The 72089-nt window shown below is 41.9% G+C and overlaps 1 protein-coding gene and 1 non-coding gene across 4 annotated transcripts; both read right to left on the bottom strand.

Moving 5' to 3' along the window:
• Window positions 1–36895: 36895 nt before the first annotated feature.
• Window positions 36896–37002, bottom strand: LOC141654013 (small nucleolar RNA R71). The gene has a single exon (XR_012547596.1). It is a non-coding gene; the product is annotated as a small nucleolar RNA R71 (small nucleolar RNA).
• Window positions 37003–40756: 3754 nt separating this feature from the next.
• Window positions 40757–44255, bottom strand: LOC141652287 (nicotinamide/nicotinic acid mononucleotide adenylyltransferase-like). 3 transcript variants are annotated; one of them, XR_012547106.1, is made up of 7 exons: window positions 43531–43818; window positions 43332–43408; window positions 43098–43199; window positions 42797–42855; window positions 42438–42518; window positions 41928–42146; window positions 40757–41035 (listed from the first exon to the last, which is right to left on the bottom strand). XR_012547106.1 is itself a non-coding variant. In XM_074459813.1 (6 exons), the coding sequence occupies exons 1-6, from the start codon at window positions 44191–44193 to the stop codon at window positions 42647–42649; spliced, it is 390 nt and encodes a 129-aa protein (XP_074315914.1). In that variant the 5' UTR covers window positions 44194–44255; the 3' UTR covers window positions 42611–42646. The 3 variants fall into 3 exon arrangements, 2 of the variants coding, with proteins under 2 accessions (XP_074315914.1, XP_074315912.1); XM_074459813.1 differs by lacking the exons at window positions 40757–41035; window positions 41928–42146; window positions 42438–42518 and adding exons at window positions 42611–42707; window positions 44188–44255 and having other exon boundaries at window positions 43531–43615; XM_074459811.1 differs by lacking the exons at window positions 40757–41035; window positions 41928–42146; window positions 42438–42518 and adding an exon at window positions 42611–42707 and having other exon boundaries at window positions 43531–43815.
• Between the last annotated feature and the right edge of the window lie 27834 nt (window positions 44256–72089).

Genomic DNA, 72089 nt, shown 5'->3' with positions numbered 1-72089 from the left:
TCAAGACCTTCAAAGACTTGACCGTACTAGGGACAAGGATTGAAGATGACATCCGTAAAGGACTCTTGTCCAAAACGGTAGGTCGAGGATATCAAGGGTCCACAAGTCGTTCATACGGCTCTACTAGCAAGACCGATGAAGTTAACCTTCTCGAGCCATCCAAGAAAACTACCCCACCAAGGAAATTCACAAACCTTGGGGACACTTACTCCAACGCTCTAAAAAGGTTAATGAAGCAAGGTAAACTCCAACCCATTGGACCTACTCCCGAACCCGAAAGGAAGTCCAAGTTTTGGGACGAGAATTCGTACTGTGAATACCATAGGGGCAAAGGGCACGACACAGAAAAATGCTACAAGTTGAAAAACGTGCTTCAAGACATGATTGAAGATGGTCGACTCCCAATACCACCGGGAGGTAAGCCCAACAACACTTAGAATCCTCTTGGAGTTCTAGTGATCACAAGTGATGAATCTACCTTAGATTGCTCACACCTCATTTCTCCCATCGAAAATGAAATTCATGCAATCGAGAATGAAGGGCTCTACTCTACTATCTCCCCTACCATTTCCGACTTCATCACATGGGCAAGGAGTGTGGATAGACAAGTTTGGGAACTAGAAAACATGGTAACAACTTTACGCAATACCAACGCAATACCCGATAAACACGTGCCACTAATCTTCTCTCAAAATGCCACTATGCAAGAAATAATCGCCGCGGTTGATAAACTAGTCGATCAAATCATACGACTAGAAGATGATATCATGAGAATGAGGGAACTAGCTGCAATCAATGGAGTTTGGGCCGATGATGATGAGGACGAATATCTCATTGAAAACTCCCTAGTCAAGGAAATAGTCCAAAATGGTGAGGACCAAGATGTGGACCACCTAACTCGTTCGGGTCGTCCGTATCAAAACACTACTCAAAACGGTCCAACCAACGTTGTCACACCAAATGACAACGAAGATGACCCCACTGATCATTTGCTCAAGCAATTACAGAAAACAAAGGCTGATCTTTCAGTCTGGCAATTAATAGCAAGCTCATTCCCACATCGCCAAGCTTTACTGCAAGCTCTGGCCAAGCTAAACGTAGCACATAACTCCACTCCTGAAGATGTAGTCAACTTGGTCTTCCAAGAATCACCGAAGCTAAGTAATCCTATTACTTTCTCGGACGAAGATTTGCCACCTTTTGGCGCTAGTCACAACCTTGCTCTATACATCACTGTACTTTGTCTAAAGAAGAATGTGCCAATGACATTGGTGGATGATGGCTCCGCGGTCAACGTCATACCCCTCAAAACGGCATACAAGCTGGGCATGAAAGAGTCGGACTGGACCCCTACCAATCAAGGTGTGCGTGCATATGACGGTACACGATGAAAAGTAGTAGGACTTGCTAACTTAACCATAGCCACAGGGCCAATTGAACGAAAGGTTAACTTCCAAATAGTGGACATCGAGGCTTCCTTCAACATACTTCTGGGAAGGCCATGGATTCACGCTTCCAAAGAGGTAACATCCACCCTTCATCAAAAGATCAAGATCCCACTAAATGGCAAAGTGGTGACGATCACTTCGTCACCCATCAAGGCAATAATCGAAAAACAATCAAACAATCAAGTCCTTGCAGATCCTATATACGAACTTGGGGGCTTCCAAAGTGTAAGTGTCATAGAAAGTGAGTTGGCACCCTTATACTATAACCCCTACTCCAACTTGGTGGTCAACCACATGCTTAAAACCCAGGGATACTTCCCTGGAATGCCTTTGAACCCTATTCGGAAGAATACCTTCGCACCATACAAGGAAGGCAACTCAACAAGGATACCACTTGGACTAGGGTACAAACCCACAAAAGAAGAGGTCCTCGAAATGCTCGCCCAAGTCCAAAACCGCAAGCACGTAGGAGTCCAAATGAGGCCCTATCTCCCTACTTTAAATGGGTACTTTGTTCAAGAAGGAAGTCTAGAACCCTTTCACGGATTTCCCGAACCTTGGCATTATCTCGAGAGGAAGTTAGCCGGAATCGAGATCTTTCACGATTGCTACTTCATCCCTCCAGAAACGGTTCCTACCGTCAAAACCCGTCAAGCACCTTGCTTAGACGAACAAGCTGTTAGCCTACTGTTTGGAGAAGATCGATTCGTTAGGGCCGCGCAGGATGAGATCATTACCATGATACTTCAAGACGATCGCTTCAACCCCACCGCGTTGATCACAGAAACCGACGCGAAACAGCAGAAAGGATGGAGAAAATCTATCAAATGGACCAACAATCAAGGAAGACTCTTCAAGCTCACCACCGGAGAAGGAGAGATGTTCAAAGGAGAACCGAGAAGACGATGAGTTCGAGTCGGAGTCGGAGTCGAGTCGGTCTAGAGAAGTCATTAGAGAGTCTACTCCTGTCGTCATCCCCACTCCCTTCGTTTCTCCTAGCTTAGTCTCGAGTAGTCACGATGGTTCGGGAAATGCCCCAACCATCTTTGTCCCTTTGCCGCCACCACCATGGATCGGTTGGCTTCTTTGTTTCAACTTTACTCAAATTTTAATATGAATAAATCGGGTTACTCGCTTACTCTTTGTGTTATCTTGAGTGCAATTCTGTTTACGATGATACTGAGGATGACCAAGACCCAGACTCAATCGAAATACCTCCCTACGTAGCCAAAGAAATATTACAGGAAGGGGAAGGGGAACCAGTAATAGAGGACACCGAACCCATCAACGTAGGAACCGAACTAGAACCCCAAGAACTTAGGATAGGGACTACCTTGAGCTCTACCGAAAGGGCCGATTTCATAGACCTCCTAAATGAATTCAAAGACGTTTTCGCTTGGTCCTACAAAGATATGCCGGGATCGACAGGGGATATCGGCCCGAACATAGGATTCTGATTAAGCCAGGTTTCAAACCTGTGAAGCAGAAGCTTCGACGAATGAGAACAGAATGGGCTCTAAAGATTAAGGAAGAAGTTGACAAACAATTCAAAGCCGGGCTCATTAAAGTTTCCGAGTATTCTGACTGGGTAGCTAACATAGTACCCGTACCCAAGAAGGATGGGAGAATCCGCGTTTGTGTTGACTTTAGGGACTTAAACAAAGCAAGTCCAAAAGATGACTTCCCTCTACCTCACATCAACATATTGGTAGACAATACTGCGGACCACGCATTACTATCCTTCATGGATGGGTATGCGGGTTATAACCAAATCAAGATGGCCATGGAAGATATGCATAAAACCGCATTCGTCACCCAATGGGGAACCTACTGCTATACGGTAATGCCGTTCGGATTGATCAACGCCGGAGCTACATACCAACGCACCGCAACTACACTCTTACATGACATGATGCACAAAGAGGTTGAGGTATATGTAGACGACATGATTGTCAAATCCAAGGAAAGAGAAGGGCATACTGCGAACCTTCACAAGTTCTTCGCAAGCCTACGAAAGTACAACATGAGACTCAATCCTCAGAAATGCACATTCGGGGTAACATCTGGCAAACTCCTGGGATACGTCGTTAGTCAAAGAGGTATAGAAATAGATCCTTCCAAAATCAAAGCTCTGATCGAAATGCCACAACCTCAAACAGAAAAAGAAGTCAGAGGATTCCTAGGAAAGATGCAATATATAAGTCGATTCATATCGAAACTTACGATTATTTGTGAGCCTATCTTCAAGAAACTCAAGAAAACAGACCACACCATGTGGGATGACGATTGTCAAAAGGCATTCGACCGGATCAAGGAGATATTGGCTAAACCACCAGTGCTCATGCCACCACAACGGGATCAACCTCTTGGTTTATATCTCACAGTAACCGAAACGGCCATGGGTGCCATGCTGGCTCAAACTGTAGGAAGTGAAGAAAGAGCTATCTACTATCTTAGTAAGAAGTTCTTGGAATACGAGTGCAAATACTCGCAACTCGAAAAGAATTGCCTCGCTCTTGTGTGGGCAACGAAGAAGCTACGCCATTACATGCTTAGCTACTCCGTCAAAATATTCTCCAAAATGGATCCAGTCAAATACCTCTTCGAGAACCCCGTCCTCAACGGATGTCTAGCAAGATGGACCTTGATGCTCTCAGAATTTGACCTCAAATACGTGCCACTGAAAGTTATAAAAGGTCGCGCCGTCGCCGAATTCTTCGCAGAAAATCCTATCAATGACGCACAAACAATAGATACTTGGTCATTTCCAGACGAGGATATACTCCAAACTGATGTAGACTCGTGGGACCTGTACTTTGATGGAGCATCAAACTTAAGAGGATTCGGAATAGGAGTGTTGCTCATTTCTCCTGAAGGCGAGCATACACCAATTGCTGTCAAACTCGACTTCGAGGTGACAAACAATGCCGCAGAATCTGCTTGTCTCATTGGGCTACAAGCAGCAGTGAGCTTAGGCATTAAAAACCTCCGAGTACATGGGGATTCATCACTGATCATCAACCAAGTTACAGGATCTTGGAAAATCCGAAGCGAAAGCCTCGCACCTTATCAGGCTAGGATAGACCAAGTCGCTCAATTCTTTAATCACGTAACCTACCTACACCTACCTCGGGAGGAAAATCAATTTGCAGACGCTCTTGCGAAACTTGCATCATTGATTAATATGCCAGATCACATGGTGGAAATGCCTTTGTGCATCGAACGACGGTCAGAGCCGGCTTATGTCCACCAAATCACCGATGAAGAGGAAATCGCGCAGGAACCCTGGTTTCAAGCAATCCTGAATTTTAAGCTTAATGGTACATATCCACCAGATATGGACAAGAGGGGACAACGTGCTATACGCCTACTAGCTTCCCAATACATTCTCATGCAAGGAGAATTATACAAAAGAACACCTCTTGGTGTAGTCCTACGTTGCCTCGATCATTCACAGGCACGAAAGGTGATGGAAGAAGTCCACGACGGAGAATGCGGTCCTCACATGAGTGGGCCCATGATGGCAAAGAAAATCACACGTTTGGGATATTATTGGACCACAATGGAATCCGATTGCATCAAATACGTAAGACATTGCCACAACTGCCAAATCTTCGGGAATGTGCAACATGTCCCTTCTTCATTGCTCTATACAATGACATCCCCCTGGCCATTTTCTGCATGGGGAATTGACATAATCGGGAAGATAACCCCAGCCAGCCGGAACAGGAGGTCACTGTTTCATTCTAGTAGCAATCGATTATTTTACCAAATGGGTAGAAGCGGCTTCCTACACTGGTCTTACAGCTAAAAATGTGGCAAAGTTCATACAAAACAACATCATCTGTCGGTATGGATGATGTGAACATTATTTGCGCACATTTAGTCCCCTAATTGAGCCTATTTTGCATACTATTATAACATTCTATGGCCTTTTTACCCGTCAAAACCTTCCTATTTGCTTTTCTATCACATTTCATATGTTTTGTAGAAAAGGAGAGAATAAGGCGGAAATTCCCGTTTTTCGTGCATATTTGGAAGCTACTTGACGATACTAGATGGACTAGTATGAAGAGGAAGCAAAGACTAAAGACCAATCCCGCAAGAATAAAATGGGAATGAGCAAAAGGGAAGAAAAGAAGGAGAATCACTGCTGAAGAACAATCCGAGCGGATTGTCTCCAATCCGCCCGTCTCCACACTACACAATCCGAGCGTCTTGCTTTGAATCCGCTCGGATTGTCCCGCCAGAATCCGACCGGATTGTCCGTAATCCGCTCGTCTTCTTCTCCCAGAATCAGCCCGTCCCGACTACAATACGCACGGATTCCTGCACAGCACAATTTCGTTTTCTCCAAGCTACAAAAAAAGAAGCCCTTCCTTCGAAAAATACCGGCTCCTCCTTGCTCAATCTCAAAAGTGTAATTACTAGTTTAGCCCTTAGTTAACCCTAATGCATCCACCTAATTTCCACTATAAATACCCCATTTGTAATAAGCAAATGAGGGAGTATTATTAGATTAGAACCAAGTTTTATTAGATTAAATCAAGCTTTCTTAGATTAGATTAGGAGTAGATTAGAATAGATTAATCTCAATCTTTCCACACAAATTACACATTAATCTCTCCTTAATTATTGTTCAAGTTTATTATTCAAGTTTATTTTTGGGTAATTGAAGATTATTGGGTTATTATTGGGAGATTGACAACCTTCCATCAATCATCAAGTTTCTTCTTTTATTCTTTGCATTATTGTTTTGGAATCTCCATAGGTATAATCCTCTTAATCCTTGTTTTAATTATTGTTAATCTTTCTTCATTCTATTATCATGTTTATACTTGTTGTGATGATTGACACCATTAATGACATGTTTCCCATGATAATGAGTGAGTAGTTTCTTTAGCTAGGATTAGTGGGTAATCAAGGGAAACCAACATGGGATTGATTCATGCTTAATCTAATATGTTCACATGATTAAATTGCTTGCTTGTTGTGATGTCAACTTTATGCACATGTTATGTTTGATGAAATGCTAAGCCTATGAATCCTTGCATTTTTACCATCTCTTATCTACTCAACTTGACTTGTAAGATATAAACCAACTCGAGTCTTGTTAGACCATGCATAGAAGTTGAATAGGAGGAAAGTAAGTCGACTTGTAGGTGTTGTACAATCTAATCGATTCGGCTCCGGGACCCAACTCTTCCTAAGAACCGTAAGATATAACCCAACTCGGTTCCTCCACAACACTAATTGCTTGCTTATAATTGTAAACATGTTTGTATGATCAATACCATGAATCCCCTATGACCCCATGATATCCTAGCACTTTTAATCAATTGTTTACATCTTTCCTTTTATTACTTGTTTATTATATTATTTGCACTAGTCTAGACACAACTAAAAACCCAAACAAATCGTGACACTAGCATAAATTGAGATAGATAGACTTAGAACCCAAAGCACACCATCCCATGGATCGACCTCGACTTACCGCTAACTAGTAGTTTGTTGAGTATTATAAATGTGTTTGATTGGATGAGTGACGACATCACCCGGATCAAAATGGCGCCGTTGCCGGGGATGGTGCTATGTGATTAAGTTCTTACTTGTTTGTCTATTTTGATTTTGCTTTCACCTTGAGGAACTTGTTCCTCAAGGATTGTTCTTACCATTTTTGTGTAGTTTCCATTGCTTGTAGTTGTTTCCTTGTCTTAGCTATGATGACTCAAGACTTGGTATATGGAGTATGTGGTGGATCTTTTGAGTATGACTATGGGTATGGGGAGTTTGAGTAGCAAGTCAACACAAACCTACCTTACAACTCATACAATGAAAATCCTAACTACTACCCCAAATTTTCCAACCAAAACACTCACATCCAATATCCACAACAACCACCCACCCAATACCCATTTCACAATGAACTTCAATTGCCACAATACAACCACTTTCACACCCACCCACAACAAAAAGATGAACCCATTCAAAACATGATTCTCCAAATGATGGGAGATCAACAAAACTTCTTCAACCAAATGCTAGAAGAGAGCCGAAAAGAAGATAATGTTCTTAAAGACATTGTTATCCAAAGAGAGGAGTTGAGGGTTCAAATTGCCCAATTAAAAGAATTCCAAGCAAACACTCACCACCGTTCTTTGGATATTGAGCATAAATGCGAGTTTGAAGTAGTGACATTTGACATGGAAGATGAAAAGTGGGAGGAGCCAAGTCCCTTGAGCTCTTGTGACTATGAGAGTGTTGTATTCGATGAGGAAGACATGAGGTTGAGTAAGTCAAACACTCTTAACCTTTGTGAGTATGAGGGTGTGTCTTTTGATGTGAATATTGAGGTGTTGAAAAAAGAGTTACATGGAGACCACATTTATGATTCACGTGAGGAAAGCAACAATGATGATGAGCCTAGAGGAGGGATTCATAAAATCACCTTGCTTGAGGAGCCTATCCTTGAGGCATTTGAGATACCCTATCATGAAGAAGAACGTCCTTCCTTTATCCTTCATGAAGACCACTTGGCACCTATCTTGGAGCCAATGATCATTGAAGAGGATATGTTAGACCTTCTTCAAAAGGCCAAAGTTTCTTACAAGAGCTATTTGGTGAAAAAGCTTAAAGAGAAAATTGCTCGAGAGGCTACTTGTGAAGATTTGGCACCCGCAATCTCAACTCCTATGGTATCCGATCATCAAAGTCATGAAAATTCTCCTTCTACTCATGAAGGATTGATAAATTCAAATGCTATCGTCATCACCAAAATTGAAGAAGAAGTTGGTAAGTGGAAGTCCACGGATGAAAATGAACCACACTTCATGCTTAGTCTTAACAAGAATCATGGGTGTATATATTTGAAGCATCGGGAAAGCTCTAACGCTAAGGAGAAGCCAAGAAAAAGAACATTCTACAAGCTTCCTTGGCCAAATTTCATATTCAAATTGAGCAACCCATACTTGTGCTTGTTTGGAGCTTGTTCACAAGCTTTTGATCTTTTATTAAGAGCTTTGAGCTCTATGGATAAGAGTCTCTACAAATTGAACTAGTTTGGTGGAGTCCTACCTCAAAACCACCATTTGTAAGATATTTCTTGAACCCTTTTACTTTGTATAATATTGTACATTTACATTTGCATTTAATTTCTTGCATGAGAGAGAAGAGAGAGAGAGTCATCTTACATGTTTCATGAGCAAATTTCAGAAAAAGATAAGGAAAAAGAGAAAATCAGTGAAAAGGGGTATGTTGTTTCGTGAAAAAGAAAGAAGAAGAAGGAAAGAAGCAGAAAGACCCCGGATTCTAGCAAATCCGCCCGTCCAGGGCCCACGGAAAGCAAAAATTGAAATCAAGAAGAATCCGTGCGGGTTCCAGGAAATCCGCCCGTCCCGCATAATCCGTCCGTCTTCTCCACGGGGCGCCCGTCCCGTGTCATCCGAAGCGAGATTTTGAACTGTGTCAAAATCCGTGCGGATTATCGAGAATCCGCCCGTCCAGATCAAGCCGTGCGTCCCGAACAAAATCCGCCCGTCTTTGCCCTGCTTCTCAGCCAAAGAATTTCTCTGTTCTAGAATCCGTGCGGATTCTACCAAAGACGCCCGTCTTCTTTCCCTAAAATCCGGCCGTCTCGACTGAAATCCGCTCGGATTGTACTGTTCCCTCGGATAAAACGGGTTCGATCCAATCTTATCCGTTCGGATTCCCTACTTCTTCTATATAATCACCCCCCTTCTCCCTCATTTCCTCACCTTACCAAACCCTAAAACACTCATCTCAACCCTCAAAATCATCCTCCAATCCTCAAAAACACCCCCATCACCAACATCCAAATGGCACCATTGACAAACACCAAGGGAAAGGCCAAGAAATTGGTAGAATCATTCGGGAAGAAGCGCAAGGGATCAACCTCTTCAACACCACGAGAGGTAGTACTACCAAGGAACACCCGACCCTTAATGAGGGGAGGCATTGAACAACTCAACAACTTCCAAGAAGTGATCTTCCTATCCGACGACCACCGCGAAAAATTCGTCGAGCTTCTAGGTAAGAAGTACGAACCTACTCAATTTGTTGATACTAGGGTGTTGGAAATCCTTAAGATAAGGTACCCTACCGAGATGTTCTTTAATGGCCTTGGCATTGGGAGCTTTTTCCATGCCCATGAAGAGACTTACCTTAGTCTCACCCTTGAATTCTTGAGTAGCCTTCGCATTGTGGCGGATACCCACAAAAATGTAGGCATGGAGTTTAGGTTATGCAACCTAGACCATGTTCTTTCTCTTGAGGAATTTGCCTATGTTTTCGGTCTTGAAGTACCCACCGACTATACCGAAAAGCCCGATAATTTTAGCGTGGACTTCCTTTGGAAGGCTATCTCCGGGAGGGACTTTACCCATATAAAGCGTTGCTATACATTTGCTATCCAACATCCGGTGATTCGATTCACCGAACGCTTTGTAGCCGGTTGCATCAATGGGAGGTACAAGCAAGATCGGTGTACTCTCATCGACTTAACTTTTCTTGAGTCTTATTTGAATGTTCGAGCGGTGAGGCGTTATAACTTCAACACGCCACTTGAGATACTTACTAGGTTCCATGATTTTGCTCAAGGGACTACCCAACTCAAAACCTTTGTGATGGGAGGTCTAATTACAATTTTGGCCAAACACCTTTGCCCCGGGTTCAATGCCCGAGGAACCTATATTCCTCTTGAGGGGAGGACTTTGATTGATGAGCACACCATCTTCCACAGTCACCGATGGTGTAACTAAACTCGATATGGGAGTGTAGAATGGCACACCAAGGGATGCACTTCAATGATCCTTGAGGGATGGAAGATACCGGGCATTGACCCAAGATTGAGTCCATACTCTCCTCCACCAAGCTACCTCCTTGAAATCCAAATTCTTGATAATCCCCCTCAAAGGGAAGAGCCACACCGTCAACCACCTCGTGGAGGGCCGGGAATACCTATTCGCCCACCTTCCTACGTACCCATCCCGCCATACCCTACTCCTTATACCGAATTCCAACCGGAAATCCCCAACACCCCGGGTATTAATGATTTGATGGCACTCATGAATAGAGTGGACCTTGGGGTGCATAAAGGAAGGGAAGACAACTACTTGGCCCTCTACCCCCAATACTATAACATGGCTCAACAAGGGTATGTTGACCCTAATGGCCCTTTGCCCTCTTGGGCACAACCGGAGCTCTTGTTCCCAAATTATGGGGACCAAGCTTGGGGTCGAGGAGACGGAGGGCATTCTAGCCAAGGTGGAGGGTACTCGGGTCAAGGAGGAGGATTTGACCAAGGAGGATATTGGGGCCAAGCACCCGGATATGATCAAGCCGGAAGCTCTCATGGTTATGGCTATGATCAAAATGAGGATGACGAGTGAAAGAGGCCTACTTCACCACTTCCATTTGTATGATACCCATCTCTCCCTCTCTCTCTCTCTTTTGTATATACATTGCATTTAGTGTAGCTTTAGCTTGCATTTGTATTATATTTCATATTGCATTTACATTAGTTAGTTCATGTAGTATAGTTTGCATTGTAATATATCTCACATGATTCATATAGATAGTTGCATATAGATTAGAATTCATGCATAGTCACTAATGGCCAAACCTATTCATTTCTACAATAGAAATAGTGTTTAAATCGGTTTGGGGAGGTTTGATCATAGGTGACTTAAGCATTTATCATGCATCATATAGTATAGTTTAGATTGCATTCATTTGTTATATATGTCATATAGAATTGCATTTAGTTAGAGCATGCATTCATTCATACCATATCATTGCATTGGTACTTCAATTTCAAAAAAAAAAAAAAAAAAAAAATCAAAAATCCAAAAACATGTATTTTCTTTTTATTCCTACTCCTACATGTACATTGAGGACAATGTCCAAAATAAAGTGGGGGATGGGAATTTATATTCCAAAAACACATAAAAATTGAAAAATTTTGAAAAAAATACAAAAATATGTCTTTTTATTTAATAAACAAAAACCATAAAAATTTGAAAAATCCAAAAACATGTTCATTTCCTTTGTAGTGTAGTCTTGTATATATTGTTTTGTATATATTGTGTTTTTTCATCCTTGTTCACATTGATTGACTACGCCACATCCGAGACATGAGGATATTGAAGACCGCATGGTATGATCTTTCCAAATCTCCTTTTTCCTCTTTATGTTAATGACTATGTGGCTTTATTTTGATTGATGCGGTAAAACAATGTGAACTTAGGATTGCATTTAGTTTATATGTCATATTAGTTGGTAGAAGCATTTGCATTAGGATGTTTATATGCTACTTGCATCATGGCATGTAGTTGCATGTTAGAAAATTTTGCGAAACCGTCTACTTGGGAAGCTTGACAAGTGTATATAGGCCCTAGTAGATGCTTTTTGTTCTTAAGACTTTGCTTGTTAGAATGCTTGTAAAACACCCTAGGATGTGTTATGCTAGTATCCTTTGACCCATGGATTAAGGCCTAGTCAAGAGTACCTTGTGGTGTGATAACTCCTTGGCTACCGTTTATTCCAAGGTGACCCTTGAAACCATGCAACCATCATTCATCCATGTTCTACCATACATTTTGTCATCAAAGGGAATGGGCACAAAAAGAAATCAATTTGAGTTTAATGAAAAGAAAAGAAAAGAAAGTTTGCAAAAATGCATCAAAAAGAAAAGAGGAGCAAAAATAGAACTCCTAAAGCTTCAAATATAAGCCACCCTCACTACATATGGGGTGACTTTGAAAATGTTCAAAAGAAGGGCAAAGAAAAGTTGAAAAGTTGTCAAGTATTGAAATGCCAAAAATCAAAAGAAATGGCAAGAAAGTGTTCTCGAATGTTATATGCCACAAGAAATTGGGGGGAAAAACAATAACAAAGCAAACTCCCAAAGTGAAACTCAAATATCTATCGATCCCTTTATCCATTGTATCCATTTTTGTGCATGGTAGAGAGGGGACGACCCTTCTTCTTGTCTAGGCAAGAGGGGGAATTCCGCGATCCTCCAGTGTTTCTAACACCATAGGGAGTCTACTCTTTACAAAAGCATTTAACGATTGAGGACAAAGGTACCCTAGCTTGACACAATTTGGAGGTGATTTATTGGTATCCTTCTAGGCTTAGTAGTTTGAATAAATTGCATCTATGAAGGAATGTGTACCCTTGAATTGTTTCCCTTGTAGATAATTTCCGCCACTTAGATGAGGAAAGTGGCTATTCTTTTGTAGATGCATCCATTACTTGGTTTTGTGTGCTTTAATGTTTGGATGTGTCGCCATTTTGGCAAGACCCACCTTGCCTTGCAAGAAGGCATCCTACCTCATGGTTGTCTTGTTGTGAGTTGAAGGGGCGGAGTGAGACCCGCTAATTGTCTCATATCGGTTATGTTAGTAAGATAGTTTAAATAAAGGTCTAGTTTTAGTCACCTCTTTACTCGGGACGAGTAAAGGTTCGGTTTGGGGATATTTGATGTGAACATTATTTGCGCACATTTAGTCCCCTAATTGAGCCTATTTTGCATACTATTATAACATTCTATGGCCTTTTTACCCGTCAAAAACTTCCTATTTGCTTTTCTATCGCATTTCATATGTTTTGTAGAAAAGGAGAGAATAAGGCGGAAATTCCCGTTTTTCGTGCATATTTGGAAGCTACTTGACGATACTAGATGGACTAGTATGAAGAGGAAGCAAAGACTAAAGACCAATCCCGCAAGAATAAAATGGGAATGAGCAAAAGGGAAGAAAAGAAGGAGAATCACTGCTGAAGAACAATCCGAGCGGATTGTCTCCAATCCGCCCGTCTCCACACTACACAATCCGAGCGTATTGCTTTGAATCCGCTCGGATTGCCCCGCCAGAATCCGACCGGATTGTCCGTAATCCGCTCGTCTTCTTCTCCCAGAATCCGCCCGTCCCGACCACAATACGCACGGATTCCTGCACAGCACAATTTCGTCTTCTCCAAGCTACAAAGAAAGAAGCCATTCCTTCGAAAAATACCGGCTCCTCCTTGCTCAATCTCAAAAGTGTAATTACTAGTTTAGCCCTTAGTTAACCCTAATGCATCCACCTAATTTCCACTATAAATACCCCATTTATAATAAGCAAATGAGGGAGTATTATTAGATTAGAACCAAGTTTTATTAGATTAAATCAAGCTTTCTTAGATTAGATTAGGAGTAGATTAGAATAGATTAATCTCAATCTTTCCACACAAATTACACATTAATCTCTCCTTAATTATTATTCAAGTTTATTATTCAAGTTTATTTTTGGGTAATTGAAGATTATTGGGTTATTATTGGGAGATTGACAACCTTCCATCAATCATCAAGTTTCTTCTTTTATTCTTTGCATTATTGTTTTGGAATCTCCATAGGTATAATCCTCTTAATCCTTGTTTTAATTATTGTTAATCTTTCTTCATTCTATTATCATGTTTATACTTGTTGTGATGATTGACACCATTAATGACATGTTTCCCATGATAATGAGTGAGTAGTTTCTTTAGCTAGGATTAGTGGGTAATTAAGGGAAACCAACATGGGATTGATTCATGCTTAATCTAATATGTTCACATGATTAAATTACTTGCTTGTTGTGATGTCAACTTTATGCACATGTTATGTTTGATGAAATACTAAGCCTATGAATCCTTGCATTTTTACCATCTCTTATCTACTCAACTTGACTTGTAAGATATAAACCAACTCGAGTCTTGTTAGACCATGCATAGAAGTTGAATAGGAGGAAAGTAAGTCGACTTGTAGGTGTTGTACAATCTAATCGATTCGGCTCCGGGACCCAACTCTTCCTAAGAACCGTAAGATATAACCCAACTCGGTTCCTCCACAACACTAATTGCTTGCTTATAATTGTAAACATGTTTGTATGATCAATACCATGAATCCCCTATGACCCTATGATATCCTAGCACTTTTAATCAATTGTTTACATCTTTCCTTTTATTGCTTGTTTATTATATTATTTGCACTAGTCTAGACACAACTAAAAACCCAAACAAATCGTGACACTAGCATAAATTGAGATAGATAGACTTAGAACCCAAAGCACACCATCCCATGGATCGACCTCGACTGACCGCTAACTAGTAGTTTGTTGAGTATTATAAATGTGTTTGATTGGATGAGTGACGACATCACCCGGATCAATGGATGCCCACATGAGATCATTAGCGATAACGGGTCACATTTCCAAGCTTAAACCGAGCAATTGCTAGCCAAATACAAGATTAAGCATCACCACTCTTCGCCCTATAGACCACAGACTAACGGCGCGGTAGAGGCGGCAAACAAGAATGTTGTCACAATCCTCAAGAAAATGATTGACAACTATAGAGATTGGCCAAACAAGATACCCTTTGCTTTATGGGGGTATCGTACATCTGTCAGGACGCCCACTGGGGCTACTCCTTTCTATTTGACCTACGGCATGGAAGCTGTACAACCAGTCGAGCTAGAAATACCATCCTTGCGTATTTTACTAGAAAGTCAAATCCCGGAAGCCGATTGGAAGAGGGATAGATATGAAGAGCTCAACCTCCTGGATGAACGTAGGCTACGCGCCTTACATAATGTCCAAACATATCAAGCTCGTATCAAACGAGCTTTCAACAAAAGGGTTAGGCCAAGGAACATCAAAGAAGGAGACTTGGTGCTTAAATCGGTTAGAGCTCTTTTACCTGTCGACCCACGGGGAAAATTCAAACCTAATTGGGCCGGACCATTCCTAGTCAAATCCATACTCCCAGGGGGTGCGGTAAGAATCACAGACCTAGATGGGAATGAGTTTTCAAACCCAACAAACCTTGACCAACTAAAACGATACTATGCCTAGAATAGGAACAAAAACGCGCCTCGCGTAACCCCACGTGTCGCTCTTGTGGCACTAAATAAACGGCCCCTGGCCAAGCTGAAATAAGCTAATGTCACTATGCTCTTGCATTTTGACAAATTTGTCATCCTCGTATCATCAAATAAACTAAATTCGCACCTTCAGAGTAAGCAAAAGCTCATGCTTCTTTTCTAAAGTTCATTACAAGCTCTTGCTTAGAACAATTATTCTTTTACATTTACTCGAACTACGCGCAAGGGTTTGATTTTGCTTCTTAAGTGAATACGTAGGCAATCCTTCACGGGATTCAACCCATCATATCTAAAATGTAAATAGAAGGACATTTGCATTGCATTTGAAATTCGACAAGAATAATAAAAAGAAAATCACAACGGTTTCATAACCATTCAACCTTTTTTATTTCATTCATTTTTTAATAATAATAGTACGCTACATAATAAAAATAGAATAGGCTAGGATTCTAAAAACCCCACCTTTTTATTACAACAATAATAATAATAATCAAATAATAATAAAGAGATTCGGGCTATTCCTCCACCTTCCCCTTGCCCTTGTCATTCTTGTCATATTTCTTGTCACGATCTCGAGCCGGACGCTCTTGCGCCACTTCAGACCTAATCACCAACGGTCTTTCTCGAGGCCTAGCTTTCCCATTCTTGCCAATCACCATCTCTGCGACAGGAGTAGTCTTCGGTTTCTTCGAAGGATGAACAACTTGAAACCCGGCTTCTTCTTCTCCCTCTGTCAGATGCTTCTCTTTCTCTTTCTCTCCCTCGCGCACCTTGTAGTCAATGGGCTCGCGTTTCCTCAACTTCTCGCGCTCTTCCGGAGTTGTAGCCTTTCTCCACCTCAGATAAGAATCCGACACCCATAAAGCATTGGCGGAGAAATTCAAGAACCACATGTTTCTTTGGGCCCATTTGATAGCCCACTCTCTTCGGCTCTCTGTAGTAAGCGCCATAGTAGTCTGCGGGACGGTATCGAGCCTTGGGATCGTCTGTTTCAGCCCAACTTGTCTCATCAGCATTTCCGGGAAGATGCACACCATAAACTCCAATCCAGGAATGCGCACCGACCTAGTGGGATCCAAAGAAGACACTCCAGTGACGGACTTGAGGTGCCACCACGGAACGACCCACCTAATCAAGGGACCATCATCACTCTTCAGCTTGTTCTTCCAATAATCACAGACCCGGGTGAAGTCCACCATGTACAACCGCGTCCTCATCGCAATCGAACGAGCATGATAGGAAAGCACATGAACTGGGGGCTCGATCAATTAGAGCCGTTCCATAAGCCAAACCTACCAAAAGCGGGTATTAGACATCGAAAAAAAAACAACAAAAAAAAACAACGAAAAAGAAAAAAAAACGAAACGAAAAAAGAAAAAAAAAACGGAAAAAAAAAAGATGTCTTTTACCTGCAGAATGACGGGACTCCCCAAGAATGGCAGATCACGGTTGGATTTCCTATTATCCAAGCCCAAAATAATCTCTCCTAAGCATAAGCAAGCTGGGCTCCTACGCAGTTCCATCTGCTCAACAAGGCCCAAAAGACGGGGATCACCTCTCAAATCTTCATCAACATGCCCCTGGAAGACATACACATGCAACAAGCAAAAGCCAAATGCCCTCCGCCTAGCAACATGAGAAACGGTGGGGTTAGCCCTGTTGATGAACCGATCTATGAAATCCAACATTCTCACACCTTTTGAGGTAACTAGACGGTCCACCTCAAGTGTAATACTCCGTATTTATAAGTCTTTAGGTACTCTATCGAGTAGGCCTTACTCTGTCGAGTAAGGGTGAGTTGCGTTTTAAAATAGTTTCTGACCTGTTGGGTACTCGATCGAGTAGCTGGGGTACTCGATCGAGTAAGGGGGTACTCGATCGAGTACCTTGGGTACTCGATCGAGTGTCCGGTTTTACGGGGAGTTTTCTCGGGTTTTCTTAATTATGCGATTAAGGTATTTAAACATAGTCGTCATTGTTTTAAATCACTTTTACAAACCTAAAACCCTGTTTAAGAGAGAAAGCAACCAGTTCATCTTCCTAATCGCATTCTTAGCAATTCCCGGAGTTCAGACGGTCGGTTCTTGTCGTTATTCGTGTCGTTGAGTTCCTTGCGTCGAGGGTAAGCTTTTAATATAATTCTTATAATGTTTTGTTAAGTTTGGTTAAACCCTAATTTAGAGATTGGGGGTTTTGTGTGTAGGATGTGATGTGTAGCCTCTATGTGTTATATGATAGGAGGAGGGTTCGTAGAAGAGGCTTTTTGACTCAAATTTGATACCGTCTCGATCACAGTGCTTTCCGGTAGGATTTCCTACTCGGTATTAGTCCCATAATGGGATATTGGTGATGTGTTGTACTTGGTTGTTTGATATAATGATTGTCTTGTGTTTGTGGTTGTGATTCTTTGTTGATGGTTCTCGAGATGCGTTCTCGGGTGAGTGGGGTCACTTGCGGGAGTGACTTCACGCCCTAGTTTCGCCCTTCGTGGAACCCGCCACGGAAGGGGATGTGCACATTAATGGACGGGGTTATCGCTCGGTATGATGAGCGGGGCTTAGGTGGGAACAGGCTGCGGTCCCCCATCGGTGGCGGTCCCGTCCAAAGGACGATCGATATTGAGATGATGGGAATTGGTTGGTGGTGTGTGTGTGTGTGTGTGATTCAAATTGTCTGTTTATCTTATTATTGTTATCTTTATTGATTGTGTAATTAGTACCGACCCCGTTTAAATGTTTTAAAACTGTGGTGATCCATTCGGGGTGGTGAGCGATTGCTTGCGGTATATCTTGATACGCGTGGGATCTAGTCAGGGATGGAGTCATCACATATCATAGTCTTTAGTCTTCCGCTGTGTTTGTTAGGACAGTTCCTTTCGGTTGGTTTATAGTTTGAGAACAAATGTATTTTGCTTACAGTTGGTTTTGTTATGTAATCGCTAAAACTTATTTAATAAAGTATGTTTCTTCATTGTCTTATGATTATCATGCCTCGGGTAACCGAGATGGTAGCATCCTTATACCTGAGTGGTCCTGGTAAGGCACTTGGAGTATGGGGGTGTTACAAATGGTATCAGAGCGACGATCCTGAAACCTGTAACCAATAAATCCAATGAATATAGGGAGTCAACTAAAATGAACCCGGGGTAAAGGTTGTAGGAGCTAATGCAAAGACTTGGGAGACGTCCTAAAGTCGCGAACTCGCCCTACAATTTTGAACCGGTCACCATGGGATATGTGTCGGGATCGTTATGTGCATATTGTGTGTTGTGTGTATCTATGTAGTAGTATGTTGCATGAATTGATGATGATGACGTGAATTGTATGTTGGTTGATTGTAAAGCATGAAAGTATAACGATTGATACATGTAATTTGGCATGTTATAATTATGTAAGGAAAAGTGTTTTGTCTATATATATATAAAGCGATGTGTAAGTATACATGTTGTTGTTGTCGTGTTGAGTAAAAGTACAGAAGGTTGGGAGTGTGAATTGAACTTGTGCTGGGTGAATATGTTGAACGAATATGGTGGGTAAATATGTGGTATGATGGATGAATTAGTGGAAAAAAAAAAGATGAATCATCGTGGTATGATAACATGGTTCCGGATTAAGCATGTTATATAATGGAAGTTATTTTATAGTGTTGTTATGTTAGTAACATGGAATAGGATTTGTAATGTATGAGTATGATTTGTCTTACGAAAGGCTATAGAATAAAAGCATGTGGGTAGTGCATGATGAATGTTGTTGCTTTGTTTTCGAAAATAATAATATGTGATTGGAGCTACTGGTTTCATGAGTATTGGGTTGTTTTCGTTTAACTTGGTTGTTGTTTAAGTTGTTTGGAAGTAAAAATCAAATAATTATGTCGTCGATTACAAAGAAAAGTTGTCTTTAAACTGTTATAACTTGAGATGCGTAAATGATTTTAATGTGATTCCAATTGGAGGTGATAGCTTGTTCTTTTACGATTCTAACGATAGGTCACACGCCCAAAACGACCAAGAAATGAGTGAGTTATGGCTGTTTTACTGAAAACTGGACAAAGTCTTTGAGAAATGCGTAGGTACTCGATCGAGTAGCCTTGGTACTCGATCGAGTAGGGGTACTCGATCGAGTACGTCGCTTACTCGATCGAGTGTCCCTGGTAAGTTGTTTTACGTGCTTCTGATCTTCACCTACTCGATCGAGTAAGTCCCTTACTCGATCGAGTGGCTATCAGACTCGATCTAGCGACCCCTATTTTGGGTCATATGCTTATCTTTTGACTTCGTTGCATATTATGTTTAATTCAAAGGCATTATTTTGCTTCTTTATGCATTGTTTTACATGTATGTTGGTCTTGACGCGTAAGTTACCCAATTTTGTGGTGTAAAGAGTGGCACCTATGATGAGTATGAGTTCGGTGGGGAGGACATGATTTACATGTGTTGGGATTGGTAAGACTTAATTGAGGCATAGAGCATGTTGTGTGAGACGAGATGAGTGACATGATTGTATGTTGAGTAATGAAAATGTAAGTGAATGTGGGCAAGGCATGATGTAAGTTTAAGGAACGTGAGAATGAAAAGATTGAAAGAAAGGATGTGGATAGTAGCAACCTGAGATGTATAATAAATTATGGAGGGAGATGGCTAGAAACAGTGTTGAGTAAGAACATATGTAATGAAAGGTCGTTTGGAAATAGTGGTATATAGCGAACTTAATGGGACATGTCGCGACGTGGATTTGCAGGTACTGACTGAGTTTGGAAATTTGTGTTATCGAGAGACGAAACTACTGTGTGATTTCCTTGGGTAATTAACGGTATTAAATGAATTTTGATTTCTAGAGATGTACGAAGGAGATGCAATTGTTTGAACTGTGAACGTTGATTTTATGGATAGATTAGTGGCAAGTGTGAGTGATAGCATAATAAGAGAAGATCCATGGTAAGAAAGAGTGAGATGATGTCGGTAGAAAATAATGGAATTTGAGTTTTGGAGCAACGAAGGGGTAACTGGATTTCTAAAGAGTTAGCTAGAAGGAATAAGGAGTTGAACTTTTAATCGGTATTATTGAGTGTAAAGAGAAAAGAAGGATAAAAGTAAGCTGAGGAAAATATTCACCGGAGTTATGTGATATAAAGGTAAGGAATCATTGAAATGTGTGATAGCGTCACGAGGATGTTAGCTAAAGGTTATATAGGAGTTTCAGAACAACATGATTAATCATGAGTTTCGAGGAATTAAGGGAGTAAGAAGTTGGTGGAGAATTTGCACGATAATCGATAATTGGTGGAGGGTTAGATGAAAATACGAGTAAGATAGTCTTGGGAATGATGTTGATGTAATTTTGATTGGTGAATTTGAGGATAGTTATTTGGAATGTTAACCAAAGATAGGAAAGAAATCGTGATGTTTAGAGATGAGTGAAAAAGGTTTGCTGTCCGAACAGTGGTGGTGTTATGGTCTGTGACTAATGGTTAAGAGTGATGGTATATTAGAAAGGTAGCAATTCAAAAGAGGTTGATTTGGTAGGGACCTGATTGTTGTGTATAATTGTGAGAGGGTATAAGATGTGGTTAGATGAGGCGTATGCTAATAGTTGAATAGTAATGGTATGGTTATACTTGGCAGGAAGTGATGAGTGTGCGAATAGGGGAAAATGTGATGAGGGGCATGCGAGTTAAGCTCAGACAACAGGTAACCTTTGTTGAGTGGTAACTTACGTGGTCAGGATTGACTAGTTGGTTGTGATTACGGGTCTATGATATGTGTAAATGTTTGTGTGAGGTTCTGACCTCACAAGAAGTGGTATGGTGTGATAATTATAAAGTTGTTTTATGAATGTTCTGTAATATATATGTTGGGCACGGTAATTTAATTGAATGATATCCAAAAAGGTAATAATTTGATTAATTTGACATGGCTAGTTATAATTTTATGTGTATTAATAACACATGTGTATTCCGTGAAATGGTAGAGATGATGTTCATGAGATGCTTATCTGTTTATTCATATAATATGTTGCGTTGTGATTGAGTAAAGTGGATTTGAGTAAGTTTTCTTGTCCGAAAGGTTATTTCCGAGTCAGTATTTATGGAATTGTATGTAGTTGTGATGTCTATCGATGTGGTTGTGGTGCCTCGGGTGGTGATCCGGGCACGATATTTAGTGTTGTGATGCGGGTATTTTCGCACTACGGTGTGGCTGTTGGTGGCGGTGTTGTGATGCCGTCACCGGTTGTGGTGGAGTAGGCGGGATGATTATGATACGAGTTTTCAAAGTGCATACCGATTATACATAGATTGTTGTTTTGTTTGTCATTCGTTCTTTGTGAGTTTTGGTTGAACATGTAGACAGTTGTCTTGCTTATTGATGTTTTCTTTACCAGGTTAAGTTAAGAATGAGGTAGAGTATGATATGAAATAGACTTGAATATGTTTTCGTTGTTGTCATGGTATAGTGATGTTCTTTTGATGGGACACGGTTGTGAGAGGTTGTTACAGTAATTTTGATCTTGTTCTAGATAAGGCTTTAGTAGACATGGTAATGGAAAATGATTCGTGGAACATGTGTTGTAATGATCCGAAAGCGGCAGGTAGTTCATAATCTTTTGTTGGGACAGTGAGTGTAGGGTTTTGGGGGAATTAGTGTCATATTAAGTTATGTATGAGTTTTGCGGTAATTAAGGAAAGAACTTGAGGATCTGGAATGAGTGCACGTAACAAGTGTGGATCGTGAGTATTGCTTTTGATGATGGGAGTTTCATATAGTTTATATAGAGAGGTATGTCATGTTGCGGTAATGTGGAAAAGTTGAAGTTTTGGGTTAAGATAAAGATTTTGCGGTATAGGTTAGGTGGTGTGACGAGTGAATTGAAGTATGAGAATTGTTTAAGTAAGAGAGCCTTGGATACATGCATGGCGAGTGTTTAGAGTATAGGTGGTTATCTATGACATGTGATGATGATGAGAATAATAAGAAGATATAACTAAGGAAATAGTATTAGTAGGTTACGAGGACGTAACATTTATTTTAAGAGGAGTAGGATGCGATAAAAGAGATTTTGATGGTTGTTCATATGGTAGTATATTTGGAAGTAGAGTGTTGGTGTAGCATAAGATATGGATTTGTATATGTTGTGGTTGATAGTGTTAAAAGGTCACGGACGTGCTTGTAGTAGTTTGATGTTAGGAATGCGAGAATACTTCGATAGTGTTGACAGTTGGATGATGAGATTATGAGTGTGAGTAAACTTCGAGGACGAAGTTCCTTTTAAGGGTGGTAGAATGTAACATTCCGTTTGATGTCTATGAGTGTTTTGATTTTGGATCTGATAGTGGATGATATTATGGAGCTAGCAGCGTTAGAGGATGGTAGTTGGTTATGTATGGAGTTGGTGTCGTGAGAGATATATATGTGGTGGATACGATATCGTGAGTCATGTTAGGGAAGTAAACATAGTTGGTGGAGTGGGTGTTAAAAGTTCATGTTTTATGTTTGGTCGAGTTCTTGAGTTCTTAGTTATGTTGTTGTGTCTTGGTCGAGTTAGTATGGTTGTTTTTATGTATGGGTTGAACTTCGGGGACGAAGTTCTTTTTAAGGAGGGAAGACTGTAATACTCCGTATTTATAAGTCTTTAGGTACTCTATCGAGTAGGCCTTACTCTGTCGAGTAAGGGTGAGTTGCGTTTTAAAATAGTTTCGACTGTTGGGTACTCGATCGAGTAGCTGGGGTACTCGATCGAGTAAGGGGGTACTCGATCGAGTACCTTGGGTACTCGATCGAGTGTCCGGTTTTACGGGGAGTTTTCTCGGGTTTTCTTAATTATGCGATTAAGGTATTTAAACATAGTCGTCATTGTTTTAAATCACTTTTACAAACCTAAAACCCTGTTTAAGAGAGAAAGCAACCAGTTCATCTTCCTAATCGCATTCTTAGCAATTCCCGGAGTTCAGACGGTCGGTTCTTGTCGTTATTCGTGTCGTTGAGTTCCTTGCGTCGAGGGTAAGCTTTTAATATAATTCTTATAATGTTTTGTTAAGTTTGGTTAAACCCTAATTTAGAGATTGGGGGTTTTGTGTGTAGGATGTGATGTGTAGCCTCTATGTGTTATATGATAGGAAGAGGGTTCGTAGAAGAGGCTTTTGACTCACCGTTGATACCGTCTGATCATTGTGCTTTCAGGTAGGATTTCCTACTCAGTATTATTCCCATAATGGGATATTGGTGATGTGTTGTACTTGGTTGTTTGATATAATGATTGTCTTGTGTTTGTGGTTGTGATTGTTTGTTGATGGTTCTCGAGATGCGTTCTCGGCTGAGTGGGGTCACTTGCGGGAGTGACTTCACGCCCTAGTTTCGCCCTTCGTGGAACCCGCCACGGAAGGGGATGTGAACATTAATGGACAGGGTTATCGCTCGGTATGATGAGCGGGGCTTAGGTGGGAACGGCTGCGGTCCCCCATGGCAGGGGTGGGTCCAGGTGGACAAGGTATTGAGATGATGGGAATTGGTTGGTGGTGTGTGTGTGTGTGTGACAGTTCAGCTGTCTGTTTATCTTATTATTGTTATCTTTATTGATTGTGTGATTAGTACTGACCCCGTTTAAATGTTTTAAAAACTGTGGTGATCCATTCGGGGGTGGTGAGCAGTTGCTTGGCAGGTATATCTTGGATACGCGTGGGATCTAGCTGGGGATGGAGTCATCACATATCAGAGTCTTTAGTCTTCTGCTGTGTTTGTTAGGACAGTTCCTTTCAGTTGGTTTATAGTTTGAGAACAGTGTATTTTGCTTACAGTTGGTTTTGTTATGTAATCGCTAAAACTTATTTAATAAAGTATGTTTCTTCATTGTCTTATGATTATCATGCCTCGGGTAACCGAGATGGTAGCATCCTTATACCTGAGTGGTCCTGGTAAGGCACTTGGAGTATGGGGGTGTTACATCAAGTCTAGTCAATCCGAGCAAATCTCTAAATTTGCTTTTGTACCCTTGAGAAGTAGAAGGAATGGCAGGCAAATGTTCGGGGTCCCATCCACCAATAGCAGCGATTTCTTCAGGAAAGGGGCAAATATCGCCTCCAGGGAATACAAAAACGTGGTAGTTCGGGTCCCAGTAGTCAAGGCAAGCATCCAAGAACGGTTTCACAACCTTGATGAGTTTCAAACTCAACAACGATCCAAAATTATAAGAACCCATATCATGCTTCTCCATATTTGAAAACTCGTTGGTCCATTCCTTCAAGCGGATCTCCAAAGTATTCATGATGAAGAATTTATTTGAGAATTTTATGTATTTAGACGAAGATGAGACGGAAGATTTGTGTGAATAAAAGTTCCATCGACGTTTCTATTTATACTAATTGCTGTTTCCAAAAATCCGTCAGAATAGAACACTTTGGGAACAGGCGCAGCACCAGCTGCGCCTCTTCAAAGGGACGCAGCTCATGCTGCGCCTTTCCTCAGCTTCACTCCCATGATTTTCCGCGTTGGATCTTTCCTAATTCCATGACGAATAATTTCCTATTCCTACGGGTTATTATTTTGGTAAATACGGGAAGATTACCATGTTTCAAGTTTCCTAATTTCGAGGGCACGCATTTCGAGGCGACATCGTCACTTTCGCCATTTTACCACGTGTGCACATTTTCATTTTAGGAAATAAATTTAATTTTCATTTTAGGAAATAATTTTCATTTTAACGAATCTCAACATGTATATATTAATTTCTTAATTTCATTTCTACATTTCTAACTTATAGATTTCTATTTTTTCTTTTTTTAGGAGGTAACCCTCCCTACCGTCCGGTCATTTTCGGCAAAAATTTTTGCATTTTTTGCATTCTCTCGAGTCTCTCATTTTGCGCTAATCAAGGCCACATGAATATAAAAATGTATGTTTTGCATGTTTTCTATGTAATTTTCGGCAGCATGACGGCGTAAACCGTCACCTACCAAACCTGTTCGAAACTGACCTGCAGGTACAAGCAACACAATCCAGCAGCAAAGGCGCTCAGGCCATCATATATATACCAAATGAAGGAAATGTACAACAAACTGGGGGCTCGAGCCCCAAACAAAGTCCAAAAAATGTTCAAAATCAATGTACAAATATGCAAAATACGACAAAAGCTACACAAAACTACTGCTGGGCGCCCTCCAACTCTGCAACTCTCGCCACAAGAACGGCGATCTCTGCGTCCCGAACCTCGAGTTCCCTCAACAAGCGAGCTGTCTCCTCTCGAGACTGGGTCAGCTCTCGCTCCAGCTCGTGGCCACCCTGTAAACAATAAATTGGCTCATCTCAATCGTTTCAAGCGAAATTAGAAAATCAAAAAAATCAAAAATGAAATAGGCTCACCCTCCGAATCAGATGCTGCCAGTCGTCCAGGCCAGCATCCGTCACAGCTACGTCAAAGTCACGCAGCTCGGAGATCGTCGTCCTCCTGGTCGCGTCAGTGTACTCGAGGGTCTCGGGGTACTCTGGGGGCTCGATGCCCGCCGCCTCGACCTCCTACAAAGACAAATGGTTCTCATCAATCGATGATCTTTCATCATGATTCTCAAAAATCAAATCAAAATAAAAGATACTCACCACTACTGGCCAGTACGCCAACCTCCCGTAAAGGAACGCCGAGTAGTCCTCGCCAAGGAGCAGAAGGTCGTCACCACTGGCACCAGCCAAGTCCGCCTCCCTCTCAGCCTCAGAAGGCTCCCCTAAACATCGTCCTGGGAGGATCGACGGGAACCGTCAACACGTCCCGTGAGCACTGACAAGCCAAACGCTCGCCCAAGTACCACACAGGACCCATCGACGTCCTCAACAGCAGCCGACTCGAGCTCCTAGGTCGAAGGACCTCAGCCACAAAAGGAGGCGCTCCAGCGTACTCCGCCCAAGGTCGGGGCACCCACTGAGACAAGATAAAAAGGATCATTCCTACGATCAATTAAAAGCAAATATAAGAAACACGAGCAAATATAGGTGAGATACTCATGCTACTCAACTAAAGAGCGTTCACGTCCCGCCGGTAGACGTTGTGAGAAGAACGCTTGCTCTTCGTCCGGCACATCACCCAATCCCTCACCACGGGATAGGCCCTCTCCAGCGGCTCCGTCCTCTTGGGCGCAAGACTCGGGAAGTAGGAGTACACCCACGCCTGTAAAACAAAATAATCAAATGACGATCTTTCATAATTTGATAAAGAAAGGAATTTACTTTGGTCTAAAGGTAGGTTCGTACCTCCAGCAGTAGTCCAGGTCCGACAGCACCAGGAGAAGTCCCTTTCTCCATCAACTCCGTACGAACCATGGCCCTCATGAAGCGGATGAGGACCGCAAAACCAGCAATGACCCAGTCCCAACGTCCTAGGGAACTCAGGTCAGAAAGGAAGGGAAGAAGCTTCGTCGACATCCTCTCGCCCTTGTCTCCGAGGTAAATCGAAGACAATAACCACCAAAGCCACAGACGAGCCCTCGCTCACCAGACAGGAGGAGGAGCCGTCTCCCTCCCGTCAATCGTCACCAGTAGGGGTCTTCCCCCAAAGTAGTCTCGAACGTAAGAATCGGGTATCAATACCGCCTTCATGAATACCTTCGGCGACAAGTTCCAGCCGATCAATCTCCTCGCCTCGGCCGAGTCCCCCTCATTGCGCTCTCTGGCCACACCACCTCCTCGGTCCCGCACGCGGACCCGGAAATCATGCCGTAATCCTCCAAAGTGACTCCCACCTCACCAAAAGGCATGTGAAATGTGGAAGTCGTATCCCAGAATCGGTCCAGGAAAGCACGGACCAGGCTAAGGTTAGCCCGCAACTTCCTCTTCGCGATATCCCTCCAGACCTGAACCAAAGGACCGAACGCTCCACGCTCGATCATGGCCCTCTCCTCCGCCGACAGCCGCTCGTAATGCTCCATCGCTGTCGTGTAACCCGAGAACGACCTGATATTCCCGGCCTCCTATTGTGATTTGAAACAAAGCTATCTTTAGTTTTGAATGAAATTTGAAAGAAATTTGGATAAAAGAATGAAAGAGGATGAGTAATGAGTAGTGAATTCCTATTTACCAAACTCTTCACCGTCCTGTAGGATAGGTGACCCTCTGCAGCCCACACCAGATGCCTGCTCTCCCAAGTCTCAGCCCACGCGGGAGCCCCTCTCAGCTGACGACCTCCTCGTCCGACGTTGGCCCGTCTCAGGGCCTCCTCCTCCTCGACGGCCTCCTCCTCGTGAGCCCCGTCCCCGTCAGCCATCACCGCAGCGGTGAAGGCCTGCTCTAAAGCCTCCTCGACAGTGGCAGCATCGATCTCCATGGGAGCTCTCCCAGAAGTAGAAGCCTCATCACCTGTAATATTAAAGTAAATTTAGGCCGCGTCACATGACGACAAGCCTTGGTTAAGGGATTTTCGAGCCTTCGGAAGCCCTGAAACCGCTCCTTTTCCGTCATTCTCGATCACTCATGTGATAAATTGGGTCAAGTCAAGCCTAATTCGAAGCCTAGTTCCGGGTTCGAGTCGAAATTTCGGCAGCATTTCGCTATAATGGCGATTATGCCCTAGAAAAGTGCCCTGAAAAAGCCGTCACAAACCAAAATTCCGAAATGGTAGAAAGTTTACCCATCATTCAAGGATCCCAAATATCAAGTTTCATCGCAAATGGGCAATCCTAAGGCTACTTTCGAAGCGATTTAGGGTTCAGCTGTAAAACCGTCTCAAAATTCACTCAAAGGCTCAAAACTTGATGAAAATTCGAAACAAATACATGGTTATGTTCCTAATATTACCTACTATCCATTTCTAATGTCAATTTGACCAAACAAATGCGTTTGGGGGAAAAGCCCCAAAGTTTCGATCAAAAGGGTCATAAACCCTAGATTTTTCGGCTCAAAATCGGACGAATGTGGATGATTAATGCAAGATTGAGACACATACCTCGATTAGTCATGATTAATGCAAGCTTTTGAATCAAACCTTGGCGGAAATGGTGAAGATTTGAGAGAGAAATGTGTGATTTATGTTTCGAGCAAATGAATACAAAGCCTCCTGATTTTCGCGTTTTTACGCAGGAAAACCAAATTGGGGAATAGACGCAGCAGGCGCTGCGCCTCTTCCAAGAGACGCAGCTCATGCTGCCCCTCTTCTTTTTGTTCCCTCCATACGGATTTTCAAAAATTCGTTATGAATTCGTTATTCGTGGGCCCATCTTTGGTGCGCCTCTTCCCCGATGTTATTTTCATTCTTTTGGTCCGTTTGGCGATTTTCTTTCGTTCCGGCCCGCATTTCCAAGCCCGCAGCAGACTGCCGCACATCATTTATTCCTTCCTAGACCTTATGCTTGTCGCAACGAGCGTTCATTCCTTCACAAACTTCGACACACCTTCATTTTCTCTCCAGCGAGAGTAAGCGGATATACTTTCCCTCTCATGACAAGAAGAATAAATTCTCAATCGTGTCTCTTGCGAGAGTATGTGGACGTACTGTCTCTCTCAAGACGTAAGGATTGACGATCTACCTAAGCAGATTTCCCCACAGCAGTTCCCGCCTGTGTCCTGCTACTCGCAATTATTTCCCAAAGACTACCCAAAGCAGATTTCTTCTTAGCAGTTCCCGCCTGTGTCCTGCTACTCACAATATTTCTTGTTTCCCCGCAGAGTGCGACAAAGGTGTCGTTCTCCAGAAGTTCCCAAACCAAAGCCTTCTTTCTTAGGTTCGTAGACCCGAAATTAGGATTTTTTTAACTATAGGATCCCAATCCTTTTAGGTTCATAAGCCTTCAAGTTCCGAAACCAATAGAGTTCCTATACCCAAGCTTTAGTTACCCTTAAGTTGAACTTACTTTAGGCCTCATTCCCGCCGATGCTTTCCTTTAGGGTCCCACACCCTATAGCCAATCCTTATGTATCCTTTAGGTCTTACCCTTAGCTCCTACGCACCTCCGGAAGCATCTCGAGAAAGAAGTCTCAGGTATGGTCTCTCCTTATGGCTGGCGAGCCTCCTTACGTAGTCAAATGGACTTTAAACGACCCTCCCCGATAGTCGACGGACTCTAAAATGTTCCCGACGACGGGTCCTTGCTCGGACCCCTTGAGCCTCGCCTCGCCGCCATAGTCGTCGAGGTTGTAATCTTCGATTGACCTGATGGCTATACTTTGACTTTCGCCTTATCCAAGCCTCAGTCAAAGTGGGGGCTCTGTAGATACCTCATTTCTGCACCTCCCGCAAACCACCCGGTGATGATTGGGCCGCATGTTTGGTACGCGGAACGATTTGTGACAGTTCGTAAGATTATCGTCAAGTGATTGCTCAAATATTAGTGTCTACCTCTTAGTTGTCATCTACATCCCGATACGGTCGTTTGACAAGAATTAGAGTACATTCGAGTCCGGGCCTAAAACCGTCTCCATTTTCTCGATAACCGTTAAATCCCGAGTCAGAATGTTCTGGAATGTTCCGGATATTTCTATTCCATATTTCATAAATTTTATCTTTTAGTAAGCAATTTCCCGTAATATTCACATAAGATATTAAGGAAAACCGAATTATTTCTGTCCTACCAAAACTCAAACACGGAGATCTTTCTTCTGGAGGAGGAAACCACTTGGGAACAGACGCGGCGGTGCTTTGCGCCTCTTCCAAGAGACGCAGTGGGCTTGCGCCTCTTCCCGGCCCTTTTCTGCGTCTTTCTCGTATCTTTTTCATATCTTTCCGGTATTCACTTCCAAAGAGTCTCCGAAACCCTAGTTCCTTCACGTGATTAGTATAAATAGGAGCCTTCGCTCCTCATATTTCTCACGCGAGTGTCCGCCCTTCTCTTCTCCCTTTGCATTCTAGACTTTGTTCTTACTTTTTGGCGTCTACGTGCTTGAACATTCGACCACGTAAGCTCGGATCCTTCTGAGTACCAGCCTCCCCGTTTGCATGACCGACCAATTTGACCAACTACACATCAATCAACTTAATTAATCTAATCGTTTTCCTCTTACGAGGGCACTTTCTTTGCATTCGCGTCGAGCATCACTAATCGATATCTTAGTCCTTCTCGTTTCGTCAACATGTAAGTCTGAGGGTGTAATCTCTCTTTTTATTTATTGTATTTACCTTATTGTATAATCAATTGTAAGGTTTATGTCGAAAATACCATTAAAAACGATTTCTAAAACCATGCTTTAAAACCGCTTTTTTACGAATTTCCAGTAGATAACCGTCGAGAAAGGACGCACAAGAATCGCCTCTTCGTGAGGGGCCGCGCGATTCTGCTTCCTTTGTTCTTCGTTCGTCCTCTGTTTGTTCGTCAAAGTTCTTTTATTTGTTTCGTTTGTTTGTTTATTCTTCGCCATAATAGTATATAATTCACATGTATATTATTTATTCATCATTAACATGTTTAGTTCATTAAAATCCGACTTAAATCCCTTATAAACCAATATTTGCGGGTTTTCGTCATTAAATTCAATTCCGGGTTGTAGAGATTCAATTCATCCATATTGGGTTTCTGGAATTCGTCTTTGATATAGTTTTCATCTGTTGTCGTCATTAATCCATCATATCTAACCTAGTTAATTGAATTAATTTGTTTGACTCATTAATATTTTTCACTTCTGTCATTATTCCATCTCGTGTTAATTCGTTCAATTCCGTCTCATTCATGTTTTACTGTTTTCACGACCCATTCATATGTTAAAAAATATACTAATCACTTTCATCCGAGTAAATATCATTAATCAATCATTAAATCACCAATTAACATTAACGGCTTGCAATTACGGCTTCACAGCCAGAGGCCGAGCCAAAGGAAGGACGCGGCGTCTGCTGCGCCTATTCCCAAAGGACGCGGCTCTGCTGCGCTGTTCTGGCCGAGTTCGATCTAAACTCCTTTCGCCTTGACCTAGTTTGTTTAGACTACGTATTATTTGACTATTATCCGTAATATTACCTTCTGTTTTGTTCGTTAATTCTTTCTTTTATTCTTTTTCTCAAATTATCCGTTTTAAAGGTATTTTCGACATAAATCGCCTATTCCAATGTAATTAATGTAATTTTCATTATTGTAATTTATAATTATTGTATTTCTTTCATTGCTTGTATGTTTTCACATGTAAATGAGCATTAAATCCTACTTCGACCTATTGTGTGCTAAATTAATTGTTAACCGACTTAGTATTAATTCTCACATGCTAGGATTAAAACTTGGATGTTGCAATGCATACATATAGCCGATGATATATCGAGTACGAATAACTTCCCTAATCATTAGTAGAGGCCGCTATCGAGGCGGGCGGGAATAGGTGTTCGATCAAAAGAGCTTCCTAATACGTACCCTCACCCCTTACTCCAGATATCTGTGAACACCCGTGTTCATTGGCATCCACGAGAGTCATTCTAGACATAGAATGCTAAGGGTAACGATTGCTTAGTGTTCATGTCTTTACTTTGTGTCTTGACATGACACGAGGTACTCGAACGGTTCCAATTTCCCATAAAAATTGGTGGCGACTCCATACAAAATGCAAACGCTTGTTTCCCAAGCGCCCCCGTGGCCCCCGCTGTCCACAAGGAGCCCTAGCTAACACTATGTAGATGACTCAAGTCCCTTTAAACAAGAGAAAAGGGGACATGTTTGAAAGCACATGCCTTTTCAGCTATTAAAGAAGCAAAAGAAAACTACCAGGGCCTATAGCAGTACACACATTGATAGTAGCCTAAAAACAGGATAAAAGAGTTTCAGCCAATTATCATCAAAAGACAGTGAGACAGGCACAATTCTATGACCACTTTAAATGCCATCATTTCAAAAGGTTAGATTATTGATTGTCATATTTGAGCCGGGAGACAAACATATATTGACTTGGTTGAAGAGTATCACAACATTCTAAATTTAATTTCCAACAATCGAAACAAACGGCTGAAAAGTCAATCCGCAATCCAAGAAAGCATATCAAGTTTAAAAGGATCACAGAGACAGTTGAAAACTGTGGAGAATTAGTTTACCTCACGTTGTGACTGCCGTGTGTCATAATGCAAAGAGCGAGCCATAGAAAGCGACGAAGCAAGCTGAGAAGCCGATTCGTTCGTATCAGTGAAGATTATCGTGCATCATCCACTGTATATAGTCATGACAACAGAATAATTATAGCTACTGAACAGCATGCGAATACAAAGGGAGAAACAAAAGAGTGAGAATACGAGACCAACCTACTATAGCAACAAATGAAGTCAGAGATGAGTTCAGGCCTAGCAGAAGCCGATCAAAGCATATGGCAGTGTGCCTAACAGTGGTATTGGCCTTTATTTTCGGATCACTTGCAAGATCCACACAGTTTTCTTGCCTTCAGCAGTCATCAAAGTAGGATACAACTAGTGCCAACATAGTTGAACCCTTTCACGAGGATGATGTGTAGAAATCATAATCATACATATTCGAAAAACAGCCTGCACTCATCATCAATATTCATATTCAGAAAAACATCAAGCAAAAATATTATAAAATAAAATAGAAATGCAAAATATGATAATAACGAAAGTATCATAGCTGAGAACATATACCAAAGTTTAGCAGACTTCACTGACATATACACTCAACTATATGGACACAATCAGATACTCTCACATTAGTTGCTACATGACATTATGAATGAAGTAGTGGAAGCTGTGTATCATCGGAGGTGGGAGATGCCTGGCAGTCTGACTGCTCTGATGTAGGAGAGTCGGTCAATCAACTAAACACCAGGAAATATTCACAAAAAATGTGAAAATTTAACCAATCATAAACAGTTATATTCTAGGCATTAGCAATATATCATTCAGAAATAAGACTCCTACAAGTATATCAACCGTTGCATACAAGGAAAATAAATAATAGACAGATTTAAGAAAGGATATAAAAGGATAATGAGAATACTGTCAAATTTGCAAACAATAAAGAAATAGCTTGTTTTTGATTGCTGACAAATGATCAGCCCACGATTAAGATGCCAATTACCATTATAGTATCACTTTATTATACTCCGTATCATATATCGCTAGAGAATTTTTATAAACTACTAATCGTAAATCCATCAATATCCCAGGTGAACTACTATTAGCACTCTTAACAGTCCAATAATAACAGTTTCATCCAACTTTAACCACATTCTCCTCTTTTATTCCACATAACATGAATTTAAGACGACACAACATATCATTACGATTATCATGAACCTTCATCATATAGGAAGATTAATTAAGAGAATAAGACATATGTTAAACCTCAGATACACTTGGGTAAAATGATCAATAGTTATCAATACTTTGCTATGACCTTGATATAATAACAAGCAAATCATAATTCATAAGACAAAGGTGATAAAAAGGGAAATAGTGAGCCTTCACTTTAACCCTTTCTCTAGACAAGGCCAATCAAATCTAATTTCCTTAGGATTTCAGGCTATGTGTTCCTCTCCGCTTCTCGATCACGCCCTGTAAAATAATTAGTTGCTCAAATAATTTCAGAGGGCATGATAAGAACCATGGACCACTACTAAACACTACATATATCCATAAGTAATCTCCTCATCATCTCCTAACTAACGAGCAAACATGCTAAACGTTTTATATGCAGTATTATACTTTCTAGTGTTTGTACAAGATATGCATAGCATGCCATCATGATGCTTAAAAACAACAAACTTAACAAATCCTAATCACTTGTAAGATAACATACTCATGATACACTACTTATTTATTCCCTCCGTCTCAATCATTTATTTACCTTTTATTAAAGTACCCTTCACAAAAAGGTAAACAAATGACGGGGACGAAGGGAGTACATTCAAGTTGGTGCAATCGGAAACCCAAATATTGTACTGGAGTAAAAGTTTAAAAATAAGGATGCCACATACTTGATATTTCATAGAACTTCACACCTATAGTCAAAACATTTATAAAGACACATTTAAAATCTAGCAATACAACCTACAAGCACTCCAAAGCAAACAGATGATGCTACTCTAAAACTTAATGTCTTTTTTTTTAGTGTTTTTTCCAGAATTGGTTGAATTTAATCCTATTTACCAATCTTCATCAGACCCAAGTCTATTACTATATCAAAACTCCTACATGACTAAATCAAATTAATAATCTCATTTACTAATAACTGATACAAACAGATCATGTCATTGTAATAAGTTAAATAATATCATCATAACCTATACAAACACTCATTAGAATAGTAGCTTGAGAAAAATTAGAAATAAATTAAAAAATAAAGAAAAATACTTTGGCCGGAATGAGGCAACAAATCTGAGGAGGTTGAGAAATGATAGTTGTGGTATCATTACTGTGTAACACAAGATTCAACCCTTGATTTGGACCATTGTAACTTCATTTACCTACAATTGAAAAAAAAATAGGAAATCACACATCGTTGACCACTATCACCTGCAGAAAATTGGAAAATCAAACATCGTTTAAGTGTATCGGAACCTGAGTTCATAAAACACATCCCTAAGATGTGCCCACTTCACAAAAAGAAATCTTAGTTCCAACAAAAATAAAAAACCCCCAATTCATTAATCAATAAACCCTAACTAACTTAAATGAAATTATTAAAAAGTAGAAAAAATACCTGCATCAATACATAGTCATTGTCGAAGTGTGCAACAATGGTGGTGAAGTGGAGTAATCAAAGTAGTGCAATGCGAGGGTGAGAGTAGATCGCAACAACGTTGTTCAAGGAATGTAGCACCGTATGTAAGGCGCGGGATATAGGGTGGTATCAATGGTATTGTGCGTCTGTGGTGGTACAGGGTAGTGAAGGCCGTGGTGGTCGACTGTGACGCTATGACGGTAGAGGGTAAGAGTGATGGTGAGAGGTCGAATGAAGAAGCGACGACAAGAGCAACAAGTGATATGAGAAAGTGAAGGGTTGTGTGAGGAGGAGAGGCTAGGGGCAATTTGTCTATTAATCTTATTCAGTTAATGAGAAAGCTTTTACATCGGTTATTTAAAACTGATGTTAATGATACGGTATTTACATGGTTTATGTTAAAACCAATGTCACAGATATTTGTGTACATCGTTTTTTAAAATAACCGATGTAAGGAGAAAAAACTGTACACATTTTACATCAGTTTTTGTATGAACCGATGTTATTTATAAACATTTACATCGTTTCATCTAAAACCGATGTCTTTGTGGCGATGTCAATAGGACTTTTTCTACTAGTGTTTGCTTATTATTTCATAATGTTTACTGCTTGAAATTTATCTGCTGTTAGTTTAATTAGCGACATGAGTAGCTAAACCCCTTTCATGTTGGGATTAGGGGATCTGCGGTAGGAATGTGACGATGTAGTAAATGAAACAGATGGATTAATTATGAGACTTTGTTACCATAGCAATTTAATTGTATTTATCGACTTAGTTGAGTGCACGCTTCTGAGTCATCCTTTAACCTGGCTAAAATTAATCCTAGATCGAAAGATTGGACTAAATAGGCCTGCTATGAACAGTAGACTACCCTGACGAGAATGAAAGTTAAGTTAGTGGTATTTTAGGATATAAAGTGGACCGAAAGGACCTTTCAACATCCGTCTTACATTAATTTGTCTGAATCATTTACAGCTGAGTCACTGGACTACCGTAGTGAACCGAAATCCTGACATGTCCCTCTTTATCTGATAGTTTAAACTCATTTCTTGCCTTTACTGCTCTCACCCTTTATTTCTCTTTCCCTTAAACTTCGTAGTTTAGAAAACAATTCAAACAACCCCCCTATTTGTGACCAAATAGACGGACTTCTACAGATATCTTGCCTCCTGTGGAGATCGACCTGACTTCCCTAGCTATATAGTCGGTTTAGTTAGTTTATTTTTGACAGGTACACGACAGACGTGTCAAATTTTGGTGCCGTTGCCGGGGAGGTAATTGCCCTATTTGTTTTCGTTCCGTTTATTTTATCCGTCTCAGGGAATTTTTATTCCTTGAGACAATTCTTATTCATTTTCTTTCAGTGTTGTTTATGCCCAGGTCAGACAGGTTTGAATTAGTTTCAGCTGATTCAGAGCCAGAGAGATTATTCAGGCATAGACTCTGTCTGCAGAGAAAATCACGAAAGGAAGACTTAAGTACTTTCGAGCCAGAGTTAGATCATTCTCTTTCCGCAGAGGACATTCCTATTTCTGCCGATCAACCAGTAAAGATGCCAAAGCTTTCCAGTCATTCGGTGCCTAAAGCATCCTCTATTCCGAAGGGTTCTAGACTGAGGATGGGAATACATTCGACATCCGTCCTTCTTATATCAATCTGGTGGAGAGAAATATCTATAGAGGTGTGGCTGGTGAAGACCCGAGGAAGCACATGGAGATCTTTACATACTATTGTTCTACTATCCCCGCCACTAAGGGGGTAACTCAAGATAAGATTAAAGAGGTTCTATTTCCTTTCTCTTTAGCCGATTCAGCCTGGGAGTGGCTGACTGACTTGGACCGCACAACTGCTGGGGTTACAGATTGGGAGTCTCTTCCTCTTGCATTTTACAAGAGATATTTCCCTCCACAACGCACCAATCTGCTGAGGGCCAAGATTACCAGTTTTAGACAGGCTTCTGATGAAAGTTTTTATGAGGCGTGGTCGCGATTCAAGAAGTTGGTGAGGTCTATTCCTCACCATGGTTTTGACCCATGGTTTCTAGCTAATCAGTTCTACAATGGGTTGTATGACGACCAAAGAGCCATACTTGATGCGGCATCTAGTGGGAGATTCCAGGAAAACACCGATGATGATAAGGGATGGTCCCTTATTGAAGAGATGGCGAATCACAAGATCTTTGAGTATGGAAACCCGAGGGATGGGATTAGAACAGTTCATGCGATTGATAAGCGGTTTTGGCTCACCGGAGACCATGAATGCTAGATTTGACAAGTTGGAGCTACAAGCTGCTGGGGAGCCTTAGACGGTCCATGTTCTTACTAGAGGAGAGACCGTCACATGTGAGAGATATGGGAGTAATGATGGCCACACTGCTGTTGGCTGTCTTGTGGAGAAGGAACAAGTCCTTGCCTTTCAGCAATATAGGCAAGGACGGGGTTCCTATTACAACAATCAAGGGGCAGTCCATCCCAATTTGAGGTGGACTAGTCAAAATGTGCTCAATCCTACTCCTCCTCCGCACCAGCAGCAGCCTTATGTTCCTCCACACAAGAATCAACAAGGCTTTCAGAAGCCTCCTTCCTTCACTCCTCCTAATCACGGTGCATCATCATCCGGTGGGGTGAGTGAAATTGGTGAGCTAAAATCCATGTTGCAAGCCTTTACAAAGCAGTTTCAGCTGAGTGATCAACAGAAAGATGCGTCCATTAAGGCACTTGAAACTCAAGTTGTCCAACTCCCCATGAACCAATCCACAAGGAAGTAGGGTCAGTTACCGACTCAAAATGAGAATAATCCACACGAGACGGTAAACTTGATAAATCTGAGAAGCGGTCGTTCTTATGAGGGACCAGAAATGCAAAAATCAGACCCAAGGAAGGCTATAACTGATGGTGAACAGTGTTCTGGCGAAGAAAATGAGCTCACAGCAAAGCAAGTGCTCGATCGACTGGTTTCTGGTGGTCGATCGAGCAGATTTGGTGAAGAAAGTGGTTGATCGAGTAGTTTTTCTACTCGATCGAGTGTAGAGCAAAATGGATTTGCTCGATCGAGTGAAAATTTCACTCGATCGAGTGATATTGATGAAGATTCTACTCGATCGAATGGGTATATTGGTCGATCGAGTAGTTTTGATGACGGGAAGCTTATTCGAGAGCCTGCTAGTGCTCGTTTAAGCGATAAATCACCGGAAAGACCTCGTTCGAGAGGTAAGAAGCATCTAAAGGATACAGAACTTGCTCCGGGTGACACATTGGAGGAGATAAACAAGGGACTCGAGATACCTATCACGGATCCCTTCCCGAAGCGTCTGCTGAATACTAAGGCCAATCAACAATTCGGCAAATTTGTCGAACTTCTGAAAAGCTTAGAAGTCACTGTGCCTGTAATACTCCGTATTTATATGTCTTGGGGTACTCTATCGAGTAGCCCTTACTCTGTCGAGTATGGGCAAGTTGCGAAGTAAAATAGTTTCTGACCTGTTGGGTACTCGGTCGAGTAGTCAGGGTACTCGATCGAGTAAGGGGGGCACTCGATCGAGTGCCTTGGGTACTCGATCGAGTGTCCGGTTTTACGGGGGAGTTTTCTCGGGTTTTGTTAATTACTCGATTAAGGTATTTAAACATATTCGTCATTGTTTTAAATCACTTTTTACAAAACCTAAAACCTGTTTAAGAGAGAAAGCAACTAGTTCTTCTTCCTAATCGCGTTCTTGACAATTCCGAGTTCGACGGTCGGTTCGTATCGTAGTTCGTGTCGTTGGATTCCTTGCGTCGAGGGTAAGCTTTTAATATAATTTCTATAATGTTTTGTTAAGATTGGTGAAACCCTAATTTAGGAATTGGGGGTTTTGGTGTGTAGTTTGTGATGTGTAGTCTTTATGTGTTGTATGATAGGAGGAGAATTCGTAGAGGAGCCGTTTTGATACAAATTGTAGATACCGTCTGCGTGTTGTGCTTTCCAGGTAGGATTTCCTACTCAGTATTAGTCCCATAATGGGATATTGGTGATGTGCTGTAGTTAGATGTTTGATATGATGATTGTGATTGTGATTGTGATTGTGATTGGTTGTCTATGGCTCTCGAGATGCGTTCTCGGCTGAGTGGGGTCACTTGCGAGAGTGACTTCACGCCCTAGTTTCGCCCTTCGTGGAACCCGCCACGGAAGGGGATGTGCACATTAATGGGACAGGGTTATCGCTCGTACGATGAGCGGGGCTTAGGTGGGAACGGCAGTGCGGTCCCCCATCGGGGGCTGGTCCAAGTGGACGGTCGATATTGAGATGATGGGAGTTGGTGGTGTGTGTGTGTGTGTGACAGTTCAAATTTTCTGTTTGCCTTATTATTGTTATCTATATTGATTGTGTGATTAGTACGACCCGGTGTTGTTTTGTAAACTGCGGTGATCCATTCGGGGATGGTGAGCAGATATTGAACAGTATAGAGATGAGTACTTTGGGATAGGCTGGGATGGCCACGACATGACGATAGAGTCTTCCGCTGTAGTTTAGCATTTATTTACATTTCAGTTGAGAACAGTTAGTTTGGAATAATGTATCGTACTTTGGTTTGGTTTTGAGGATTGTATTTATTCATTAAACTATTTATAATAAACGTTGTTTCTGTTTTGTCTATTTGATTATCATACCTCGGGCGACCGAGATGGTGATGTCTTCATACCCGAGTGGTCCTGGTAAGGCACTTGGAGTATGGGGGTGTTACAAATGGTATCAGAGAGACGATCCTGAAACCTGTAACCAATGAACTTAATGAACATAGGGAGTCAATTAAAATGAACCCGGGGTAAAAGTTGTAGGAGCTAGTGCAAAGGCTTGGGAGACGTCCTAAAGTCGCGGGGGTCGTCCTACAACTTTGAACCGGTCACATGGGGAAAGTGTTTGTCGAGTCATCTGTGTGTTTTATTAACTTGTGCAACAAAGTGATGAAGTGTGTTGATTGGTTGGTGTTGAAGTAGGAAGTTGAGAATGTGAAAGAAAAGTAATAAATGTGTGGACTTGATGTTGGAATAGCATGTAGGATGTTTACAATGTGGCTTTAATAGCATGATGAATTGATTTTGTTGATAGTAGAATAGATGCGTAGCATATTTATTATGATATCATGTGATTTTATAAAGTTTAGCATGTTAGTGTATGACTAATATGCGGGTAGCTCTTACGTATTAGTGATACTCGATCGAGTGGGGCTGACTCGATCGGGTGGGTTTTTGGCGATTTTGAGTCCAGAATCGCGTTTTGGGGCACTCGATCGAGTAACTAGGGGTACTCGATCGAGTAGGGGGTCACTCGATCGAGTAGCCACTACTACATTTAGATTCTATAGCAACACTTTGCTATTGTTGCATAATGTCATATAAATGTTGCAATAGAGTTTATGCAACACTTAATCAAGTGCTACATCAGGTCTTGTTGCATTAGGTCATTGCAACGCTTAATGCAACACTTTTTAATCTGAAGCAACACTTTTGAAAAGTGTTGCATTGGTCATGTTTATGCAACGCTTTTTCAATTGCAAACGCAACATTTTTTATCTTCTAATGCAACATTTCTTATGTAAAAAAAGCAACACTTCCTGAACTAATGCAATACTTTTCATGTTGATAAGCAACACTTATATCAAATTAATGCAACATTTTTATTTTGGAAACGCAACACTGGTTACGTCCCAAAACAACACTTATAATAAACAAATGCAACACTAATTTATTCAAAAACAACACTTAATAAAGTGCAACGACATAAGGACTTGTAAGGCACGCAACAATTGTAATTCTCTCTAATTGTGCATTCAATTGATTCAGTCTCAAAAATATATGTCAATTACATTTCAAAAAAGGATCAAAAGTAGAACTTCGATCGCAAATGTTCAATTATTTAACTAAAACAAATATAACAAATGTTTAAATAGAACAAATAATAATTCTTAACGACTATTTGAAAGCTACTAATTATAAGTCTTCATTCTTGTATTGTGAGCATATATATGTTGCCAACCGGACAAAAAATCAACCCGTCATCATTGTTAATACCTCAAATGCAACCTGTAACATAAAAAATAGAACATTATTAGATTTGAGGATTCAAAGGCTCAATAGGCTTAATTATCACGAAATAATAAACAATGCATTAAAGAACAACTAATTAACTAGGACGTGCAGAAAATAGAGTACGTGATTGTACACAAGGTGTAGCCTATGTGAAACGTTTGAGTTTGATCTGCAAAGGTAGGCCTGTCCAGCCATAATAATCACACCAAAGACTCAGAGACCCTCTGTTCTCGATAGCCAGGCCATTTTTCTACCTTCACAGGATAAGCATACTAACCTGCCTTACTCTAATAATTCTGCATCATAAGTTCCAATCATAGCAGCCCTATTGACTACTCTATCTACCTACAGAATTTACTCTAACTACCTACTCTGCCTCATGCTACTAATAAGGTTTATCAATGATCTGAATGGTTCAGAGGTACACACGCATGCACCAAAGATAGGTGACCTGGTACAACGAGTGCACGGAATGGGTGGGTTAGTTGTGCCAAAAATCAGTTTATGGGATGACAATATGCACTAGAAGCTCTGAATACGAATGACAAATGACAAACTGATCAAGTATGACATGGATATTGAGGATAGATGCTACTTTTGTGGGCAAGGCGAGGAATGTATATCTCCATTAGATTTGAGGATCGCGGAATATTTAAATAAGCACAAATCATATACTTAAGCATGGATTAAACAGCAACGTTAGTTATTGGAAATGGAAGTAGAAATAAAAATGTCTCCATTTCATGTTTACTAATCGTAGCTCTCTAATGTACAAATTCACAATTGTCCCAAGTAAAAAGTTAAAATAGAAGAACAGTGGCTCAATAGTAAGAATAACAATGAAATTAAAGGGTTATGGTTGATCTATATTTTATAGAGCAAATACCTTACTATAGGCGACACACATGGATTTCATGACCCAATTCCCTTTGAAGCACTACAAAAAGAAGCACATATATACAGATACTAGTATAAACCAAAAAGTCGGATATTCGACTTTTATCAGGGAGAAAAAGTGTACGAGTATTTATTTGCAGACCTTTTGCCCAGGCAATGCAACAAGTTTCTTCTCACTTATGAAATTACAAGTTTTAGAATGTCCCACCTACATGTTTTACAGTATACAACCATTAGTATAAACTGTTATACACGCAAAGAATCCGAACTCAAAGGTAACTAGAGAAGCATAAAAGTGAAACCACTCACTGAGCATTAGCATCCAAAAGACCAAAACTGAACTTATGGATGAAAAATTGATGTATAAATTTGAAAAAAAAAAAAAGCTGAGAACCCACCTTAAAAGGACCACTAAGATGAATGTGAAAATTGGAATAAATCAGACTATAACTGTTTGAAAGAGAAACCAGCTGAATTATTAGGAATGATAGAAACATACTTCAATTGTAACACTTATATCCCATCCATCTTTGTATTGGTTGTACTGTGGAGCAATTGTCATAACTTGATGTCCATTTGCCTAACAATAAACAACAACGCCTCGATCTTACGAATTCGAGTGTCTCAACACGAAAAATTTAGAGTAACTGTCAAGGTGGGAAAAGTTTACGGAGCTAATGATAAGCGTGTTTGATAATGCTATGAATGTTATGCTATAACTTCATCTGCTGTTAAATATTTCACGGACAACCCTCTTGAGATACAGTCCCTAAAACCAATACGGCAAACGTAAATGTAACATAGTTACTGAGTAGCTGTGAGTTACTACAAATATTCTTGAATTGGAGATTAGTTTACCTTATTCGGGTTGAGCTGATCTGGTTAGGGATGAATTCATCCACAATCATGATATTATTCTGCAGAAAAATTATAACCTCTCAGAGCATGTTCGCGACATATTAATAGTACGGAGTACACTGATATTGTTTTTAAATGACTCATAATGAAAAAAGGCAGCTAAAAATTGCATTGAATGAGCCATTGGTTTACATAATCAAGAACCAAAGGTTACCTTAGCTTCATAAGCGTCCATTTTAACTTCCTAAGCATCTAAACTATTGCATTGAACAAAACAGTGTTGTTAGAGAAACCAGATCACCTTATTTTCACGCATAATAGGATCGTCCGAAACCATTGTTTCCACATCTTGCCCCTCCCTTCGTATACAAGCCACACCAAAGTCTCTAACTATAGCTTGAACCTGGAAATACATAAATTTTTTTAAGTGAAGCATATGCAATGGTAGCAAGGCGACCACGCCTACTAGGGAAGATTGAGATCAGAATACAGAATACAATGCACTGGTTTAGAGCAAGGTGGCCCAGGAATATACCTGCTCAGGGATCCAAAAACTTTTACGGAATGATTCCAATAAATCGGAACCACAGACAAGCATGACCTTAAGGGATCCTGGGAATAAAAGGAGAAGAGTTAACTTTGGCTCATGCAGCAATAACTTATGAAGCGTATATTCTATCACCGATGTCATTTAACTGATTATTACCGGAAATGGTAAGCAAAATCACAATTACCATCAAAAACAAGACCATTCTCGCATAAGAAGTTCTTCACTCTACATAAAACAGTCAAGGTCCGTTGGTAGGTACTTTGCTTAGCCTGTAATGGCATCAACACCTAAAGATTAATTGATATAAATGGTGTTTCTGGTTCAAGTGTATACAAATGGTGTTTTTGAATGGTTCAAGTGTATACAAATGGTGTTTTTGAATATACAGGCTAGAGGTCATTCGGATTGAGCATGGTTATGGTCATTTCAGATGTCGTATCCACTTCAAGTTTGTTAATTTTGGGTTTTGTGCTTCTTTCATGTGTGCCTTTAATTGGTCATATTGGATACAGGTCACTTTAGGTCAAGTTACTGTCGACTCGGTGGTTATAGATCCGTCAATCGATTATTTATGGTCATTCTAGGTTATGTCAACAACGATTTTCGTATACTTTTAACTTAGACAATCCTATGTCTAATTCCAAATTACTCAGTCATTTGAAGTTTAGCTAAGGTCCATTTCAAGACTAGTAAAGTTCAGGACAAGTCATATACGGGTTATCCTATTCAGTCTACGTCGGTCTCATACTCCGAAAACATGCTACTCATGAGGGGTCAACTCACTATCACAAATAAAGTGTAATCAACATACAAAAATCATTCAAAAAACGAAAGACATTACCGCCATAGCCGGTGGTAAACTGCCAAAAACATCACCAAGACCACCGGTTTTACTTCAAGGCGCAACTTGATCGACAAAAAAAAAAGGCGTTGATCGAGAAGTAGCAATAATTTCAACTACCCATCATCAAAAATCACAAACCCAGAAAAAATTAACAACAATAACAAACATATACACCATTATACACAAATTCACAAAGCTATTTTCACCCAAAATGCAAAAACCGAATAAAATCGAAAAAGATATCAAACCTTTTTGAGTTGTTCATCCTGATTTCCTGAAGTTTCTCAATAGAGAGAACAAGTTCACCATCGATCTCAGTGGTTTCTTCATCATTGGCCTTCAATTTCTTGTCTTTGATTGGGTTCGACAACCATGGTTGAAGATTTGAGTATTTTTGTTTTTCTCTCTCCCCCGAAAAACCCTAATTTGATTTTTGTTTGATAATGAAAGTTTGGAGCGAGAGTGTATACGAGTGTGAGTGTTTAATCGTTTTTTTTTTTTTTTTTTTTTTTAATTAAACCTCATTTGCATCGGTTTTAGTTATAATTGATGTAAAAAAATAATATCAAATAAGTCGGTTTAGTTATAATTGATGTAAACCTCATTTGCATCTGTTTAGTTTTGCTGAGAACTGACGCATTTTATACGTCAGTTTCTTCCAAGAACCGACGCATTAAGTTTATCTATAGGGCAAAATTGCATTCCCGCCAAAAGTGAGTACTTTTTGCGTCGTGTTTTCTAGAACCGACGTAATTCAAGTGACGCAATAGGTGTTTTTTCTACTAGTGGTTGGTAGTGGCGGAGTACATCACCAGTGAGGGAGGGATTAGGTTAGAGTAAAGAGTGAATGAGTGATAGAGAACGGAGATCTACGCGGATGATTTATTTTAAGTCAATTTTGGGGAAATTAATAGACATCGGATATTGTATACGTCCGATGTTATTTAAAATGGACATCAGTTTTTAAGTTGAACCGATGTATATTAAATTATATAGACATCGGTTTTTTTAGATCTCTGATGTCTATTATTTTGTACATCAGGTTTCTAAAACTCTGATGTTTATAAAGTGATGTCCATAACGCTTTTTGTAGTAGTGAATGTTGCTATTGTTGCTTAAAGTGTTGCGACAAAATGCAACATTTGTGTCAAAATGTTGCATTTATAACAATACAATGCAACACTTCTCTTAAAGTGATGCCCTATATCAATAAAAGCAACATTTTTGAATAAAGTGTTGCATGATTAACTAAAATGCAACATAAAAAACAAAGTGTTGCAGATGAAATGTTGCATTACATCAATTTTTGTAGTAGTGAGCCTAGATACTCGATCGAGTGGGTTAGAGATCAGAAAGTCTGTTTGGTTCTGGAGTTTGGGTACTCGATCGAGTACATGGGGGCACTCGATCGAGTAGCCCGTCACTCGATCGAGTGGGTTTGGATACTCGATCGAGTAGGTTACCGGGCGTGTTTTCGTGTTTTGAAGTTTAGTACGTATGTTCATATCTACCCTTTCTTATATATGTATAGTTTCAAGATGCCGCCAAAGAGAAATGCTTTGTACGCGAGAGCAGAGCTTATGACCATGGATGACATCGTAAAGATATTAGAACACCAAGATGCTCTTACTGAGACCTTAAAGAAAGTGAATGAGGACAAGAATAAGGATAAGGAGAAGGAGGTTGACCATGCTAAAGTCAGCCTTTATATTGCGAGGTTTAACCCGAAGGAGTACAAGGTTGTTGAGGAGCCTAACCTTCGGATAGTTGGGTGAGGAGATGGAGAACATACTAGATTTAGTTCACCGTCTGATGAGATGAGAGTGGATCAGCCGCATTCTATCCGAGAGAGGCGGTGGCAAGTGGTGGGATTCGGTGAAAGTGAGTGCCAAGGAGATATATACCAACCAAGGGTTACCCGCTATACCTTGGGAGGAGTTTCGTAGGGTCATGTGAGGAAGGAGTTCGTACCTGAACATGTGAGGAGTAAGTTGAGAGAGGAGTTCGATAAGTTTAAGATGACTTCCGAGATGTCCGTGGGTGAGTACTACAGGCGAGTTCAATGAGAAATCTAGATATCTTTGAGGATATGGGTTTGAGTGAGGAGAATCTGGCTTTGAGGTTTGAGAGAGGGCTAACCACGAAATTATGGATAAGTTACCCGTGGGAGTCCTTACTGATGTAAAGGAAGCATATGAGAGGGCTGGGAGAGCTGAGAGACTAGTGGAGATGGCTCAGGAGAGGTCAGGTGGAGAGAAGAGGAAGTCTGAGAGAGAGGGTGGTGGCCAATCTAATTTCAAGAAAGGCAACCATAATCAATCTAAGGGATTTTCTTACGGTCCGGGTTTAGTGCTTGGGACTTCCTTTGGGCGGGCCGAGGGAGTGTGAGTAATAGTTGGGGAGTGATCTGCTTTGGTTGTGGTGGTGTAGGCCACAAGAGACATGAGTGCACGAGTGCACCGGATCTGTTCGAGACCCGCACGAGTTTGCGAGCAACACTGACCCGGATCATGGCCAAACCGGGAGGTCGAGCTACCAGTGGGAGGCAACCGCAACGGTGGTAATTCTTATCAGAAGACACCGATGAACAACAACAACAACAATCAAGGGTCGGGTGCTAAGCCGACCGCATCGCCAAGATCTTGTCCGGGGAGGTGGGCGGAAGACCGATGGCAAGTTGTTCATGATGGACAAGAAGGCAAAAGAGGAAGATGCGCATGTTATCACCCCAGAAATTCCTTGTTAATGGTATTCCTACGTTTGTTTTGTTTGATTCGGGGGCTTCTCGGTCGTTTGTGTCTTCGAGTCATGTAAAACAGTTGGGTTTGTGAGTATATGAGTCTGTTAGTGAGCAAGTTTTCATACCTTCGGGTGAGTCCGTATCGTGTGGGAGGTTGTTTAGAGATGTATCTTTGATAGTTGGGCAAGTCGATTTCCCTGTAGACTTGCTAGAGTTTCCTTTTAATGGTTTTGAGATGATAGTTGGGATGGATTGGTTAGGAAATTATAAAGCTAAGATAGACTGTCATCAAAAGAAGGTGCCCTTAAGGGGTCCAAAGGGTGTAAGTGTGTCTTATCGTGGGTTTCTAGTCAAACCCAAAGTTAAGTTGATTGCAAATTGTTACTTTGAAGTCGTATTCGAGGAAGGATGTCCTTTGATCTTATGCCATGTGAGAGATGACCGGATAGAAAGTCCAGCGATTGATGAGATACCAGTGGTGGGAGAGTTTGCGAGATGTTTTCCGGAGGAGATTCCGGGTTGCCACCGAAGAGGGAGATAGATTTCACCGTTGAGTTGAAGCCAGGGACGGGGCCAATCTCTAAGGCACCGTACCGTATGGGTCCTAAGGAGATGGAGGAGCTTAGGAAGCAGTTGGATGATTTGATAGAGAAGGGATACATTAGACCAAGTGTATCGCCTTGGGGGAGCACCAGTCTTTGTTCGTGAAGAAGAAAGATGGGAGCTTGAGGCTATGCATAGATTACAGGGAGCTGAACCGTGTGACGATAAAGAACAAGTATCCTTTGCCAAGGATAGATGACCTGTTTGATCAGTTGAGCGGTGCAACAGTCTTTTCTAAGATTGATTTGCGGTCGGGGTATCATCAGGTGACGATTAGAGAGGTGGACATACCAAAGACAGCTTTCACGTCAAGGTATGGCCATTATGAGTGTTTATGGATTTGATGAATAGGATCTTCAGGCAGTTCTTGGACCAGTTTGTAGTGGTGTTTATCGATGATATCTTGGTCTACTCTAAGACTAAGGAGGAGCATGAGGAGCATCTGAGGATCGTGTTGCGACTTTGAGGGATCACGAGTTGTATGCTAAGTTTGTCCAAGTGTGAGTTACGGTTAGAGAAAGTTGCTTTTAAGGGGCATGTAATCTCTAAAGATGGGGTAGTCAGGATCCCAAAAGATTGAGGTGACAAAGTGGGAAGCACCGAAGAATGTTCTTTGAGGTTAGGAGTTTCTTGGGTTTAGCCGGATACTACAGACGGTTCGTGAAAGATTTCTCCAAGATAGCTAGACCGATGACAAATACGGATGAGGAAAGAGAACGGGTTTCGTTGGGATGAGAGTTGTGAGACGGCGTTCCAAACCTTAAAGGAGCGTTTGACCACAGCTCCTGTCCTAGCATTGCCTGAAGGGAGCGAGAATTTCGAGGTTTATACAGATGCCTCGAAGAATGGGTTGGGATGTGTGTTGATGCAGAATGGTAAAGTGATTGCCTATGCTTCTAGGCAGTTGAAGCCTTATGAGGAGAACTACCCTACTCATGATCTGGAGTTGGGTGCAGTGGTGTTTGCTCTCAAGATTTTTAGACATTACCTTTATGGAGCAATCTTTAAGGTATTTTCTGATCACAAGAGTCTCAAGTACATCTTCACGCAGAAGGAGTTGAACATGAGACAGAGGAGGTGGATGGAGCTGATTGGTGATTACGACATGGAAATCATCTACCATGAAGGGAAGGCCAATGTTGTTGCTGATGCTTTGAGTAGAAAGAGTGTACATTCCTTGTGTACAACTCTATCTTTGATGAGGCTGAGGGATGAGGTAGCGAGCTTTGGGATTCATATGATGCAGAAAAGAGATGCTATGGGTGATATGACAGTACATATGGAGTTTTATGATGACATTCGGGATAAGCAGGCTTTGGATCCTAAGATAGTGGAGTGGAGAGCTGGAGTAGAGAAAGGGACAGTGTCCCGGTTTTCCATTCATACAGATGGTAGCTTGAGGTTTGATGGTAGGTGGTGTGTTCCTAACGATGAGGAGTTGAAAAAGACGATCATGATCGAAGAGCGCATTGCACACCATATTCAGTTCATCCAGGTGGAGACAAGCTATACAAATATTTGAAGAAAACGTTTTGGTGGCCTCGGGATGAAGAAGGAGACAGTGAGTTTGTGTCCCGTTGTTTGACATGCCGAGAGTTAAAGGGGAACAAATGACGACCACAAGGTAAGATTCGGTCTTTAGAGGTGCCTGAGTGGAAGTGGGAATCCATTTCCATGGATTTCATTGTGGGTTTGCCTAAGAGTCAACAAGGTAACAACATGATTTGGGTGATAGTGGATTGTCTGACCAAGTCAGCTCACTTTGTTCCAATGAAAGATACATGGACTAAAGCACAACTGGCTATGGCCTATCGAAAGAACGTGCTGAAGTTGCATGGAGTCCCTAAGGACATAGTGTCTGACAGAGATGCGAGATTTATATCGAGGTTTTGGAAGGAGTTGCAGGAATCGTTGGGAACAGCTTTGAAGATGAGTACAGCATTTCATCCTGCGCGGATGATATGGGCACGACGAGAGAACAATCAAGACTCTTGAGGATATGTTGCGAGCTTGTGTGATGGATTTTGGTGGTAGCTGGGAGGGAGAGGTTGGACTTGATAGAGTTTTCTTACAACAACGACTATCACACCGGTATTGGTATGGCACCATTTGAGGCTTTGTATGGGAGGAGATGCGGAGTCCAATCTGTTGGGACGATAGTCTTTGAGGCGATGGTTTTAGGACCAGAGATGGTGCATGAGATGGTGGAACAAATTAAGATGATCGGGGAACGGATGAGAGCGACCCGGGATCGACGTAAGAGTTATGCGGATCTACATCGTCGGGACATAGAGTTTCGGGTTGGGGACAAGGTTCTTCTGAAAGTGTCTCCGATGCGTGGGGTTATGAGATTTGGGAAGAAAGGCAAGCTAAGTCCGAAGTTTATAGGGCCTTATGAGATCTTAGAGCGAGTTGGGGAAGTTGCTTATCGTTTGGCTTTACCAACTGCGTTGGAGAGAGTGCATAATGTGTTTCATGTATCGCAGTGGCGAAGTATGTGAGTGACCCGTCACATGTGTTGGAGGCAGAGAACTTAGAGCTTGATGAGTCTTTATCATACCTTGAGGTGCCTAAGCGGATCCTAGACCGAAAGGTTAGAAAGACTAGGAGTGGTGAGACAGTTTTGCTTAAGATCCTTTGGTCTAACCACGAGACTGAGGAAGCTACATGGGAGGCAGAGGATATTATGAAAGAGCGTTACCCTTTCCTTTTTGATCAGGTATGTATGGTTACGGGGACGTAACCTTGTTTCTTTTAGGGGGGTAGGAGATGATCGCGAGAGTTTTTAAGAGTTTTATACACCTTTTATATGTTGTGTCGGTATGTTTGTCGGGATAAGTTGGGTTAGTATCATGCTTTACGTTGTGTTTTGTTTGACCTTTGAGTCGGGAGGCTTATGGGAGTACCTTTGTTTAGTAGTGGTTTGAACTTCGGGGACGAAGTTCCTTTTAAGGAGGGAAGACCGTAATACTCCGTATTTATATGTCTTGGGGTACTCTATCGAGTAGCCCTTACTCTGTCAGTATGGGCAAGTTGCGAAGTAAAATAGTTTCGACTGTTGGGTACTCGGTCGAGTAGTGGGGTACTCGATCGAGTAACTGGGGTACTCGATCGAGTGCCTTGGGTACTCGATCGAGTGTCCGGTTTTACGGGGAGTTTTCTCGGGTTTTGTTAATTACGCGATTAAGGTATTTAAACATATTCGTCATTGTTTTAAATCACTTTTTACAAAACCTAAAACCTGTTTAAGAGAGAAAGCAACTAGTTCTTCTTCCTAATCGCGTTCTTGACAATTCCGGAGTTCGACGGTCGGTTCGTATCGTAGTTCGTGTCGTTGGATTCCTTGCGTCGAGGGTAAGCTTTTAATATAATTTCTATAATGTTTTGTTAAGATTGGTGAAACCCTAATTTAGGAATTGGGGGTTTTGGTGTGTAGTTTGTGATGTGTAGTCTTTATGTGTTTGTATGATAGGAGGAGAATTCGTAGAGGAGCCGTTTTGATACAAATTTGTAGATACCGTCTGCGTGTTGTGCTTTCCAGGTAGGATTTCCTACTCGGTATTAGTCCCATAATGGGATATTGGTGATGTCTTTGTAGTTAGATGTTTGATATGATGATTGTGATTGTGATTGTGATTGTGATTGGTTGTCTATGGCTCTCGAGATGCGTTCTCGGCTGAGTGGGGTCACTTGCGGGAGTGACTTCACGCTCTAGTTTCGCCCTTCGTGGAACCCGCCACGGAAGGGGATGTGCACATTAATGGGACAGGGTTATCGCTCGTACGATGAGCGGGGCTTAGGTGGGAACAGCTGCGGTCCCCCATCGCGTGGTAGGTCCAAAGGTGGACGGTCGATATTGAGATGATGGGAGTTGGTGGTGTGTGTGTGTGTGTGATTCAAATTTGTCTGTTTGCCTTATTATTGTTATCTATATTGATTGTGTGATTAGTAATGCGACCTCGGTGTTGTTTTGTAAACTGCGGTGATCCATTCGGGGATGGTGAGCGAGATATTGAACAGTATAGAGATGAGTTCTGGGATAGCTGGGATGGCCACGACATGACGATAGAGTCTTCCGCCGAAGTTTAGCATTTATTTACATTTCAGTTGAGAACAGTTAGTTTGGAATAATGTATCGTACTTTGGTTTGGTTTTGAGGATTGTATTTATTCATTAAACTATTTATAATAAACGTTGTTTCTGTTTTGTCTATTTGATTATCATACCTCGGGCGACCGAGATGGTGATGTCTTCATACCCGAGTGGTCCTGGTAAGGCACTTGGAGTATGGGGGTGTTACAGTGCCATTCACCGAGTTGCTGACAAAGGTACCCTCATACCTTAAGTTTATGAAAGAAATTTTATCGCGTAAGAGGAATATTAGTGATAGTGAAACCGTAGCTTTGACTGAGGTGGGGTCAGCCCTATTTCAAAATAAGTTACCTCCTAAACAGTCAGACCCGGGTAGTTTTTCAATTCCGTGTCATATCGGTACCCATTTGATTGATAACGCGCTATGCGATTTAGGCGCTAGCGTGAGTGTCTTACCGTTGTCTCTGTCTAAGAGACTTGGTTTGACAAAGCTGAGTTGCACCAACATGACAGTCTAGATGGCCGACCGTAGTATATCACGGCCACTAGGTGTAGTAGAAGACGTACCTGTTCAGATCGGGAGATTCTTTATTCCCGTTGATTTCGATGTCTTAGACATCACCGAAGATGCACACACCCCTATTATTTTAGGGAGACCATTTTTGTCTACTGCCCGTGCAGTTATAGACGTCGGGGGGAAGACTTTGACCTTTCAGGTAGGGGACGAGGAGCTAATTTTTCATCAGTCTAAGTTCCGGAGGGCTCTCATGCAAGCTCAGCCTTGCAATGCTCTCTCTTCTATTGACCCTATTATTGACACTACAGGTGAAAATTTGGAGTATTGTGCTGCTATCGTTACCCCTCCGCCTCAGATTGAGAGCAAAAAGGAGGAAAGTTCGTCTGTTTTCCTTGCTGCAGGAACAGATGAAAGCAATGAAGGAGCTGTCAAGGGACATGGTGTAATTACTGTCAATCAAATTGGGAGTAAGGATGCCAAAGATGGTGATAGAGGAGCAAGGATGAGGAAAGTTCGAGCTTATGTGGATGTGAACTATTCCCCTCCTACTGTTTTAAACGATTCAAATCCAAGCTCATAGAAGTTGAAGAGGACCGTCAATGTTGCTGAGATGACGTCCTCCTGTCAGGAGCCCACCAAGGGGCTACTGAATTGCATTGGGAACTGAGCGGGGAAATGCCCCGTGTAACACCTTGTAATAAATAATTTTGAATTTTCCGTTGAATTTGTTTTAATGCTTTTATTAGGACAATTAGTTTATAGACTGTTTTTAGCGTAGATTTAAGACTATAGACTTTTCCTATGCGTATTTGGTATTTTGGGATATTTTTGCACGTGTTTTTATACAGGTTTGAGGAAGTTTTACGCAATATAAAGGAAGAAAGACGAAATTCAAGAGCTTACGCGAGAAAAGAGCTCGATCGAGTACTTTTTGTACTCGATCGAGTGAAAAAATGGTCGATCAAATGCTTTTTCCAGTCGATCGAGGAAAGCATAAAGTGGGACTTCTCGATCGAGTAGAATTCTACTCGATCGAGTAGCTAGATCATGAAAGTCCTCGATCGAGTAGTTTAAAACCACTCGATCGAGTGGATTTGCAAAAGGACGCAGGGAGTTTTTCTCCTTTAACTCTTTCTTTTGTTTCATATTTCATTCTTCCCTAATTTTTCGTCCCTCAACCCCTATTTGCGATAAAAAAACCTCCCCAAATCCCCATCTTTCTTGCCCAAACACCTAATCCGCCTCCTACAAATTGTTGTTTGCTTATTAATCCTTCAAAGCCCTTTAATTTCCCCTTGCTTCGTGCTCATTTACACGGTTTTAAAAGCGGGTTAGGGTTTGCGGTTTTTAGCTCGAAAAATCGCCTCTTTTGCTTGTTTATTTGAAGATTAATTGCATTTGTAGGATTTCTATCATCAAGTAAGTGATTCCTTCATCCTCATTGCTTTTTAATTTCGGTTATTTTGAATTTTATGAGGTAAAATTGAAATTAGGGTTCGAAAAATTCATTGTTGGTCGAATTTTTCGACTTTAATTGTCTTTATTGGCCCTTACTTGTCTTGCTTGATGATCAATCCCCTTTCCTCGCTGTTGTTGCATGTTTTAATTCGATTATTGCGCGAGATTTCGCGATTAGGGCTGTTTAAGTCGAATTTTTCGACTGTCAGACGGGTTTATATGCTGCCTTGCTTTAATTAACCTCAGTTGTTGTTACTTGCTACTGTCGTTCCTGCTATCCCGTTCCCTATCGCTGTTTGCATACTGTAATTCAAAATTTTTGAGGAATTGTTGGAAATTATGTGTTGTAGGTCGAAATTTTTCGACTGGTAGGGGAGTTTTTCAGGTTTAACATGATGGGTTCTTGCTGTTTCGCCACTGTTAGCCTCTATTTTTCTTATCATACCCCCTGCCCTATGCTCACAGGATGGAGTCTAGCTCATTGCCTTCTACCAGCTCCACTTCTAGCCCGTCCTTGAGTGAGACGGTGGCCCCTGCTGTTGCCACCGCCTCCGCTTTAGTCACTACTGCAGCCCCAGTTTTCCTAGTTTCACCGCAGTGCGTTTTTGCCCCAGCTAGCTCTGCAGCTAGCTCAGTTCAGGCTGCCACTTCCTCTACGGTCATCACCACTGCTAGCACTGCTGCTAGTCTCTCTTCAGTGGTGGACACATCAGCCACTACTCCTACACCAGCCGCTACTTTTACACCTGTGGTGGACTCGCTTGACGACGCGCAATGCTTTCGAGCGACCACCCTGGTCCCTCACACCGTCACTGCACGGGCTACTACTTCGAGTTCCAGAGGCCGGGGTCGTAGACAGTCTCGTTCTATGCCAACTCCAGCCACCTTTACTTCCACTGCTTCTACTTCAGCTGCTGATCCTTCTACTTCTGGCACGGTCACAGTCCGAGGGGACACTTCCCTCGACTCTCACCCAGATTATCCGCAGGTACATTTTGTTAACGCTTTACATTGTAAGAAGTTTTATCACCTGCTAGGCTGTGTGCATGTTCCTTCCCGATTTCTAGAGAAATCGGCACTTGAGAGACTCGGCATTTACGAGTCGGTTTGTGCTTTACTACGGGGCACGGGGATGGCCGGACTCATCACTATGAGCGGCCGTACCTTGTTAGAGCTGAACCTCGAGTTTCTCAGCTCCTTTACCTTCTCCTCCGGGGCACACGATGCTGACCCCACTAGTTCTTCAGTGTCCTTCCGGTTGTTTAACCGGACTTTTCCGATGACCTTAGGGGAGTTTGGTAGGTTACTTGGCCTTACCTCTACGGGCGAGACTGCTGCCCCTAGGAGGGTCCATCGTCAGCTTTGGCGGACCCTGGCCCAGACCACTTTTAGGGAGCGAAAGCTCCATCAGGTCCACCTTCCCCCTGTCCGTTGTTTCCTAAGACTGATGGGGAGCACTATTTTCGGCCGAAAGGAGCCGAACAACATGACAAACACCGAGCTCTCCATCCTGGGCGGTTACCTAAACATTGACTGCGAGGGTCCTTTTACCCTCAACATTGCCTACTTGACCGTCCAGTACCTTCAGAGCCAGGGGCTGAAGGAGACGAGAACTATTGCTTACGGTGGCATAGCCACCATCCTTGCCCGTCGCCTTTTCCCCGTTTGGCCTCGTGACTTGCAGTACCTCGCGGGAGAGAGGCTACTGAGTCTGGATGCCATGCTTGCTCAGCATTGGCTGACCCCAGACTCCCAGACATGGAAGATAGACGGCTTCCTGTCTGTAGACTTACCTTGTGAGACTCTCCCCCGTCTAGAGCCCCTTCCTACTGTTGCTAGGGGCGCCCGATTGCCACCACTGCCTGACCTTCTCCTTCCACTCCGACCTACTCCTTCTGCACCCGCCGCCAAGAAGCGGCGTCTTGAGACTGGAGAGGGGTCCACACCTTCAGGGAGTACCCAACCTTCCACGGCTACACCCGATCCGACCCCTACTCCCACTACTACTACCACTCCTACTCCCACTGCCACTGACCAGACACAGGCTCAGCCGGTCCTACCGGCTACTTTCGTACCACCTCCTCCTTTTGTGGCGCCCGCGGTCCTGGACCAAGGGGGCGCCGTTTACGGTTTTTTGCTTGAGGTTGCAGAGCGTCAGACTCGTATGGAGAGGGACTTGGCTCTAGCCTTGCCCCTTCTGTACGAGTACCACTTGCAGCGACACCGTCCGATCCCAGAGGGTTAGCCACACCCTTCCTTCTACCGGTACCCACCTGAGGGGTACCCGGAGTCGGCTGACGAGGAGGAGGACGAGAACCCTGAGGTGGCTGTGGAGAGAGCTCATGCTGAGGAGCAGAGGAGGAGAGAGGATGAGAGAGATCCGGAGTTCAGGGTGGAGGACATCCGTGACAGCGACGGCGACGACGACGATGAGTAGCTACTGGTCTACTCACTTCCCCAGTTTTCTGGCTGGTTTGGGGATGTTCGTATCTTGTATGTATCTCTTGCTCTTTTATTTTGTCTCCTTTATATTTATTGTTTTTATTTATTGGTTGTATATTCCCGTTCCCCTGTATATATCTGGTGGTGTATGCTGGAGGACAACGAGGGCGTTGTCCGTTTTGGTTTGGGGAGGGTATTGCATCCTTTTGAGTCTACATTTGCATTTGTTTTTGCATTCACGTTTATTTTTCAGCTTGCATTGTTCATTTATTTCATTAAAAAAATCAAAAATCCAAAAAAATTAAAAAATTAGAAAATTTCAAAAAATTTCAAAAATATTCACGTTTACTTTAGCATATAGGTTGAGTCGGAACGGTAGATTTTCATGATGATAATGCACTATAACTTGTCATTTTACTTGAGCCTTGCACTTTATTGATAGTTATTAGCTTTGTCATACGCATAGTCTACGAGTTTCTGTTCAAATATAGCTGACTGTTTAGACTTGACCTGATAAATTGGCAAACTACTTGAAAAATTCTGAGTTTTAGAGCCTTATAACTGGTGACATTCATGACCAGTTAATTTAGGAATTGAGAGTAGTACTTCTTGCATAGCACGTTCATCATTTTTGCACATTTATGACATTCAATTTCTCGTCAAATGCACTTATTCGGGTTTGTGGTTGGTGTCACATGCAGGGAGGTGCTTGCAAATTTCCCTTTCCTTATATTTTTCACCCATTTAGCTCCACATAAGCCAAAACTTGCCTTTTTGACCCATTAGCTACATCCCAAACTAAGCCTGCCTAGTCAAGCTAGTTAGTATGTCTTTTGTGGTATGTTTTTCCGGCTGCAGTTTGGCCCGTATCTCTTTTGTTTGGAGTTGTTGGAAAGTTAAGGAAGGAGGAAAAGAAAAAAAAAAGAATTGAAAAAGAAAAAAAAAACAAAGAAAGACGTAAAAGTGAAAGAAAAAAAGAAAGAAAAAAAATGATAAAAAATGAAAAAAGGAAGAGCTGGAACGTGAACAGGAGAAAAAGAAAGAAAGTTTGAAAAAAAAAAGAGTCGATTTATTTGAGTTAGTTCATTCAGACGGTGTTTAAAAAAGGAAAGTTTGTAACCGTTTAACTCCTCCATTCTTATTCTATATTTTTTTTTGAGGAGATTGTGTTTGAGTTTAGTGAGCTTTGGACCAAATGAAGGGCACTTGTGCTTAGTTTTTCAATCAGTTGAGATTCGGATGGTTTACTATGGTCCTGTTAGGAACTAGCTTGACGCTTTTACCTCCACATTTCCATAACATGTTTTGCCCTTTCTCACCTGAACCTCACTATTCCCAAATTATTTGTAAGCCCTAGGCTGTGACGGACATTATTGGTTGGAGTGTGTGCATTAGTACTTGAATTGTCTTTCATTTTTGTTGCATGCATGCTATGTAGGTCGCAGTTAGGTGAGTGACTGTCTTTTCTTCTCTCTTTTACATTTAACATTCACCCTTTGCTTCATGAGAGAAGAGTGACCACGAGAGAGTCCGATTTTGTTGGTCTTGGAAGGTCGATAGGTTGGCTATATTTCTGAACAGCTTATAATTCGTTTGCGTATTGACTGCTTAGCTTTAACTGTTACTTTTTGTTGCATTAAATTGGTTCAAGTAGACAAGTTAAGCTAGCTCTGAGTTATCATTTCCGTTCCATTAGTTGCATTTTAGTTTACTCGAGGACGAGTAAAGGTTCGGTTTGGGGAGATTTGATACGTGCATAATATATAGTCTTTTTAGCCTATTTCAGCACGTATTTCCATGCATTTTTATACTGTTTTTATAGTATTTTGCCCCGAATTGGCTACTTTGGTTCGTTTTGTCCATTTTGTAGAAATGAACGCGAAAGTAGTGGAATCGTACTCTTTTTCGTCCTTTTTGCATGCATTTAGAGGAGACGGGATTTCCCAGAGTGAGATACTGCGTTGGGAAGCGTCATGGCACGCATTACGAGACAGTCGGTGACGGACTTGAGCTGATTTGAAGATAAAGAACTCGATCGAGCAGTTTTGCCACTCGATCGAGTGGTTTTTACGTCCCAAGATGGTCGATCGAGTAGAATTCTACTCGATCCTTAAGTTGCTAAAAGACGAGTTACTCGATCGAGTAACTTTCCACTCGATCGAGTAGATGCTGTTGAGGTTTTGCTCGATCGAGTGGTTTCAATCCACTCGATCGAGTGGTTTCGCTGTTATGGGCTTCTAAACAGCCCGTGTGTTGTTTTATTCCGCAAACTTAATGACTTTTCCTATTTAAACTTATGTTAACTGGGTTATTAGGTATCTTTTTATCTATCTTTTATCTTAAGCAGTTTACACAGAAAACTTTACTACGTTGCTTTTCCCTTTCACTGTAACCTTGCTCTTTGGATTTACTTTGCTCAGATTTTGTGTTCTTTACGCCGGAATTCGCTTGATTGTAATTCCTTTCTCTACTCTTAATTAAATTAATCTTTTGTTTGCCTTAATTGCTTGTTTACTTCGTTATTTCTTCTGCCCTAATTTCTCTTTTATGCATTTTGCTTATTATTTCATAATGTTTACTGCTGGAAATTTATCTGCTGTTAGTTTAATTAGCGACATGAGTAGCTAAACCCCTTTCATGTTGGGATTAGGGGATCTGCGGTAGGAATGTGACGATGTAGTAAATGAAACAGATGGATTAATTATGAGACTCTGTCACCATAGCAATTTAATTGTATTTATCGACTTAGTTGAGTGCACGCTTCTGAGTCATCCTTTAACCTGGCTAAAATTAATCCTAGATCGAAAGATTGGACTAAATAGGCCTGCTATGAACAGTAGACTACCCTGACGAGAATGAAAGTTAAGTTAGTGGTATTTTAGGATAGAAAGTGGACCAAAAGGACCTTTCAACATCCGTCTTACATTAATTCGTCTGAATCATTTACAGCTGAGTCACTGGACTACCGTAGTGAACCGAAATCCTGACATGTCCCTCTTTATCTGATAGTTTAAACTCATTTCTTGCCTTTACTGCTCTCACCCTTTATTTCTCTTTCCATTAAACTTCGTAGTTTAGAAAACAATTCAAACAACCCCCCCCCCCCCCATTTGTGACCAAATATACGGACTTCTACAAATATCTTGCCTCTCTGTGGAGATCGACCTGACTTCCCTAGCTATATAGTTAGTTTAGTTAGTTTATTTTTGACAGGTACACGACAGACGTGTCATATTTCTTGAGTTGGTCTAGGTTGGTCGGGTTTGTAAAGTCCTCCCCATCTAGGTCGCTCAGTCTCACTGCGCCCCCCGAAAGTATTTTCTTGACCAGGTATGGCCCGGCCCAGTTGGGTTTGAATTTCCCCCTCGGATCGACGGGTAACGGTGCTCGAACTGACTTGAGGACCAAGTCGCCCTCCTGGATGTTTCTGGGTTTAACCTTCTTGTTGAATGCCCGTTGTATACGTCGTTGGTATAGCTGGACGTTGTGCAAGGCGTTGAGTCGCCGTTCGTCTAGAAGAGTGAGTTGTTCGTACCTTCGACGGGTCCATTCCGCCTCAGGGACTTGACTCTCCAGTAGAATGCGTAGAGATGGGACCTCTAACTCTACCGGTTGAACCGCCTCCATACCGTATGCTAGGTAGAAAGGTGTGGCGCTTGTCGGTGTTCGAATGGAGGTTCGGTATCCCCAGAGTGCGAATGGGAGTTTGCTCGGCCAATCGCGGTAGTTGTCTTGCATTTTCTTGATAATGGTGACAAGAGTTTTGTTCGATGCCTCCACCGCTCCATTGGTTTGTGGACGGTAGGGGGATGATCGATGTCGTTTGATGTTATATTTGTCCAGCAAAACTTGAGTTTCCGCCCGGAAGTGAGAGCCTTGATCGCTGATGATTTCATGGGGTACCCCATATCGGCAGATGATGTTGTTTTGAATGAACTTGGCCACTTGTTTTGCAGTCAAGACTGCATACGACTGTGCTTCTACCCATTTGGTAAACTAGTCTATGGCGACAAGGACGAAGCAATGCCCCTTGGTGCCTATCGGGTTGACTTTCCCGATGATGTCGATGCCCCAGGTTGAGAAAGGCCAGGGTGATGTCATGGTGTATAAAAGGGATGGTGGTATGTGTTGTACGTTGGCGAAGATTTGGCAATTGTAGCAATGTTTGACGTAGTTACGACAATCGGCTTCCATGGTGGTCCAGTAGTAACCTAGCCGCATGATTTTCCGTGTAAGCATCATTGCACTCATGTGAGGGCCACATTCTCCGTCGTGAACCTCTCCCATGACTTTCTTGGCTTTGTGATGGTCAATGCAAAGGAGGAGAATTCCTTGGGGTGTTCTTTTGTAGAGTTCATTTTGGTTTATCACGAATTGTGATGCAAGTAAACGGATGGCTCTTTGTCCTCTTTGATCAGAGTTAGGAGGGAATTCGTTTTTGGTTTTGTAATTGAGGATGGCTTGGTACCAAGGTTCATCATGGCTTTCCTCGTCATCGATAATGGCACAAATGTGAGCTGGCTCGCTCCTTCTCTCGACACATAGGGGCATCGATGTCATGTCGTCAGGTATGTTGACGAGCGCGGCAAGTTTTGCCAGGGCATCAGCAAATTGATTTTCCTCTCGTGGCAAGTGGAAGTAGTCGACTTGGTCGAAGAACTCGGCCTCTTGATTGATCTTCGCTCGGTAGGGAGCTAAGCTGTCAGATTGGATTTTCCATGATCCGGACACCTGATTGATGATGAGCGAGGAATCGCCGTGGACCCTCAATCTCTTGATTCCAAGTGTGATGGCTGCTTGTAGGCCGATGAGACATGCTTCATATTCAGCGGCATTATTGGTGACGGCGAAGTCTAGCTTGACCAAGATCGGAACGTGTTCTCCCTCTGGTGAGATTAGAAGGATTCCTACCCCGAAGCCTCTCAGATTAGATGCACCATCGAAGTATAGGTCCCATGCGTCGGAGTCGGCACAAAGGATGTCTTCGTCAGGAAGTGACCATGTGTCGGTCGTTGGATCCTCGTTGACGGGATTTTCCGCTAGGAAATCAGCGATTGCTCTTCCCTTGATAACCTTGAGGGGTACAAACTTGAGATCAAACTCGGACAACATCAGTGTCCACCTAGACAGCCTTCCGTTTAGTACGAGTTTTTCGAAGATGTATTTTACCGGGTCCATCTTGGAGTAGATGTGGACCGTGTAGCTGAGCATGTAATGTCGCAGCTTCTTTGTTGACCATACTAGGGCAAGGCATGTCTTTTCCAGTTGGGTATACCTCGTCTCGTACTCAATGAACTTTTTGCTGCTGTAGTAGATGGCTCGCTCTTCGTTGCCAACTGTTTGTGCTAGCATTGCTCCCATGGCTGTGTTGGTAACAGTCAGGTATAGGGATAGAAGAATCCCCGGTTGAGGTGGCATGAGGACAGGAGGTTTGGATAGGATTTCCTTTATCCTGTCGAAGGCTTTCTGACAGTCGTCTTCCCAATCGGTGTGATCGGAGGCACGAAGCTTCTTGAATATTGGTTCACAAATCATAGGGAGCTTGGCAATGAACCGGCTGATGTATTGGACCTGACCGAGAAATCCCCGAATCTCCTTCTCGTTCCTAGGCCGAGGCATTTGTTGAAGGGCTTTGATTTTGGTTGGATCAAACTCAATGCCTCTCTTGCTGACGACATGTCCCAAGAGTTTTCCAGAGGTGACCCCGAATGCGCACTTCTGAGGATTTAGTCTCATGTAATATTTCCGCAGACGAGCGAAGAATTTCCGGAGGGCGCTGATGTGGCCGTCCCGTTCTTTTGATTTGAATATCATGTCATCGACATACACCTCTACCTCCTTGTGCATCATATCATGTAGGAGAGTGGTAGCGGTTCTCTGATAGGTTGCTCCGGCGTTGATGAGGCCGAAAGGCATGACCGTGTAGCAATATGTACCCCACTGTGTAGTGAACGCAGTCTTGTGCATGTCTTCTTCAGCCGTTATAACGGGATGCTGAGTGCATTTAGAAGGGTTTTGGTTTTAAAGGGTGGGTTGCCATACCGAACAATCAAACCCGAGGTCTGTGGAGAGGCTCGTACCAAACAAGAGTAAGGCCGATTCCTAGTCCATTTCCTCAAGTAGTGAAAGTCCTTGATACAAACAAGAGTAAGTACCATGGTATGGAAGACGTCAATCGCTATCCATCCTTAGGTCCAAATAAGAATTCGGATCGTTTAGACGGGACGATTGGTTGAATGGGTTGGGTTGGGCCTAGGAAGGCCGAATAAACGATCTAGGAAGACCGAGTTATGAAAACCGACAATTGTCTTGTACAAACTATTCCCTAACCTTGTTCAAGTTTCACCCTTTTGGCTACACGTAAGTGTATTATCCCCAGCGGAGTCGCCAAACTGTGGACGCGGGCCCACGGGGGCGAAAAGCGAAGCAAGCTTTTCCTCTTTGTTTGTTTTGCATTTGTGGAGTCGCCACCAATTTATTGTGGAAAATTGGAAACCGTTCGAATACCTCGTGTCATTTCAAGACACAAAGTAATGACATGAACACTAAGCACTCGTCACCCTTAGCATTCTATGTCTAGAATGACTCTCGTGGATGCCAATGAACACGAATGTTCACAGAGATCTGGAGTAAGGGGTGAGAGTACGTATTAGGAAGCTCTTTTGATCGAACACCTAATCCCGCCCCCCTCGATAGCGGCCTCTACTAATAATTAGGGAAGTAATCTATACTCGATATGTTGTCGGTTATATGCATGCAATGCAACATCCAATAAATTTATCCTAGCATGTGAGAATTAATACTAAGTCGGTTAATACGTAATTTAACATACAATTAATGTCGAGGTAGAAATTTAGTTTAATTGCATGTGAAAACATACAGGCAATACAATAAAAGAAATACAATAACAATACAATAAAGAAAAATTACAATAATTACATCGGATTTAATGATTTATGTCGAAAATACATTTAAAACGGATAATTTTAGAAAAGAAAGAATAAATGAATAAACGAACATATTATGGATGATAGTACGAGTAATAGTTAATTAAATACGTAATTAATTAACTAGGTCAAGGTAGAAACGGGAGTTCAGGGACAGAAATCAACCGGGAACAGGCGCAGCAGAGCTGCGTCCCTTGGAAGAGGCGCAACAGTTGCTGCGTCTGTTCCTAGGTTGAGTTCTGCCTGTGAAGCCGGAACCGCATCTCGTTAATGTTCATTGGTGAATTTAATGGTCCATTAATGCTATTTGACTCGGATGAAAGTGATTAACATATTATTTACATGTGAACGAGGTCATAAAAACGATAAAGCATGAATAAAACTAAATAGAATGAATTATTACAAGATTTATAAGATTATTTACAAATTAACAAACTAATCAAATTAATTAGACTAAACACGTTATTAATGATGAATTAATGATGGTGACGGTAAATAACAGATGAAAATATATCAAAGATGAATTTCAAAGATTCAATATGGGTAAATCGAATCTCTAAAAAGCGAATTGATTTAATGACGAAAACCCGCAAATATGGATTATAAGGGATTTAAGTCGGGATATTGAAGATGAATTAATTATGAAGAATTATTAATAAATTACAGGTTAAAATTATCATATTCAAATTGTTATGTTAATGAAACAATGAACAATTGATAACAAAACGAAAAACAAAAGGACGAACAAAAGACGAAGGAAGAAGAAAGGAAGCAGGAACTGCGGCAGCCTCACGGAGAGGCGCAGGAGGTGCTGCGTCCCTTCGAAGAGGCGCAGTAGTTGCTGCGTCCTTTCTCGACGGTTGTCTTCTGATAATCCGTAAAAAGGGTTTTTAAACAAGGTTTTACAAATCGGTTTTAAGACTACTTTCGACAATAAAGAACAATAAACAAAAGAAGGATTTACACCCTCAGACTTACATTTTTGACGAAACGAGATGAACTAAGTTAACGTTTAGTGATGCTCGACTCGAATGTACGACAAAAGTGCCCTCTAGGAGGAAAACGAACAAGATTGATTAAGTTGATTGATGTGGAGTTGGTCAAATTGGTCGGTCATGCAAAACGAGGGTGGTACTCAGAAAGATCCGAGCTTACGTGGTCGAAAGTTCAAGCACGTAGACGCCAAAAAGGTAAGAATGTGGTCTAGAATGCAAAGGGAGAAGAGAAGGGCGGACACTCGCGTGAGAAATATGTGAGACCGAAGGTCTCTATTTATACTAATCACACGGAGGAACTAGGGTTTTCGGAGAATATTTGAAAGTGAATCTTGAAAAGATACGGAAAATACGCAGAAAAGGACTGAGGAAGAGGCGCAGCAGGCATTGCGTCCCTTGGAAGAGGCGCAGCACTTGCTGCGTCCTTTCCTCAGTGGCTTCCTCCTGCGGAAGAAAGATTTCCGCGTTTCTATTATGGAATAAAGGATTAATCTCGTTTCCTTAATATTTTGTGTGAATATTACGGGAGATATTTTACCAAAGACCAAAAGATTGGAAAATATGGAATAGAAATATCCGGAACATTCCAGAACATTTTGACTCGGCTATTAGAAAATGAAGACGGTTTTTTGACCCGGACTCCAAATGTACTCTAATTACTGCCAAAACGACCGTATCGGCACGTAGATGACAATTAAGAGGTAGACACAAGTGTTTGAGTGATCACTTGACGATAAACTTACGAACTGTCACAAATGGTTCCGCATACCAAACATGCGGCCCAATCATCACCGGGTGGTTTGCGGGAGGTGCAGAAATGAGGTATCTACACCTAAACAAAGCAAGTAAAAAAGACGACTTCCCTCTACCGCACGTTGACATCTTGGTACACAACACCGCTGAGCACTCCTTATTATCATTCATGGATGGGTATGTTGGGTACAACCAAATCAAAATGGCTGAAGAAGGCATGCACAAAACTGCATTCACTACATAGTGGGGTACATATTTCTACACTGTCATGCCCTTCGGCCTAACCAACACCGGATCAACCTATCAAAGAACCACCACCACTCTCCTACACGACATGATGCACAAGGAAGTGGAGGTATACATCGACGACATGGTCGTCAAATCAAAAGAGCGAGACGGCCGGCCACATCAGTGCCCTTCGAAAACTCTTCGCTCGCCTTCGAAAATACAACATGAGACTCAATTCTCAGAAGTGTGCATTCGAGGGGACCTCCGAAAAACTCTTGGGACACGTCGTCAGCAAAAGAGGCATCGAAATCGATCCCACCAAAATCAAAGCTCTCCAATAAATGCCTCGGCCTAAGAACGAGAAGGAGATTCGGGGATTTCTCGGTCAAGTCCAATACATCAGCCACTTCATAGCCAAACTCACTATGATTTGTGAACCTATCTTCAAGAATCTCCGCGCCACCGATCACACCGAGTGGGACGACGATTGCCAAGTCCTTATGCCACCTCAACCGGGAATTCCCTTATCCCTATACTTGACCATCACCGACACGGCCATGAGAGCATTGTAAGCACAAACAATCGACGGCAAAGAACGAGCCATCTACTACATCAGCAAAAAGATCATCGAATACGAAACCAGGTACACCCAACTGGAGGAACATGTCTCGCCCTGGTTTGGTCAACAAAGAAGCTACGACATTATATGCTCAGTTACACGATTCACATCTACTCCAAGATAGTCCCCGTCAAATACATCTTCGAAAAGCCCTTGCTAAACGGAAGGTTGTCCAGGTGGACACTCATGCTATCCGAATTTGACCTCAAATTCGTACCCCTCAAGGTTATCAAGGGAAGGGCAAACGCCGATTTCCTAGCAGAAAACCCTGCAACGAGGATCCAACGACTGACACATGGTCACTCCCTGACGAAAACATCCTTTTTGCCGACACCGACGCATAGGACCTATACTTTGATGGTGCATCAAATTTGAGAGGCTTCGGGTATGAATCCTTCTAATATCACCAGAAGGGGGACACGTTTCGATCTCACTCAAACTAGACATTGCCGTCACCAACAATGCTGGCGAATACAAAGCATGCCTCATCGGCCAACAAGCAGCCATAACACTAGGCATCAAGAGGTTGAGAGTCCACCAAGATTCCTCACTCATCATCAATCAAGTGTCCGGATCATGGAAAATTCGAAGCGACAGCCTAGCACTATACCAAGCAAAAATTAACTAGGAGGCGGAATTCTTCGACCAAATCGACTACTTTCACTTACCACGGGAAGAAAACCAATTCGTTGATGCCCTACCAAAACTTGTCTCGCTCGTCAACATACCTAACGACATGATATCCATGCCCTTATGTGTCGAAAGAAGGAGCGAGCCAGCTCACATCTGCGCCATCAACAACGACGAGGAGAACCATGTCAAACCTTGGTACCAAGCTAATCTCAACTACAAAACCAAAAACGAATTCCCTCCTAACTCTGATATAAGAGGACAAAGAGCCATTCGTTTACTTGCATCACAATTCGTGATAAACCAAGAACAACTATACAAAAGAACACCCCACGGGATCCTTCTCCTTTGCATTGACCACAACAAAGCCAAGAAATTCATGGAAGAGGTCCACGACAGAGAATGTGGACCTCACATATGCGCAATGATGCTAGCCCGAAAAATCATGCGGTTACGCTACTACTGGACCACCATGGAAGCCGATTGCAGAAACTCCGTCAAACATTCCAACAATTGCCAAATCTTCACCAACATATATCACATACCACCAATACTTTTATACACCATGACATCACCCTGGCCTTTCTCGACCTGGGGCTTTGACATCATCAGCAAAGTCAACCCGATAGGCATAAAAGGACATTGCTTTGTCCTCGTCGCAATCGACTACTTTACCAAATAGGTAGAAGCACAATCCTATACAATCTTAACCACCAAGCAAGTGGCCAAGTTCATCCAAGACAACATCCAGGACAAAACGATCAAGGCTCCCACTTCCGGGCCAAAACGTAAGCATTGCTAGACAAATACAAAATCAAGCGACACCGTTCATCCCCCTATCGTCCCCAAACCAATGGAGCGGTAGAGGCAGCAAACAAAACACTCATCACCATCATCAAAAAGACGCAGGACAATTACCGCGATTGGCTGAGCAAACTCCCATTCGCACTCTGGAGATACCGAACCTCCATTCGAACAACAACAGGAGTAACGCCCTTCTACCTAGCATACATTATGGAGGCAGTACAACCAGTGGAGTTGGAAGTCCCATCTCTACGCATCCTACTAGAAAGTCAAGTCCCTGAGGCGGAATGGACCCATCGAAGGTTCGAACAACTCACCCTCCTAGATGAACGACGACTCACCGCCTTGCACAACGTCCAGCTATAACAACGACGTATAAAACGGGCATTCAACAAGAAGGTTAAACCCAAAAACATCCAGGAGGGCGACTTGGTACTCAAGTCAGTTCGAGCACCGTTACCCGTCGATCCGAGGGGGAAATTCAAACCCAACTGGGTCGGGCCATACCTGGTCAAGAAAATCCTTTCGGGGGGCGTTGTGAGATTAAGTGACCTAGACCGAGAGGACTTCACAAACCCAACCAACCTATACCAACTCAAGAAATACAACCCATGAACCTTGAACCAACAACTAACAACCTTTCCCTAGTTTCACAACTAGTGATCGCAATCCCCCCTTTCAAGTCAATTTCTCAATAGTTCTGATTTGAAATTGCTTGTTTAATCGAGTCTAAGTTACGGCACCTTTTCATGTTTCCAGCAGCCTTTGATCTGTCATAGGAGCCATCCATTTGCACAATCAAACAAAACACCTGAACTACCCAGTATCTGCACCTTCCAAAAACCACCCGATGATGATCAGACTATAACGTGTTTTTGATATGCGTATGTGGATTGGCTATATATAAGACGGTTTAATGCACTATTCGGATATGAAAAATGATTTCAAAAGTTTTCTAACTTCATTTGCATTAAAATAACACTATTTAGAGTTAAAACCGTCTTCGGACCCAAAACCGACTCAGAAACCCGCAACTCGAGTCAACCTGAGTCAACCCAAATCTCGGATGTCAATAATAATGCCACGAATGTCTTCATCGTGTCATTTCCATTAAAATGACCCTATTTAGAGTCAAAACCGACACCGAGCCAAAAAACCGACTCGAAATTCAAATCCCGACTCACACGGGTCAAACCCGAGTCAAAGACACAAAACACCTACCCCAAATATCACCTAAGAGGAAGCTTACACGGCTAAGCAAACCTCAAAGACCACAAAACTCAACCAACAAAACATTGGTTAGAACAAATGCAAAATCCAAATTTGCGAAAGGGACAGTACACCCCATTGAGTCACGGGGTGGCTCGCACCTAAAGCAGGTGTCTGCTTAGCCTCTAAGCAAACACAACCGACCTACCATCCCACATTTCTCTATAAATACCCACCATCACACACCATAAACTTCACGCGAGTGTCCGCCCCCTCACCTCTCTCTTAACTTCTAGACCCGACTTCCTAAGTCACAAAATCGACACGTGTTTATGACCTACCGACCGTAAACACAAGCCTTACACATATTGTTTGGTACCGTCGCCGTGCATTCGACCGACCCATTCGACCAACTCAACTAATAAATCAACATGTTTTAATTAACATATTTTCAACTCATTTTCAAGAAAAAATCCTTTTTTAAGGCACTCTTTTTAAACTTCTTGATCGTGAGTAGTCGCTACGAGAAAACTTGTATCTAAAGTCGTCTACGTCGCAAAATATCAATACACGTAAGTTTGAGGGTGTAAACAACTCAATACACGTAATTTTGTGTCCTTTCCAGTTACCTGCAGAGAAATGTTGTGACTGGTGGAGGAATTGGAGATCACGAAGTTTGGCAAGGAAACGAGTGATAGCGGTTATCTTGGCAAAGACGATGACGAACATATGGTGGTGCGGAACAAATGCGGGGTGGATATGATTCTGCCGACCTGAATACTTAATCAGTGATTCATAATGAAGTACGTCTAAGGTTGAGTAGTATTAGACTTGGTAGCAAGAATAGTAAAGTGTTGGATTGGATTGATATAATTTGTAAGAAGTAGGATAAGTGTAGTGCTTATCTTTTAACAATGATGTAATGGGCTTGGTTTAATTATTTAATGAGAAGCTTACCTTTCCCAAAAAAAAAAAAAAAAAACAACTCACTTTATTTCATGTATTTACTGTTTTTATGAGTCTATAAGCATGCACAATGCATAACACGATTCAAACATAGGTTAGACGAGCCAAAACCAAGTTTTGGCCCGAGACATGAGCTCCTTGCTATGCAGGGAGGCTCGCGCCTCATGTTGGTGTCCAGGTCAGACTCATCCGTGTTTGTTCTCGTCTTTCCTCTTTATTTCGTTTCTTATTTGTAATCGGTTTTTACCGTTTCAAATATTTCAAACCATTTCTATGACCAACTTTTTAATCATAAATCATAATCACCCTTGGTTTCATATACCATGACGGTTAAATCCGTGACTCGGTGATATTAATTGGTTAATTACATTTTAAAGGAATTTCTATTCTTTTATTTACCATTTTAATTCATTTTTATGATAAAAATATTTTGACCATTATAAAAATCATCCTTGGTTCTTTATACCATGACGGTTTATTCCATGACTCGATGATATTATTGGTTAATTACATTTTAATGGGTATTTTAACCCCCCTTTTATTTTATTTACCATTTTTCTCATTTGTTTACATTTGTAAATATATTAGTCATAATTCATAATCATCCTCGGTTCTTTATACCATGTCGGTTTAACCCGAGCACGATGACAAACTTGACTAATTACAAAGAAATGAACTTAACATGACTAGTTCAAATCAAACATTTTACATTTTTATTTGTAAACTATACTATTCAAACATGCAATTCCGACAACGAATGTTACTAACATAATAGTAATTATTCCGAGTCATGCAAACAATACTTACAAATCATTAATCACAAAAAACGGTTTTAAACAACCTTTTTAACAACCAGGAGACGCCCCCTTGGTTCGCCCCATGGCTCGCGCCCCAAGAGGCTCTCTGCTTTCATATTTCAAAACCTGGGCAGAGCCCCTTACCTCGCCAATAGGCTCGCGCCTCAACAGGGCTGCCTGGCACTATTCTGCCTCGTTTTTAGCACTTGTGTAGGATGATCCCTATTACGGTTAATCCGAACACATGACGGATCAGATTGACAAGCTTACGTTTTTATACTTTGTCATTTGACACCCTTTTTCAATAAATGGAACGTGTTAAGCATCATATTCCGAACTTGGTAAATGGATGTTTAATTTCCGTTCTCACATGCAAATCAACCATAAATCCAACTTGACATTTTATGCTTGATATTTGGATTAATAAACCGACTTAGATATCTCACATGTTAGGTTAACACTTTTGGATGTGCATTCATGCATTTACACCGTTTTATCGACTCTTACACTTAAACAACCACGATCGATCAGTAGATGCCGCTAACGCGGGCGGGATTGGGTGTCCGATTAAAGGGCTTCCTAATACGTACCCTCACCCCTTACTCAGAACCTTTGGATATTGGATGGCCTTATCCAGGGCGTACGAGAGTCATTTTAAGCATAGAATGCTAAAAGGGGGACGAGTCCTTATCTTTAGTACCTATGTCAAACACCGCTTTTTGCCTTGGTTGACCAAGGTATAAAGTGGATTCGAACGGGTTCCAAGCATCCCACAAATGCTTGGTGGCGACTCCGAACATCTCTAATCGTTTCGAGACCTTTACCGAGACGAAACCGACCGATCTAAAGTGATCCGGTCGAAAGCATTTCAACACCACCGAGTGTGGCTTTCAAAAGACCGCCCCATGTCCACAGATTGGCCTGGCGTGCAGGTGGCCCGTGACTACGGACCGATAGGTGGACCCCCAAATCCACAGACCGAGACGTGGCCCATGTCCACAGGTCCAAGCATCCCCTCACACAAAAACAATAACCCATACGAATTTCAAAAAAAGGTTTGCTTTTCCTTACAACAAAAAATGAACAAAAAACAAAACGAGCCTTTCTCCCTTCCCACAAAAATCCACGTGCAATGTTTAGGACAATTCAAACTGAATTTCCTTTACAAGATGGATGGAAGAAACAATAAATGTTCACAACATTTTCTTAGCACAAGCAATCCTCTTATTTAATTAATAATATGAAGGATTACAAACCTGACAACAAATAAAGATAAACAAGTCCACGACTTGCCAAGCTAGAGTGTCGAATAGAGCATTTTACATAGTAAAACTAACACAAACAAACACATAATACATAGCTAAAACAACATAATAAAAGCACACCGAAATGCTAATACAACATAATAATAAAGCAGGTAATGGAGGTCTTCACTCTTCCATTCTACCCTTGCCTTTGCCTTCGGGATGCACCTCCCCTTGTTCTTCTTACTAGCCCGCCGAGCATGAGCTTCTTCCTCGAAACGGATCCTCGATTGATCCACAATGACAACGACACCTGGGCTCTTACATGACCCTATACTCGACCCAAGCTGAGCCCACACGCGGCCCAATGCCTCCTTGGGACCCAAGCTCCTCTTCTTCAGTGGCGTCATCACAACCGGGTTCACATCATCGCCAAAGTCGTCAAAGTAGGCGTGGTTTGGCTTGCCATCCTCCCTATACCTCAAGTCGATGATCGACTTCGTCTTTGCGGAACTTTGACCTTTCTTCCAAGGTTGAAGCTCTTGACCATTTGACATAAGCGGGAGTCACCCATGTCGCTAAAGCGGGGTTTTTCACCTACCATATCGGCCGAGTGGTCCACCACCTCTTGAAAACCTCCACAAGCTCGGAGTTTCGAAATACACTCCCTAGGAGTGTATCTTGAACAGGTACCTATTGTTGACGGGGTATTTGCCTCATGACCCTTACCGGATAAATGAAGGAAGCAACCTTCAAGCCCACGACCATCAAAGAGCAAGGAGAACCTTTCCTGTCCAAATCTTAGACAATCTCGACGAGCACCAACCATGATGGATCCCACCCATGCTCCATTTG

Source organism: Silene latifolia, chromosome 4, assembly GCF_048544455.1.
Source record: "Silene latifolia isolate original U9 population chromosome 4, ASM4854445v1, whole genome shotgun sequence".
Taxonomy (NCBI): domain Eukaryota; kingdom Viridiplantae; phylum Streptophyta; class Magnoliopsida; order Caryophyllales; family Caryophyllaceae; genus Silene; species Silene latifolia.
Note: the sequence above shows the minus strand (reverse complement) of the source record. Positions and strands in the feature narration are given on the sequence as shown.

What these genes read in the sequence shown, in the direction of transcription:
- LOC141652287 (XM_074459811.1), bottom strand. Translation starts at nt 43,627, where the DNA reads ATGCCATTACAGGCTAAGCAAAGTACCTACCAACGGACCTTGACTGTT. An exon ending in GAATGGTCTTGTTTTTGATG is followed by an intron (nt 43,409 to 43,530) that starts GTAATTGTGATT and finishes TTTTATTCCCAG; the next exon opens with GATCCCTTAAGGTCATGCTT. An exon ending in ATCAGCTCAACCCGAATAAG is followed by an intron (nt 42,708 to 42,796) that starts GTAAACTAATCT and finishes TATTGGTTTTAG; the next exon opens with GGACTGTATCTCAAGAGGGT.